Below are 72,089 nucleotides of genomic sequence, written 5' to 3' on the forward strand. Positions count from 1 at the left end.
TGTTCATCAAACGCACCCAGCACCTTCACACCTCAGGGCCTTTGTACTTGCCCTTCACTCAATCTGGAATTCTCTGTCTTAAGATGTCTGCATGGATTTCTCCCTCACCTCCATCAAGTTCTGAAACCAACGGCTTCCAAAATCTGCAAGCAGCTTCCTGATCCTAGAGAAGATGTGGCTGCAGAAGTTGTTCCTGACAGCTCAGCATAGAGTCTGACTATTTAGTCTTCTTCTGTGTGGAGAATAGAGTGTGGGGCAAAGAGTGGAAGCAGTGAAATCAGCTCTCACAGTAACTCAGGCAACAAATGACGGTGTGACATGTTACATTTCTGATCCTAATAGACTCTCAGATGGAGATATTGGCTACGCAGCTGCTTCTAAAGGTCCAGAGTCCATGGGAAAGATACGAGCTGGAGATAGAAATTCAGGACTCCTTGGTAGTTACAGCCATGGGACTGAATGAGGTCACCAAGGGACTTAATATAACTGAAGAAAAGATAATCAAGCCCTGCAGAGTGATAAACTATGTTAAACGCTGTTGCATTGTCGGTCCTTCCTTCCCTCCCTCCCTCTTTTTCCCCCCCTCCCTTCCTCCCTCCCTCCCTCCCTCCCTCATTCACCCATGATTATAAAAGTGATAAAGCTGCACAGAACTCAGCATACCTATGCCCAGACTCAGAATCAAACATCTTCCCCTTTTTTTAGTACCCTCCCCCAAATATGTACTATAAACCCCAGGCAATGTTTATATGCTCCAAGTCATCCTGACACAAAGAGCACACCTTAGTAGGACTTGAAAAGACTGAGGCAATTTAGCCTGGAGAAAAGAAGACTTTCCAGGGAAGACAACAATTGTAATAAGCTACCTGGCCTCTGTCTGAAGAAAACAAAAACTCTAATTCAAAAATATACATGCACCCAGTGTTCACAGCAGCACTATTTACAATAGTCAAACATGGAAGCAACCTAAAAGTCCATCAACAGATGAATGGATAAAGATGTGCGTGCGTGTGTGTGTGTGTGTATATATACAATGGGGTGTGTGTGTGTGTATATATATATATATATTTATATATATATATATATATAATGTGGTATATATATATAATGGAATATATATGTATATACATAATGTATATATATGTATATATATGTATATATATATATAATGGAATATTACTTGGCCATAAAAAATGAAATATTGTCATTTGCAGGAGCATGGATGGACCTAGAGATTATCATACTAAGTGAAGTAAGTCAGACAGAGAAAGACAAATATTACATCACCTATATATGGAATCTAAGAAATACAATAAACTGCTGAATATGACAAAACAGAAGCAGACTCACAGATATGGAGAACAAACCAGTGGTTAGCAATGAGGACAGGGAAGGGGGAGGGGCAAGATAGAGGTAGAGGATTAAGAGGTACAAACTACTATGTATAAAATAAAGTAGCTACAAGGATATATTGTACAGCACAGGGAATACAGCCAATATTTTGGAATAACTTTAAATGGAGTATAATTTATAAAAATACTGAATCACTATTTTGTACATCTGAAATGAGTATATTGTAAATTAACTATACTTCAATTAAGAAACAAAAAAAAATTTAGGAGCTTTTTAATAAAAATGGTTAAGGGCTTCCCGGGTGGCACAGTGGTTAAGAATCTGCCTGCCAGTGCAGGGGACACAGGTTCGAGCCCTGGTCCAGGAAGATCCCACATGCCGCGGAGCAACTAAGCCCGTGCACCACAACTACTGAGCCTGTGCTCTAGAGCCACGACCCACAACTGCTAGGCCCACGTGCCACAACTACTGAAGCCTGTGCGCCTAGAGCCCGTGAGCCACAACTACTGAGCCCATGTGCCACAACTACTGAGCCCGTGAGCCACAACTATTGAAGCCCACGTGCCTAGAGCCCATGCTCTGCAACAAGAGAAGCCACCGCAGTGAGAAGCCCACGCACCGCAACGAAGAGTAGCTCCCGCTCACTGCAACTAGAGAAAGCCTGCGTGCAGCAACGAAGACCCAACGCTGCCAAAAATTTAAAATAATAAAAATAAATAAATCCATAAATTTAATTTTGAAAATGGTTAAAATTTAAACAAAAAGATCCTTGACTAAAAATTGCAACGATTCAGATTTAGGCTTGACAGAACTGATGTTTCCAAAAGTGGTATGGGATTTCCAGGCATTAGTGAGGTCTCTGTGACTTTCAGCGTGATGATCATATAACTTTCTGGCTTTAAGATACTGTCGTGCATAGCATATGTCACAGCTAACTGATGTTCTTTGTAGTGGTTGCTACACTAGTGACAGACTCCTCTGGAAACAGCTACAACACACACTTAGAATCCCACAGTCACATAATCAACCATTTTACTAAATACAAGCATATTTTCATTCACATACAGCTAAAGAAAACATCTTTTTCACATTTCATTACAGTACACAACAAAGTGAAGAAAAGTATACAGTACATTTTATTCTGGAATATGAGACGATCTAATCCAACATGCAGTTGTGGTCTTTGTTACAAGTTAGTTTATCTTGTCTTCACCTATGTAATAAAATAGCTTCTAAAGCTTTATCCTTAATATTGTGTTAACACCTGATTTTTTCACACATTTTCTAAAACCCAGTTATCGCAGTGACAACAGCACTGAATTCTACTAAAATGCTTTTTAAAGTTCGAGGACTTGTTTAAGCAATTAAGCTCAGCCACTTCTGCTGGATCTATGCTGAGAGTTTTTAAACCTGCCTAAAAAATGAAAGGAATGGGAAAAGTATACATATGATGTTTTAAAGTCACGAAAACGGTAGAGAGTTTTGTTTGTACCTTTTTTTTTGAACTGACAGAATACAGTCAACTCTCATCTATCCACTGGATAATCTTGCTTTCAGAATCTTCTAAACATAATTAAGTATAGTAGTTGATGAAACTTTGTGTGAACCCAATTTACTATCTTGTTTGTCTTCTACAACCACAAAGCTGACAACTTAATTACTCCACCCAAGCCAGGTCATGCTAAACGAAGGAAGAGATGATGATTGGGTCACTTGGGGTTGATGCTGCACGTAGGTCCAAGGTGGTTTGTTTCCATGATTTTCATGATTTGACTTCTTTATTCCGGCTGAAGTAAATCCCCCAAATTTCAGATTTGGTTACATCCGTCCTGAAGTTCAGTACCATATTTCAAAGCAATTTACCATCCTCAGGCTTTCCTATCACAATGGATATGAGAAAGGTGAGTCTAATCAGAATTATTCTCTTACTGTGAAAAGTATGGCTTTTGCCTAGCTGAACTGGCTACAATTCAAAAACATCATTTAAAGCATCACGTCTCTGCAAGAAGATAATGGAACCTCAAGTCAACCATTCCAAGTTTCTGATGCAGTTAGCTGTCTGTTCACCTGAGAACTGAGAGCTGACTTTCTAGGGTAGACGGGAACCCAGGGTAGGCATAAGGCAAACAAGTGGCCAAGGTCATTGTGAGGTGAGTGTTTTTTCCCCATCCCACTCCCCATTGCTGTATTTGGTTCCTTTCAATAATATATCCACTGTGTTTCAGTGATAAGAACATTTACAGCCCGAACAGTTCTAACGTGTTTTCACTGTGCAGTTATTCACTTGTGTAAAATCCTCTTGTCAATAATACCTGAATGGGCTTTACCTTTGACTCATGCCCGGGTTCCCTCAGGATTATAGCTGAGTTGTAATCAATAAGGAAACATATCCTAACATGTAGAGAATATTTATTTACAGTCATGTCTCTTCCAAAGCAAACAATAACAGTTTATTCATCTGACAGCAGGATGATGCAGTGAAACAAGAACCAGGGGTCAAGTGACTCTCCTGCCCCTCAGTTAATTTTTTCGTAAACTGGGGAAGAAACCTAACGGCTTGTTACGATGCTCAAATAAGTAAGTCAATGAACTGTGACGTGTCTGGAAGGCTTACGGCACCTCCTGTTGAGCAGGTGTTTACCTTCAGATTGCAGTCGCCGATGCAGTGAACCCCAGGCGTGGTCAGAGGGGAAAGAGGGCATTGGAGTTACAGTATTTCTCTCTTCTGCTTACACGATAATTTGCGTGGGGCAATTTCTTACACACAGCTGGTTATTCTTTCACAAGGCTGTACATGTTTTCAAGTGTGACAGTAATAGTGTGTAAATAGCCTCCCTTTTTCACATTCACACCGTTTTCACTAGAACTCCAGGCCTTGAAAGGGTCTCAGTAAAAGGCTGGTCCACACCCCTCATTTTACAGATGAGCTGTTTAGAAGCTAATTGGTACCTTGTAACCAAACCCAGCACATATGTTTAGTGCAGGATATTCTCACTGATCGAGCGGATCTCATACTCTTTTTTAGGTTGGCTAGTTGTTCCCAATGTGATACTTTTCTCCCCTTTACGTATTTCTTTATGATCGTGACCTGTGAATGAGCTGAAATACCAAGAAATAGTTGTCCTGACTGTGGGTGTACTTTTCTGGGGCCTAGCTCCCCAGACCTCAGCTCCTTGACATGCGGTCCACAAAGGACACACAGAGCGGCCACTGCCCAGCATGGGCCACAAAAAAGTGCCAGTTCCAGCACCCGGGCTCCCCCGCCCGCCCGCCCGCCCATCACCTGTCCAAGGGCCCCTTGGGGAGGAGGCTCGCTTGGGATCCAATATGGAGGTTAAGTTCTCTTCAGTCACTCGATGATGCTATTCATTTTGATCACTTTTAAGTTCAGGTGGGAGAGCATGTTTTGGAGATAAAAGGGCTGACTAGCACAAACATCTTCTCTCTGATTTGACAACCTCTTCTGAAGAGTGAACCACGTTTGGTACAAATCCACTCTTCACCCCTTCCCAGCCCTCCTGGATGGTAATATCCCCCCTTTTAACCAGCTCATATATGTCTCTTGTCAGGTCTGTGAAGGCTTTCTCCACATTAATGGCATCTCGGGCTGACGTCTCAATGTACTTCATGCCGTATGCAGCAGCCAGTTTCTCTGCCTCGTGGCGAGTCACTTGCCTCTGTGTATCCAGGTCACACTTGTGACCCACGAGAACAAATACAATTTGGTAGGGCTGAACGTGTACTTTGGTCTCTTCTAACCACTCATGGACATTCTGGAAGGACCTGCGGTTGGTAATGTCAAATAAGAGCAGACCACCTACTGAGTTCCTGTAGTAGGCACGAGTGATGGATCTACAACACAAGAAAGAAGTAAAGAATGAAGGCCATGCCCAAACTCCTGCACTTCAATGAACTCAGTGTATTCTGTTGTCTCTGGTTAGTGACACAGTCCTTTGGTGAAAATTGTTCTCTTTTTTTAAACAAAGCAATACAAATGTCATTCCATAATAATAACGATATATGAATTCTCAATTGAGCAAAACTTCGAGATGGAATCTTCAGAAACGAATGCTCATGGACATACAGGCACTTTCCCTTGGTTTAGGCAAGAGCCACAGTGAACTCTCCACGCCCACGTCTGAATAGCTGAATGAGGCTTCCTCTTCTGTTCAGTGGGATACTTAAGTAACAGGTTATCATGAGGCAAATGGAATAATGGGTGTTAAAGTATTCTGTGACCTGGAGAACTCGTGACAGATTATAGTAGTTGGAAAAGGATTTTCTAAAAAGTAAGAGTGAATTTACGATAGTTGACAGAAGATGCTTATAAGTATATAGGTATATTACAATACACTCCATTTTTTCCCATTTATCATTACCATGTTTGTCTATTATTATATTTTTATTTTAATCTAACAGGGGTCCTCAATCTCTCCTGTGAGGAGGAGCATAATTTTGTTTTTTATTTTCCAGGCCATGCGGGAATAGGAAAAAGAGGGATGGTCTGCAAAGGCCTTGAGCCAAGTGTCTGCTGGCCCCACTTCCTGACACATTTTGAAGAGGCTGACTCGGGAGCCACAAGCTGGGAAAAGCTGCCCAAATAGCCAAAGCTTCCCCTTAAAATAATATGATTTATTTAAAGCGTTGTAGAATGCTTTAGGATGTTTCTAAAACCTATTATACATTTTCTTTACTTCTTCAGCAGAAGAAACCTCATGCATTTTCGCTTCTTGATTTGAGGAGCTTCATTTTCAACATGCATTATGGTACTTTTCTCAGAGCGTATTAGACATTGTAGAACTACTTGCTCGTACAATCACTTGCTTTAGACTACTGTGCTTTTTTTTCTTTTTTACTACTGTGATTTTTGATCTATGTTTATTTTTAGTTTTTCTGTCTCCTTGGATGAAGATAAACAATGAGGGACTCAATAGCTTAAGGCTTAGGACAAATGGCCCAGTGGTAACAGAATAAACAATTTCCAGGGAATTAAAGTCCAAGCTAGAGGATGGTAAGGACAAACCTTACAAATTGATTTTGCCTCCAGAACCAGGCAAATCAGCCATAAGGACTGAAAGCATTTCTAATTCCCTTATGTTTGAAGATTCATGGAGAATGGTAGGTGTACCAGAAAATTCAACATGAACAAAGATCGTGATTCATGGACAGCTTGGTTCAAGTAATCAATAGGCAAGCTGTAGTCAAAACTCTAAAGTACATTATTACATTAATGGTTCGTGACTATTTAGAAAGTAGCAAAGCCCTTTCTTTATAAATACAACACAAGGCTACATAAAAATTAAAACCTCCCATACATCCAAAAATGTTCTTAAAGAAAGTTAAAAGACAAATGAAAAACTGGGAAGATAGTTTACAATATCCATGACAGAAAAGGATTAATGTTCTTAATATATAAAGAGCTGTTAGAAATCACTATCACCCAATAAATAATAATCAGTGGATAGGAAAAGGATGTTCACGCAGAAAGAAATTCCAATAAGCATAAAAGATACCTTTCTTCTATTATAATATGAGAAATGCAATCACAAGTTCAAAGTGAACCTGAACAAGGATATTTGAAATTTTCTCTTCTCCCCACCCCTCTTCAACCACCTAAGCAGCATCTTCTACGCCTGATTAGTGTTCGATAGCTAAATGAAGAAACGATCCTAAACATGAGCTATCGAGCCCTCTCGATCTAGTTCCTGCCGCTCGGCATGACTGTGGCTCAAAGTTTTCTGTGTACACTGCTCTCTCTCACTTCTGTCTTCATACGCGCTGCTTCCTTGCCCTGGGCTTTTCCTGTTTTGCTTGGGTATCACACCCATCAGGCCTCATCTTCTCCACTTAGCCTTCCCTCATCTGTGTTCATACATACAATTACAGATGATACATACTACAAGGGCCACCAAAGGGTTGTAGGAGAAAATTAAACCTGTTCATTGAGTACTCAATATGTGCTAAGCGTTCTGGTAGGCAGTGGGCATACAAATATGAACAAGGCACTCTTTTGTGTAATTGCTGGTCTATTTTGCCCCCAGTATGCTAGCACAGACATTCTAAGAGGGAAATGCCTATGTCTGTTTTGTTTGCATGGCATCCCCTTGCAGGAGTTTCCTCAGGCTGTTTTCCCAGAAACAGTGCAGTGTCTGGCATATAGTGGATAATCATTCAATGTCTGCTGGTTGCAAGGAGGCGTCAATCATCAGTGTCTATTTCATATATATATATATATTTCTATATAGTATCTATGTTTATATCTATATCTAGCTATCTTTAGCTCTATCTCTACATCATCTATCTATATCTGTCAGTTACATTAGGATGACCTGGGAACATTTTCGAAATGTAGTATAGGGACTGAAATTGATGAATTACAGTGATCAACTCCCTCTAGTTTATTAGCCACCAAGGGGCAGGTTGGTGCAGTTGTGGTGCGAGCAGTATGTATTATTGGCTGGCCTTCCCAGCCAGGGTGCATCTTTCCCTGCACTGAACTCCCAGCTACCTGAAGGTGGGCTTGAGCAGAAACTCTCAGACCCTCGCTACCTTCCCTAAGGGCGGCGACCAGGACCAGGAAGTCCTCTTTCCCCAGGGACGGTGCAAGCCCCAAAGACCCTCCCACTGCTCGCGGGCCCGGGCTGCGCTCCCACCTGAACCTCTCTTGACCCGCGGTATCCCAGATCTGGAGCTTGATGCGTTTTCCTGGCTCGATCTCCACCAGACGGGAGAAAAAATCCACCCCCACCGTGGGGTCCGAAACCTGGGCAAAGCGGCCCTCGGTGAAGCGGCGGATCAGACAGGACTTGCCCACCGTGGAATCCCCGATGACAATGAGCCGGAACTGGTACAGCCAGATGGCCTCCATGGCCGGGGCTCGGCAGGTCTCCTTGGCCCAGGCCGTGGGCGGCGAGATGGGGGCGCCCGGCCGAGACCTCAGAGAGCGCGACTCGGTCCTGATCTAGATCGGCCACGAGCGCATCGTTGGCCTGGCAGCCTGAGGCGAGGTAGGCCCAGGCGCAGGGAGAGAGGAGGGATGGATGCTGCGCTCGCAGAGGTGATGAAATGGCAGCAGCATCAGCACCACGCACTCTGACTCATCACTGACTACAGGGTTACTGTAATCCTCCACGTAGCGGCGACGCCCAGGACCGCACTGTCTGTAAGAGGAGCGCACACAGAAATGGCCGGGAAAACAGCTCGTTCCCTTCCTTTCTAATTCCTCTTCTTAATTAAAAATTTTCTCTATCTCTCAAATTGCAAAAGTAACACCTCTTCATTAAAACTAACGAAACAATACAAAAATGTACAAAAAGGGAGTCTACTGCCCCCTACTTCCCCAAGATATTAACAGTTTGTTATATATTCTTCCACGTGTATTTCTATGAAAATATATATACATATACATATTTATTGCTGTTTGATTTTACAAAAATTTGATCGAACTGGACCATTACTCTGACACTTGCTTTTTGCAATTAATAAAGAATCATTGGCATCTCTCCATTTCCAACTATTTTCCTTTTGCCATAACAATGCTGCAATATTCTCTTAAGTATAGTCACACGTACATTATTTCTATGAAATAGAGTCTTAATAAGAAAGACCAGGAAGTCAAAGAGTATGAATATTTTAAATGTTGTGTATATGGGCATTATACTTTGCAAACATACCGAGCAATTTAAATGCTAGTCGGCAAGTTGTGAAAAGACCATTTTTTGGCATTACTTCAAGCATCATATATGATATTCTTTCTTAAATCTTGCCAATCTGATGTCATTAAAAATAAATGGAATCATAGAATATGTAGACTTTTGTAACTGGCTTCTTTCACTTACCATGATGTTTTAGAGTTCATCCACATTGTAACATGTATCAGGACTTCATTCCTTTATATAACTGAATACTATTCCATTGGGTGACATGACACATTTTGTTTATCCATTTATCTGTTGATGGACATTTGGGTTGTTTCCGTCTTTTGGCTATTATGAATAATGCTGCTATGAACATTCATGTACAAGTTTTTGTTTGTACAAGTTTTGTTTGAACAAGTTTTTGTTTGTGTTCAAACTCTTTTGGGTTTAAACCTAGGAGTAGAATTCCTGTGACCTATGGTAACTATATGTTACATCCTTTGAAGAAATTCCAGACTGTTTCCCACAGTGGCTGCACCATTTTACATTCCTACCAGCAGTGTATGAGGGTTCTGATTTCTCCATATCTTTTCCAACACTTGTTATTTTCTGACTCTTTGATTCTAGACATCCTAGTGGGTATGAAGTGGTATCTCATTGTGGTTTTGATTTGCATTTCCCTGATGACTAATGACAATGTGCATATTTTCACATTCTTATTGGCCATTTGCATATTTTCCTTGGAGAAAGGTAGGCTCAGATCCTTTGCCTTTTTTTTTTTTTTTTTTTTTGGCCCCCCGAGCAGCTTTTGGGATCTTAGTTCCCCGACCAGGGATTGATTGAACCTGGGCCCCTGGCAGTGAGAGCTCGGAGTTCTAACCACTGGATCACCAGGGAATTCCCCCTTTGTCCATTTAAAAACTGGATTATTTGTGCTTTTATTATTGAGTTGTAAGAGTTCTTTACATATTGTAGGTGCAAGTCTCTTATCAGTTATGTGGCTTGTAAATATTTCCTCCCATTCTGTGTGTCCTTTTTGAACTTTCTTAAGGGTGTCCTTTGAAGTGCAGAGTTTTAAATTTTGATGAAGTAAAGATTGTCTGTTTTTGCTTTTGTTGCTTGTGCTTCTGGTGTCACGTCTAAGAATACTTTGCCAAATTCAAGTTCATGAAGATTTACTCCTAAGCATTCTTCTAAGAGTTTTGTAGTTTTAGCTCATACATTTAGGTCTGTGATTCATTTTATGTTAATTTTTATATATGCTGTGAGGTAGGGGTCCAGCTGCCTTCTTTTGCATGTGGATATCTACTTGTTCAAGCACCATTTGTTGGAGAGACTATTCTTTTCCCATTAAAAAAAATATATTTATTTATCTTATTTTTGGCTGCGTCGGGTCTTAGTTGTGGCACTCGGGATCTTCGTTGCGGCCTGCAGGCTCCTCCTTGCTGCACGCAGGCTTCTCTCTAGTTGTGACCCATGTGCTCAGTAGTTGCGGTGGGTGGGCTTAGTTGCCCCGTGGCATGTGGGATCTTAGTTCCCTGACCAAGGATCGAACCTGCATCCCCTGCATTGGAAGGCGGATTCTTAACGACCGGACCACCAGGGAAGTCCCTCTTTCCCCATTGAATGATTTTGGCACCCTTGTTGAAAATCAGTTGACCATAGACTGGTTTAATTCTGGACTCAATTTTATTCCATTGGTCTATGTCTAGTCTTCTGCCAGTACCACATTTTCTTGACTGTTGTAGCTTTGTAGTAAGTTTAGAAATCGGGAGGCATGAGTCCTCCCACTGTGCTCTCTTTTTCCAAGATTGTTTTTGGCTACTTGGGGCCCCTTTCAATTTCATATGAATTTTAAGATCTGCTTGTTAATTTCTGCATATAAGGCAGCTATGATGTTGATTGAGATTTCATTAAATCTGTAGATCAATGTGGGGAATACTGCCATCTGAACAAAATTAAGTCTTCAAATCCTTGAACATAGAATATCTTTCCATATATTTAGGTCTTTTAAAATTTCTTTCAACAATGCTTTGTAGTTTTCAGTTTACAAGTCTTACACTTCTTTAGCTAAGTTACTCCTAATATTTTATTATTTTTGATGCTATTTTGAGTGAATTGTTTTCTTAATTTCATTTTCAGATTGTTCCTTGCAAGTGTATAAAAATATAATTGATTTTATATTTTTCAACTTTTTTTTTTTTTTTGGCCGCACCATGCAGCTTTGCAGGATCTTAGTTCCCCAACCAGGGATCAAACCCGGGCCCTGGAAGTGAAAGTGCTGAGTCCTAACCACTGGACCACCAGGGAATTCCCAGTTTTTTTAGTGTATTCTTTATGGTTTGGTCAAATGGTTTTTCTGCATCTTCGAGATGATCATGTGATTTGTTTTTATTCTATTTGGTATAATGTATTATATTAATTGATTTTTGGATATTGAGTTAACCTTGCATTCCTGATATAAATCCTACTTGATCATGGTGTATAATTTTAAAAATATGTTTTTGGATTTGATTTCTAGTATTTTTGAGGAGATTTTCATTCATATGCATGACATTTATTGGTCTATAGTTTTCTTTTATTGCAATGTCCTCTTCTGGTTTTAGTATCAGGGTAATGTTGGCCTCATAAAATGAGCTGAGAAGCATTCCTTCCTTTTCTGCTTTTTGTAAGAGTTTGTGAAGAACTGGTATTAATTCTTCTTTAAATGTCTGCTAGAACTTAGCAGTGAAGCCATCTGGGTCTGGGCTTTTCTCTGTGGGTAGTGTTTTGATTACTAATTCACTTTCTTCACTTGTTATAGCTCTATTCAAATTGTCTGTTTCTTCTTGAGTCAGTTTCAGTAGTTTGTATCTTGGTAGAAATGTCTCCATTTCATCTAAGTTATCCAATTTGTTGGCATACAATTGTTCATAGTATTCCTTATAAAGGAATACTATGTATTCCTTTTAAATTTTGTAAGGTCAGTAGTAATGTCCCTTCTTTCATTTATGATTCTAGTGATTTGAGTCTTCTCTCTTTTTCTTCTTGGTCAATCTAGCTAAAGAGTTGTCAATTTTGTTTTCAAAGAACCAACTTTTGGTTTTGTTTATTCTATTTTTTTATTTGCTCTCCATTTATCTCTGCTCTAATCTTAAGTATTTCATTCCTTCTGTATGATTTAGTTTGTTCATCTTTTTCCAGTTCCTTAAGGTGTAAAGTTAGGTTATCAATTTGATATCTTCCTTTTCTCTAAATATAGGCATTTACGTTGAGCACTGCTTTATCTGCATCCCATAAGTTTTGATATTGGTCTTCATTTTCATTTATCTCAAATTATTTTATGATTTCTCCTTTGACCCATTTGTTACTTAGGAGTGTTTTGTTTAATTTCTATATATTTGTGAGTTTTCCACATTTTTCCTGCTATTTACTTGTAATTTTATTTCTTGTGGTCAGAGAGCCTTCTTTGTATCATTTGTACCTTTTAAAAATTCTTAAGGTTTGCTTTATGGCATAGTATATAGTCTATTTCGGAGAATGCTCCATGTGCACTTGAGAAAAATGTATATTCTGCTTTTGGGTGGAGTGTTCTATATATATGTATCAGGTCTAGTTGGTTTTTAGTGTGGTCCAAGTCTCCTATTTTCTTGTTGATCTTCTGTATAGTTGTCCTATCCATTAATGAAAGTGTAGTATAAAGTCTTCAACTATTATTGTACAACTATTTCTCACTTCAATTCTATCAGTTTTTGCCCTGTATATTTTGGATTTCTGTTTTTCAATGCACATATATTTGTAATAAGAATGAATTGACCCTTTTATCATTATGAAATGTTCTTCTTTGTCTCCAGTAACTTTTCTTGTTTTGAAGTCTATTTTGTCTGGTATTAGTATAGCCACTTCAGCTTTCTTGTGGTTGCTGTTTGCATAATATATTTCCATATTTTTACTTTCAATCAATTTGTATTGTGGAATATTAAGTATGTCTCCTGTAGACAGCATATAGTTTATCATGTTATTTTATCCAATCTCAGAATCTGCTTTTTTCCTGGATTGGTATTATTGTTATCATTGCTATAGTTGATTTACATCTGCCATTTTATTTCTTTCCTTTTTATATAACTTATGGGGTTTTTTGTTCCTCTATTTCTTATTACCTTATTTTTGCATTAAGTGAATATTTTATAATGCGGCATTTGAAGTTTTTAAATGATTTTTTAAGATATATTTTTGAGGGTTTTTTTGGTGGTTGCTCTAGGGTTTACCAAATATTTCTTAATTTATCAGAATCACCTTCAGATGTATACTACCTTATTCCATATATATATATTCTATATAATATATAGAAACATTACTCCTATAGAGCTCCATACCCTTTTCTCCCTTTTAATATTACTATTACACCTATTATGTCCATTAATATTACAAATCCAACAATACATTGTTGTAATTATTGCTTTGCCATCTGTAGTCATTTCCTTAGGCCAATATAGCTCGACTCCCAGTCACTTCTTTTGCACCACTTTTGGCAAGTATATTACATTTTATGTTATAGGCCCAACAGCACACCATATACGTATTATTTTGTACATTAAAAAAAGTCAGTTCAAAAAAAAGGAGAAAAATATACATTTATGCAGTCTTTTGTAATTACATAAACACTTTACTGGTGCTGTTTTTTTGGGTGTGTCTGTGTGTGTGTGTTTGTTTGAATTGCCATCTGCAGTCGCTTTCAGCTTGAAGAACTTCCTTCAGTACTTCTTGTAAGGCAGGTCTGCAACAAATTCAGTCACTGCTTGTTCGTTTATCTTGTAATGTCTTTATCTCCTTTCCTTTTTTGAAAGATTTGCTGAATATAGGATTCTTGGTTTATGGTTTTTCTTTATCACTTTGAATATGTTATCCCAATGCATTTTCTTCTTTTACCATTTTTGTTCTTTATTTTATTGAGGTATAGTTGATGTACAGTATTATATAAGTTCCAGGTGTACAACACAGTGCTTCACAATTTTTAAAGATTATATTCTATCTATAGTTATCATAAAATTTTGGCTATATTCCCTGTGTTGTATAATATATCCTTGTAGCTTACTTATTTTATACATAGTAGTTTGTACCTCTTAATCCCCTACTCCTATCTTGCCCCTCCCCTGCATTATTTCTTTTGAGAAGTTGACTGTTAATCTTTTTAAAAATCAATTCGTTAATTTTATTATTTTTTGGCTGCTTTGGGTCTTCGTTGCTGTGCACGGGCTTTCTCTAGTTGCGGCGAGCGGGGCCTACTCTTTGTTGTGGTGCGTGGGCTTCTCATTGCGTTGGCTTCTCTTGTGGCATGCGGGCCTTAGAGCTCGTGGGCTTTAGTAGTTGTGGCTCGCAGGCTCTAGAGCGCAGGCTCAGTAGTTGTGGCACATGGGCTTAGTTGCTCTGCGGCATGTGGGATCTTCCCGGACCAGGGATCGAACCCATGTCCCCTGCATTGGCAGGCAGATTCTTAACCACTACACCACCAGGGAAGTCCTTGACTGTTAATCTTGTTGGTGTTCCCCTTTAAGTGATGAGTCATTTTTTTTCTTGTTACATTCAAGATTTTCTCTTTGACTTTAATCATTTCTTTGATTTTCAGAATTTTTACTATGATGTATCTATTTGTGAATCTCATTATCTTTATGCTACTAGAAGTTCATTGAGTTTCTTGGGATGTGTGGGTTATTGTTTTTCAATAAATTTAGGACGTTTTCTGATATTTTTTTGGACATTTTTTCTACTCTTCTCTCTCTTCTGGTATTCTCATTACGCCTACGTCGGTGCACTTGATGGTGTCCCACATTTCTCTGAGACTCTGTTCATTTTTCTTCATTCTTTTTCTGTCTCATTTTCAGCTTGCAATACTCTCTATTGAACTGTCTTCAAATTTGCTAATTCTTTCTTCTGCTAGTTGAAATCTGTTGAACCCCTCTAGTGAATTATTTATTTCAGTTATTGTACTTTTCAACTCCAGAATTTCCTTTTGGTTCTTTTTTCTATCCCTGTATTGATATTCTATATTTGATGTGACATTGCCATCGTATGGACCTTTACTTTTTAAACCATGCTTTCCTTTAGTTCTGTGAACATATTTGTAATGACTACTTTGAAGTCTTTTTCTGTTAAATCTGACAGCTACTTGCTATCACAGGCAGTTTCTGTTGCCTACTTCCCCGCCCCCAGTGTATGAATCATACTTTGTTTCTTTGCATGTCTCATAATTTTTTTTGTTGGAAACTAGATATTTTAGACAATATATTGTAGTAAGTCTGACTGTTGGTCCACTCCCCGCCCCAGGGTTGGTTATTGTTAATTTCTTCTTCTTCTTCTTTAGTGACTAGCTGGCCTGTATTATTAGTGAAGTCTGTCCCCTCGCCCCCATGATGATGTTTTACCCTGGAATGACAGTGATTTTGGCAGGACTTTCTTTAACTCCACAAATTGCCAGCTGATAATATATTGTTTTCATCAAAGCCTTGGGAGCATAAATTGGTCTTCAAACTAATTCAATCATCACATCGCAGCTCCTTTGAAGAATAGTTTCTGAGGTTCATGCTTGATATTTGTTCTGACCCCAGGAAGGTTCCTACCTGGCTGATAGTCTGTATTTTCATTGAATCCACAAGTTTCTACCCAGTGCCTTTCACTACAACCGCCGCTGTTCTTGAGGGTGTCCTTAGGTTTGAGCTTCTCCATGCTCTCTTGTAAATAAAATCAGTTCCTTTGGGAAGACATTAGGAGCTAGCTGTTTTATGGTCTGCTCCTCCCTCTGGGCAAAATCTCTGAGCCAGGGCTCTGGAACTGGGATTGGGGACAATGGCCAGCTTCTTTCTGAGTGACACTCCTGCTCTAAGAGTTGAACATTTGGAAGGGGGCATCAGCCTGAAGTGGAACCACCAACTCATAAGCCAGGGAGAGAGCAAGATGATCAGGACCCCAGTCTTCTCAGCACACTGCACCCAATGTAGAGCCTCAGTCTGGTAAGTGGGGGCTGAGTGGAAGAGGAGAACTGCCACTTCTCAACCGCACTTGCCTGGGATTCAGCCTCAGCAACACATAGTTGGGGTCAGGATGAGAAATGTTGATATACTGCTCCTCCCAGGAAGAAAGCCCTCTGGAGGGAAGAGAAAGCTACAGCAGTCTGGAGTGGAGCGATGAGTGGGGTTGGGGGTGGGTGGGAAGGGAGGGAGTGGTCTTGGTTCAAATACTACAGATTTCTGCTTTATAAAATTTTTATAATTTTCTTGATAGGTGTTTCTCTGTTTGCAGTAGACATTCATTTCACATATTCTAAAAGTTTCAAATCTAAGAAATTTTAATGTATTACTCTTGAAAACTATACTGTGACTTGTTTATACACTTCCACTTTTTTCCCTTGGCAACTACCGTGCCCAACTTCAAATATGTTCATCAGTACAGTCTTTTTTTCTTCACAATTAAAAAAAAAACACGAATGTTTCAGAATTGCTATTCCCATATCCCTTCATAAAGCAAGCCTGCTAAGAATGGTTCAAGATATTACTGATGTTCTGAGTTCTTTTCAGGTTGAGACTATATAGGCAAAGAATTGCATTAAAAAAATACTGGCATGAGTTTTTTTTCTTTTTTCCTTGAAAGTGTTTGTTAATTATTTGAAGTATAGTTGAGTTCATCTTTTTGGTTTGTTTTACGATTATTGTTCTCCTATCATTGTTGATTTTACTTTATCTTTTTACTATGTAGAACATTAACATGATTACAAAAGTCAACACTATAAAAAATTTCTTTTCACCCCTTGTAGCTAACCAATTTTATTTGCTTCTTGTTTACCTTTCTGTGTTTCTTCTGTAGAGATAAGCATATATATGTGTGTGTGTGTGTGTGTATATATATATATATATATATATACACACACACACACATATATACATATATGGGACAAAGGATCAAAATCTTAATGGAAAAATGTGTAAAAGATATAAATGAATATATATTCATAAATTAGAAATATTAGCTATTAATTTGTAATATATGCTGTAAATATTTTTCCCAGTTTGTCTTTTTTGTTTTTTTAACCATGTAAAGGTTTGTCATAAAAAAAAATTTTATGAAGTCAAATTTACCAATTTTTAATTTTGCGGCATCTGATTTTAAGTCATAGTTAGAAAGTATTTCCCTTCACTAAGGCTAAAGAAAAATTTTGTAATATTTCCTTCTGATACTTGTACGGTATATTTTTAAGTATTTAGACCCCTATATATCTAGTTTATTTTTGTGTGTGGTGTGAGATATGGATCTTTTTTTCTCAATAGCTTTCCAGTTGTCCCAGAACCATTTATTGGTTTGTTTGGTTTTTTTTTTTTTTTGCGTTACGCGGGCCTCTCACTGTTGTGGCCTCTCCCGTTGCGGAGCACAGGCTCCGGACGCGCAGGCTCAGCGGCCATGGCTCACGGGCCCAGCCGCTCCGTGGCATGTGGGGTCTTCCCGGACCGGGGAACGAACCCGTGTCCCCTGCATCGGCAGGCGGACTCTCAACCATTGCGCCACCAGGGAAGCCCCCCAGAACCATTTATTAAAATGTCCATCTTTTCTCTAGATACTTGAGATGCTATCTTTACCTTACACTAAATTTTCATATTTATCTGGCTCTATTTTAGGACATTTTATTCACTTCACAGGTCTGTTTGCCTATTCCTACACCACTACCCCACTGTTTTACTTAAGGATGCTTTATTATATACTTTAATATCTTGTCAGTCTACTCTTCCCTCATAGTTTTTCCTTTTTAGTGTTTTCCTGGCTATTCTTTCTTGTTTGCTTTTTCATATGAACTTAGTATCAATATGTCTAGGTCCCTCAAAAAGCTTGTTGGAACTTTTACTGGAATTGCAATATACTTATAAGTTACTTTATGGAGAACTAACATGTTTATGGTGTTGAGTCATCCTAAACAAGAACAAGGGAGGCCTTTCTGTATGTTGAAGTTTTCATCTGTGTCTTTCAGGAGTGTTTAAGCTTTTTCTAGTACAGGTTTGAACATTTCTTGTTGTTTATTCCTAAATATTTCATCTTCCTTGCTGCTATTGTAAATGGTCATTTTCTCTACCATCATGTCCTCTAACTGGTTATTGTGTATATATATGAAGGCTACTGATTTCTGTTAGATTTATATCCTGTAACTTTACTGAATTCTGGGATTTTCTGGAGGTATTTTTAGTATTCACTCTCTAGGGGTTGCCAATTCTGTCAGGGTTGGCAATCTTCTGCAAAGAGGTAAGAAGTAAATATTTAAAACTTGATGGGCCAAGAGGAAAAACTGAGAATATCATGTAGGTATCTATACAAAAAGAGAATTTAAAAATTTCCACAAATTGATGAAATTCAAAATATAATAATAATGTTTTTGTAATACAGGTCTATTCATGTGAAGATTAGTTATTTTGGGGGGACAACATTTTACTTAACTGTGGTTCAAAGTTAGTGTTCCCTACCATTAAAATCAATCCAAATGTTCATCTGTTAATGCTGATCTGTAATGAGATTCTATATACTTCATTTTTTAAATATACCTTTTAAAACAGATAGGTATTGTTAAACACTGACATCATGGAATGATTACATATATATATATATATGGAGAGAGAGAGAGAGAGAGAGAGAGAGAAGGAAGGAAGGAGGAGAGACAGAGAGAGAAAGAGAGAGATTGATTCTGTTGTTTTTGTTTCTCTGGAGAACTCTAATACTGCTTGTACACCCAATACCAGGCTCTCTGGTAATCCCTCCCCCCACCTCCTCAAAGCAAGGAGTTTAGACCAGAGGTCTAAGGAGGCTTCTCCTTGCGCCCAAACCCAAATGCTGTCACCAGTCACGGTCCATAATTCCTAAGCATTCTTGTCATAAGGACAATAGGAAGGAGGCCAGAGCTGCAGCCCAGGCTGACAAGAGTGTACCAGCAAAAGCAAGAGCACAAGGGAGCACGCACCCTTACCACTCTGGCAACAAGCTGGACTAGGCTTTTAGGGCTCGGAAAGACCCTTCGGGCAGCCAAGTGAGAGCACAGGAAGGGTGGCTGAATCTGCCTCAAATGGGCCTCCCCTACATTTCCTTAGCCACTGCTTCCACACTGCTGAAATAGAAGTAGAAAGGAATACCCTAAAAGCCCCATCCACTTTGGGACACTTAACTCATAGTGACAACACTCCACATATTCCCGCTCCCCCCGCAAACATGCAAAACCAAGATCTGGTCCCAAACTGTGTCCTTAAATCTCACCTCAAAAGATTAGTGCTGTCTACAACTTCAGCCCAAAGGATGCGTTTTCCCAAGCCGAATGAATGAGATTATATTCTGAAGAGTTCCTACCATCACTCTCAACACTAAAGGAAATAAAATTGAATTTGAGAAAACAGCTAAGTCGGTTTGCAAGCAACGTTTGGACCAAAAAGCCTTGGAAATTTAGTGTTTAAAAATGGAACGCCATCCTGCTTTTGGGGAACAAGGGCACAGTCTGGCATACACACGATCACACAGTACCAAAGCAGCATGCTGATTTTACATATTTGAGTTAACTGAGATTTGTAGAAGGATCCGCACTACAAATAAAAGCTGCCACGTGGATTACCCGTACCTCTCGAAATGGAGCCAGAACTGAAAACTCCAATGCACGTCTGACACCTCTGCTCTGGAGCCCACCCCGCCCTCACCCTCATCCCCACTCCCACCCCGCTCTGCACCGAACACATTCGCACTGCAGCTGAGAAAGGACCACATCGCAAATGATCTCTGTAGATTCACAGGCACACTGTCCATTTCGAATGAACGAATCCATCTTGGAGCTAAAAGGGAGCTATCTGCTTCTGCCTGCCGCCTCCTGCCAGGTAGATAAGCTATTCCCACTTTACAGATAAGGTAAATACGAACCACAAGCTAGGAGGGTCAGAATGGCTTTATCATGGACTGAGGGCTGTAGCGACAACAGCGTAGTATTGAATCCAATGATTCCCACGAACACGTACGGGGCGCATGAAACACAGGGGGAACTGGGCGATCATGCAGGCGGACATGGAAATACGCTAAGCAATCAGAGTCACCGTGAAAAAATCATGCAGCTTAAGTAGCGAGCCAGAGCTGTGCAAATTAGCCCTCAGTCGGAAAGAAGGACGCGGGGGGAGGGGAGCCTTGCGGGGGAAGAGGGGTGGGTGGGGACAGTTGGGTGAAAACAGAAGAGGAAAGAGGGCGGAAGGGACTCTCATGGTTCTGTTGCAGTTTCTGGGGAAGAGAATCGGAGACCCTACTCCGATTCTACCATATGGTTTTTTTTCTGCCGCTACTGTGGAAACAACATAACTTGTAGTCAACCACATTCCCCTGGTGGCAACAGGGGTAAGATACACTGCAAAGGCAGAAGCGCCGGGTCAACGCCTCTTGTGTCCCCGTAAACGTGCAGGCGGGTGCGTGAGGCTCGGGGACAGGCACAGAGTCGCTGGGAGGGACTCGTCAGATCCCCTGGCCCGACGGGGAGATGGTTTCCTGCAGAACGAGGTGCAGGAGGTGGTTCTGCTCGGCGCTCAACAGGGGCCACAGCTCCACCTGCAGCGACTTGACGGCTTCCGTGTCCTTCTCGTGGGTGGCCATGACCAAGGACTGCAGCAGCAGGAAGAGCTCCTCGGGAAGCGGGCCGCTGCTGTCCTGCCCGTGGCCGTCGAAGGCCTCCCAGGAGTACTTCTCCAGGGTGTGCGCGTGCTCCGGCAGGAGCTTGGCGGGCGGCGGCTGCAGCAGCAGCAGCAGCAGCACGCGGGACACCTCGCAGCGGACCAGCACGTCGGCGAAGGCGCCCAGCGCGGCGGGGGAGGGCGCGGCCGCGGCCGTGGACCCCGCGCCGGGCGGGAGCAGCGCGAGCGGTGGGGCGGAGGCCGCGCCGGCCCCGGGCTGCGGCGCCGGCGGCTTGGGCTGCAGCTGCGGCGGGGGCTGCGGCCCCGGCGGCGGCACCGGGTGGCCGCCGTGCTCCCGCGCCAGGAGCTGCATGCGCGTGAAGAGCGCCAGGGCGCCGCTGTAGTCGCGCGCCAGCAGCTGGCAGGACGCGGCGTCGCCGAGCGCCTGCAGGGCGGCCAGGGGCAGCTGGGGCAGCTGCAGCTGCGCGGCGCGTTGGAAGTGGCCGGCGGCGGCGGCCGGCTGGCCCAGGTCGCGCAGGGCGGCCGCCAGCTCGAGGCAGAGCGCGGCGGCGGCAGCCGGCTGGCCTAGCTCCAGGTGCAGGCGCACGGCGGCGCCCAGGGCGGCGGCAGCGGCCTGCAGCGGCTCCCCGTAGGCGGCGGGGCAGGCCAAGCGCTGGCGCGCGTCGCGCTCCTGCCGCAGGAAGAGGCGCGCGGCCTCCGTCAGCGCCAGCGCCTCCCCGGGCCCGTGGAAGAGCGCCTGCTGGCAGCGGGCCACGGCCAGCTGGCACCAGGCCGCGTACGGCAGGCACTCCTGTGCGCGCAGCTCGCGACCCAGCTGGCCGAACTGCTCGCCGGCCTCCGCCACATTCGGCTTCCGCAGGAACCGCTTCTTCAGCTTGTTGCACACCTGGCGGTAGCGCGCCAGGAAGTCCCCGGCCTCAGGCCCGGGGCCCGCACCGCCACCCAGGCCGGCCGCGGAAGCCGCCATGATCGCCGCTTCTGCACTTCCGGGCGCACTGACGCAAGTGGGCGCACGTGCGGGGCGACGGCGGCGGGCTGAGACGTGCCCTGCGTCGGGCTCCGGCCCACCACGCGACCGCGCCGGCTCGGCCGCCGGGAGCTCTCGTCGCCCTGGTGATATGCAAAATAGCAAGCACGGAGGCCCGGCTGGGACAGGCTGCGGGTGGCGTATGCAAATCGGGGGCCCTGGGGCGGGGCCTGGCCCGCTGTCCGGGGTTCTGTGAGCGGACCAATGGTGCTGGGGCGGGGCCTGGCTGGGCGCCCCCTGTTGCTAGGTGACAGCTTTTTTAAACAAATTTATTTATTTAATTTATTTATTTTTGGCAATGTTGGGTCTTTGTTGCTGTGCAGGGGCTTTCTCTAGTTTCGGCGAGCGGGGGCTACTCTTCCTTGTGGTGCGCGGGCTTCTCATTGCGGTGGCTTCTCTTGTTGTGGATCATGGCTTCTAGGTGAGCGGGCTTCAGTAGTTGTGGCTCTCGGGCTCTAGAGCACAGGCTCAGTAGTTGTGGCGCACGGCCTACCTTGCTCCGCGGCATTTGGGATCTACCCAGAACTGGGCTCCAACCGGTAGCTGACAGCTTGTTTATGCAGGTTGCCAAGCAGGGCATCTCTTGGCATCTCTAGGGGAACACAACCAAAAACTCTTGACCCTGCGTGACCCTAATTCCGACTTTGCCTATGTGTTGATTGTGTCCTGCCCACCCCAATCCGGATCAAGTCTCAGTCTTCCCGTCAAGCCCCTACCCCATGGGAGTCCATGCCAAGCGCTCGGTCCACCTACCCCTGCCTCCCAAACCCAGGGCAGTCGGTCACCTTGGCACCTTCACCCTATCACGACGCTGCCCTCACGTGCCATTTATTTTTTCTTTGCGGTATGCGGGCCTCTCACTGTTGTGGCCTCTCCCGCTGCGGAGCACAGGCTCCGGACGCGCAGGCTCAGCGGCCATGGCTTACGGGCCCAGCCACTCCGCGGCATGTGGGATCTTCCCAGACCGGGTCACGAACCCGTGTCCCCTGCATCGGCAGGCGGACTCTCAACCACTGCGCCCCCAGGGAAGCCGAAAACGCTTGTACAGTTCAGGGCTATTAAGTATACTCACATTGTTGTGCAAATTTTGGGGGGGTTGAACTGATAATTTATTTTCAGTCTTCCATTTTTTACTGATAACAGTGATTAGTGCTATAACATTTCCTCTGATCACTGCTTTAAATGCATCCCATAGATTCTGATATGTTTATATCATCATTTGTTTTAGAAATGCTGTAATTTTAATTTGCATTTTTTCTTTCAACCAAGAGTTGTTTAACTAAAGGTCTTAAAAATAATTCCCAGGGACTTCCCTGGTGGTGCAGTGGTTAAGAATCCGCCTGCCAATGCAAGGGACACAGGTTCGAGCTCTGGTCTGGGAAGATCCCACATGCCACGGAGCAACCAAACCCGTGCACCACAACTACTGAGCCTGCGCTCTAGAGCCTGCGAGCCACAACTACTGAGCCCGTATGCCTAGAGCCCATGCTCTGCAACAAGAGAAGCCACCACAATGTGAAGCATGTGCACCGCAACTAGAGAAAGTCTGTGCACAGCAATGAAGACCCAACGCAACCATAAATAAATAAATAAATTTTTAAAAAGGTCCACATCAAAATAAATAAATAAATAAAATTCCCAGGCAGAAGGCCCTTTTAAAAATGTTTTAATACTTTCTAGTTTTATTTTATTGTGATCAGACAGTGTTGTTTGCAATATTTGTACTTTATGAAATTATTGATCTTTGTGACCTAACATATAATCAATTTCTGTGATGTGGACACCTGAGAAGATGTATTCTTTAATACTGTGTATGCAATGCATAAGATCCACATTTTTATGTTGTCTAGGTCCTCTATGTTATTACTTAATTTTTGCCTACTTGAGCTTAGAGTGGTATATTCAAGTCTCCTATCTTTAGTGTGTTTTTATCTCTGATTCTATACATCTTCTATATTTTTTGCTTCATAAAACTAGTTACTGTGTTATATGATTCATATTGAATTGCAGATTTTAGTGTCAAAAAGCACCCTTCTTTGTCACATTCAATGTTTGGCTTGAATTCTGCTTTGTCTGATATAAGAAACACTACCCCTCTCCCGATTTCTTATTGTTTCCATTTGCCTTGTAAGTCTTTATCCCTTCTTTTATTTTTGGCTTTTTTCAATCATTTTGCTCTCTGTGGTCTGTTGCCTGCAGCATATGATTGGTTCTTGCTTTGTGAGTCAAATTGAAAAGTTTCTTCTTTTAATGGATAAATTAAGCCCATTCACATTTATTGATCTAACTGACATGCTTGCCTCAATTTAGTCATAACTTACAATTATGTGTACAATGTTATATTTTATGTTCCCTTCTCTACAAGATGTGCTTTCTATGCTTACTTTTAAAATTTACTTATTTATTTTAGCATTCAAAGAGGTTTGTAGTTTTTCTACAAGTACCTTTGTACTTATACCTTTTTGAAACTTTTTATTTTGAAGTAATTACAGAATCAAAAGAAGTTTCAAAAACAGTACAGTATTTTACCCATCACATAACTTCCCTAAACAGTAATGTTTGCATAATGTTAGTACCTATACCTTTTAAAAATTGCTTATGGGCACATTGACACAGCATTATCTAAGTCCTGGTTTGTTTAAAACTTTTTCTTTTTCTGTAACCTTGATATTTAAAGACTAGTTTCACTGGATATAAAATTCTTGGCTCACACTCTCTTTCCTAAGTTTCTTGAAAATGCTACTTCATTGTTGCCTTCCTTGCTTTGTATGTTGTGTTGGAAAGCCTGGCACCAGGTTAATTAATTTACCTTCACAGGTTATTTGATCTTTTTGCTTAGAGGTCTTAAGGATATATTTTCTTTATCTTTCATGTCTAATAGTTTTACTAGGATATGCCTTGGATTGATCAGTTTGTTTAATTTTCCTAGGAACCCAGTGAGACCTTTCAATGTGTGGACTGAGGTCTTTAATTTTGGAAAGTTTTCTTGGATTATAGGTTTAAATCTTTTAAATATTAATTCTGTTCCATTGTTTTGCTTTTCTTTCCCAGTGATTCCAATTTTACAACTGCTATTCCTTTTTTGCTTGTCTTTCTGATCCTTTTTACTTCGTTCTAAATGTCATTTTCTCAGTTATTTTCCTGCCTTTTTCCATGCATGTTATTAAATTTTCTTGAGTCTATTTTTGCTTGGGAACCTTTTAATTTATCCTCAGTTCTGAGATAATTTTATCTTCCATTTATTTTCATAGTTTGAGTAATTTTCTCCATTTTTTAATCAATTTTTTGAAAGTCTGAATCAAGTCCTTGCTGGGATTTGGCATTTTTTTCTTTTTTTTTCTTTTAACTTAGAGTTATATTGAGGTTTGGGTATTTTTCTGTCTTCAAGTTGTGTTTACCATGTGGTTTTAGTGCCTTTTAAAATGTGTTCTTGTTATTCTGTATTGTTTTTGGAGGAAATATTGGGAGACATAGACCAAGGCAGCCACCATTGCCTTCAGCAACTGGAAGTCTTATTGAATAGTCTTTTTGAAGTTTCCTAACTTATGAAAACCAAATCTACCATCCCCTACTCTGCTGAATTCACAAGGTATTTTGTTCCTTACCTCAAGGCCCTTCCAGCTGTGTTGATCACAAAGCATATCTTGGAGGTGATCTTAGGTTTGTAACTTGTATAAAAGAAAGCCTATCCCCAGACACTTGGCTGCTATACACTTACCTACTTCTTTATTATAAATGGCAGCCTTGTTTTAAAATTGTGCCCCCTCCACCAGAACTCATATGTTGAAACACTAACCCCCCAATGTGACTGTATCTGGAGATGGGGCCTTTGGGAGATAATTAGGGTTAGATGAGGTCATGAAGGTGGAGACAACAGAGAGCTTGCTTCCTCTCTGTCTCCACCATGTGAGGATACAGTGAGAAGGCAGCTGTCTGCAAACCAGGGTGAGAGTTCTTGCCAGAATCTGACCATGTTGGCACTCTGATCTCAGACTTCTGCCTCCAGAATTATGAAAAATAAATGTCTGTTATTTAAGCCAGCCAGTTTATGGTATTTTGTTATGGCAGCCTGAGCAGACTAAGACAAATTTTGGTACTGAGAAGTGGGGCGCTGCCCTAACAAATAGCTAAGCATGTGGAAGCAACTTTGTAAGTGGGCAATGTATAGAGGCTGGAAGAGTTTTGAGGTGCATGCTAGAAATATGGACATTATAGCTGATTCTGGCGAGGGCTGGGCTCAGAAAGAAGAGAGAAGAGCAGTAGAGAAATATTCTGTCATCTTGGAGAATACACATATCATCGTGACAAGAATGTCACTAGAAATATGAATGCTAAAGGTGCTTCTGGTGAGCTCTCACAAAGAAATGAGGAACATGTTATGGGACACTGGAGGAAAGGCCATCCTTTTCATAAAGTGTCAAAAAACACAGCTGAATTGTGTTCTAGTGTTTCACCACTGATCAGAAATGCCACATTATCAGATAGTAAGTTTTCATACATCTCTCTATGTTTAGAATCTCTATTCCACTACTATCTATGTCTGCACCAACATGTAATGCTTTCACAATTAGAAAAAATTTTCCTTTTTATTTTTTAAAATTTGACACTAATGAATAAAAATTCCCTTTCTCATATTAGGTAATTTACGTCAGTAGGGGAACAGGTTGTTGATGCTACGTTCATCCAGGACCATGCTTTGGAGTCATGTGTCTGCCCAAGTGGGAAAAAAGTTTAACTTCTCATAAAAACACATCTCTAAGAATTTTCACAGAGGTTGTGCTATGCAAAGGCTATATGACCAAGTGGAACTTGTTTGAGGTCAGGCTGGGGGAACACATAAGGATGTACTTCTGTTATGTAGCCTTGTGCTTACTCTTTTCATAACACATACGTATTGTAATTGCACGTCTAGTTGCCTGTCTCCATTATTGAAGTGTGTGTTTCATGAGAATAGGGACTGTTCCTTTGGCATGAAGTTGTTGTGAAGATTAAATAACTAAATAATAATAACATAGTAGGTATTCAATAAGTAGTTACTGAATTGAATTGTATTAATGTCATCTAAGAAGATAATAATCCTTTCGTCTAGGAGGGTAATTCTGAGCTGTATCAGTACCTATGAGGTTGGATAAGACTTACTTGCAGCTTTGCAATGACATGAATACACTTTTAAGTATGGTGTAATCTGTAAAAGACTCCTTCTATTAATGAGTTTAAGGGCATGGTACTGAGAAACTTTGTTCTTTCTTTGTTTCTTTCTTTGTTTCTTTCTTTTTCCACACTGGGGGGCATGTGGGATCTTAGTTCCCCAAGCAGGGTTGAACCTGTGCCCCCTGCAGTGGAAGCAGGGAGTCTTAACCACTGGACCGCCAGGGAAGTCCCGAGAAACTTTGTTCTTTAAAATCATAGATCTCAAAAAACTTGACTCTTTGAAATCCTATCAGTGAGAATAAAAGGATCTGAGATGTTCAGAGAAGTCACAACCTTGCCATCTCGTCCAGGTACAATTGTCTCAGATCAGGGTCTTCCATCAAAGAGGGGACACAACATTATGTATTTATCTTAACTCTGGCTCCAAGGACAGTGCATTGAGCCCTTTCTATACCCAGGCCTGTTAACTCTTTTTGTTTTTTAATTTTATTGAAGTATAGTTGATTTACAATGCTGTGCTAATTTCTGCTGTACATCATAGTGACTCAGTTATACATACACGTATATACATATTCTTTTGCATTATGGTTTATCAAAGGATATTGAATATACTTCCCTGAGCTATATACAGTAGGACCTTGTTGTTTATCCATCCATCTGATATATAATAGTTTGCCTCTGCTAATCTCACACTCCCAATCATTCCCTCCCAAGCCCCCCTTTGGCAACCACAAGTCTGTTGCCTATGTCTGTGAGTCTGTTTCGTAGATATGTTGATTTATGTCGTATTTTAGATTCCACATATAAGTGATATCATATGATATTTGTCTTTCTCTTTCTGACTTACTTCGCTTAGTATGACAATCTCTAGGTCCATCCACATTGCTGCAAGTGACATTAGTTCATTCTTTTTTATGGCTGAGTAATATTCCACTATATCTATCTATCTATCTATATCTATATCTATACACACACACACACCACATCTTCTTTATCCATTCATCTGTTGATGGACATTTAGGTTGTTTCCATGTCTTGGCTATTGTGAATAGTGTTGCTATGAAAATAGGGGTGCATGTATCTTTTCAAATTAAAGTTCTGTCTGGGTATATGCCCAGGAGTGGGATTGCTGGATCATATGGCAACTCTGTTTTTAGTTTTTTTGAGGAACCTCCATACTGTTTTCCATAGTAGCTGTACCAACTTATATTCCCACCAACAGTGTAGGAGAGTTCCCTTTCCTCCACACCCTCTCCAGCATTTATTTGTAGACTTTTTAATGATGGCCATTCTGACCAGTGTGAGCTGGTACCTCATTGTAGTTTTGATTTGCATTTCTCTAATAATTAGTGATGATGAGCATTTTTTCGTGTGCCTGTTCCAGGCCTGTTAACTCTTTACTCATTGCCTTACTTTTCTTTGAACCTATGAAAACACTGCTTTATTTAAATTTTATCTAGGGACTTCCCTGGTGGTCCAGTGGTTAAGACTCTGAGCTTCCACTGCAGGGGGCATGGGTTCCATCCCTGGTTGGGGAACTAAAACCCACATGTCCCGCAGCATGGCCAGAAAATAAATAAATAAATTTTATGTAAATCCCACCAAGACCTCTAAAAACACCTATCTCTCTTTTTTGAGGCTGAACTTTGTTTCTCTTTTGAAGGAGCTAAAGTAAAGTTCAGTTTTTGTTTTCAGATATGAGTGATTTGATTGTATTTTAACATGTATATTTGAGTACATATAGTAATGGAACATTTTAAATTCTGTAGAAAGATTTGTGATTATCCTTTAAGAATGGTTTACTTAACCCTTTAATGGACAGCAACAAGAACTTTTGGTCAGTCAAATTTCTTAGTAAAATTGTTTTAATGATTTAGATGTAAATATTTCTAAGGAACAGTTTGAGACTGTGACTGTATGTCATTTGTAACTTCAGCCATCTGTTGAGCTTGCACACATGATGCATTCTAGCAAAAGATATTGATACTTTCCATATCACTTAAGATCGCAGTGGTTGTGCCATGGGAATTAAAAGGCGAAATGAAAATATGAAGACCTTTAAAATACACAGTGAGCAGATAGTTTGGATTAACTAGCTACAGAAAATATAGCATTCTTTTTCATAAGAAAGTTGGATAGAGGAAACCATATTTTCCATATTCTTATTTCCAAAAGATTTTCTAATATGATAACAAGTGAAAAGAGAGGTTTTTCTACTGAAAGAGCTGTCCTAACTCTTTTGCTTAGCCACACTTGCATAAGTATTTTCAATTTCTTTGTCTTCAGGACACGTGTGGGTAAATTCTTCACGGGCATAGGCATTGTGGAGATAGCGCCAGACTCCTGAGAATTCTCCTGGAATGTCAAAATCACGGTATTTCTTTGCAGCAACCTAGGGTTTTGGAAAAAAAGAGGAAAAAGCAATCGGTAGTGAGGGGCATCAGTAAAATGCCTAGTGTGTAAAAACATATGTCAAAAATTAGGATCATTGAGGACATGTTACCTACACAAAAAGTACTACAAAATAAACTTAAAGAATCTTGGATTTACTATTTTAATGTTTTGTCTACAAATGTAGACAAAACTCCGTGCTTGTAATCATTTTTATTATATTTATGGTGTATTTAATTATGAATGTTTAGAAGAAGGAAGCACAGAAAAAGAGCACAGATCTTTTCACTGTTTAGGGTTCGACAGTGTCTTACTTCTTTATGTATTCTTTGTGTCTGGCATAGGACCTGAGATAAAATAAGGTCTGTTCAATAAAAGCTTGTTAAATGAACGATTAGTTAATAATAATATTAATAGCTCACTTTATTATCACTTGTTATGATCCAGACACTTTTCTAATATTCCATATGCCTTAATTTAATTTTCTCAACAGTTCTATGAAATGGGTACTATTACCCTTGTTTTATAGACAAGACAGTGGAAAACACCTTCTGATTTAGGAAGAAAGAAACAAGAAGTTTTTATGCTTCCCAGAGAAGATCATTATGGATTTTTCCTCTGAGGAGAAAAAGGAGACATACCCTATGCATAATGATGATGACAAAGCCCTCATATAAAAACTCACACTGAATGGTCACTGTGCTTCCTGTTGGCAACTCCCAAACTCCTCTCAATCATTCAGCCTGCCCTATGAAGACTTACCTTAATAATGTTCAGTTTGGGTAACAAACTGCAGTCAGCCAGTGTCAGCTGATCCCCATCCAAGAACAATCTTCTGGAAACTGTGAGTTCCTCAGCACTGTCTGGATCAATTTCATCTAGAAGTGGGGTGTTCAAGTAGTCATCCAGACGCTTAAATTCTTTGAGCAGAGATTTTTCAAAATCTGAGGCAATGAAGTCAAACGGTTACTTATAAATGTGCAGTCTTCATGACTAAATACATTCCCAATATGCTTTTCACACATTTAGACATCTCTATATACTTAACTAGAATGCTCAACTACCCACTGATAAGACAGAATCAGATGTTTAATCAAACGGTGAGTAGACATATTTTTGGACTCTTCTTGAGGAGGTAAATTGGGAGGAGAGTCAAAGAAAAAGAAAGGTAATATATATTATCACTCAAGAAGAGTCAGAAAGTGGAATCAGAGACTAATAGCTCTCATGATTCAGAGAATAGTAAACCTATTCGAGAGTGTTTGTGAGAAATGGTAGGTGCTATGGTTTAAGAAACCTTAAAGGTACACAAGACTGAGAAAGTTGGGGGGGTTAAGAAATACAGTCCAGCAGTTAGTTCACCCCTGGCATGTCAGTGTTCTAATAGAGCTAAGTTGGTGATTCCTATATTGAATATTAGATTCTAAATCCAATAAAACTTCATGCAAGGAATTTCAGAAGAGAGAACAGAGAGTGAGATGAAGAGTATTCCCCAATATATACTATATATTCAGGAAAGCCCTATTTTAGTTGAGGCAGAATATGAGAGTGAGCATGTGAGTGAGAAAAACGAAAAGACTTAAAGAAAGGTATCTTACTCTTGTTTGCCTCCTTTTGCGCGTTCTTAATGTATGCAGAAAACTTGGCAAAGAGGTTACAGCCCACATCAAAAGACTCCTTGTTCTTGGGACTCAGGTGAGGATACCTTAAAAAGAAACATCACTGCACATAACATTCACCCATAACAAGACATAGACCTGGTGTCTTTGTTGCACTCTACTGAGAGAAGTTTTGGAAAATTGTGCCGGAAACTGAAGGTGCTGAGAAACCTTTCATTGGAAATATGTTTTTTTCCCACTCTGAGAATACTTTAGCTTCTGAAGTTCACAGGGAAGCCAGCTGTTTGGAATTCAAAGCTCATTTATCTATAGAAACAATGTTTCAAATGGCTGTTGGGTCCCCATACTTGCTCCTAAAAGCCTGTTTGGCAGAAGATATGGTGGTAATACATTTTCAAAGATAAGTAGTAGGAAAAAACGTGGCTTCAAATAACAAAATACATAAAAGAATAAAGAGGATGGAGAGGATGGGGGAAAAGTAGCCAAGATGTCCTCCTCTTAGTAATACACAGTTAATTTAGCATAATAAATTAAAGTAATGTAATAATGTAATTTACCACATTCACAAATTAAATAAGGAAAACCGTATGATCATGAATAGATGCCCCAAAAGTGTTCAGTGAAAATCAATTCCTATTCATAAAACCCCACACTAGCAACTAGAAGTGGTTGAGCCAAACACTTAGCCATCTTCTTTGATCCCTCTTTCTCTCCATGCCCACATTTGATCCATTAGCAACTCCAGCCAGACTACCTTTCAAAATGTATCCAGAATCTGTCCACTACTCACCACCTCCACTGCTCCCTGCCTGGTCCAAAGCCTATATTACTGCAACACTTTTTGATTATCCCCCCTCTCCCATGCTTATCCCTCACACTCCCAGGATATTCTCCACCTGCTGCCAGAGCAGTCACGTTAAAACTTAAGTCATATCATGTCTCTTTCCTACTCATTACCTTGCAATGTCTCCATATCATTCAGACTCAGAGCCCAAGTCTTCACAGTGGTCTACAAGGGCCAGTGTGATCTGACCCAAGCTTACCTTCTGCTCTCATCTCTTCCTACTCTCTTCCTTACTTCACTTCACACTGACCTCCTTGCTCTTCTTCAAATAGGCCTGACAAGCTCCCACCCCAGGTCCTTTTCACTTGGTCTGCCCCTAAATAAAGTGCTTTCCCTCATTTATGCACATGGCCCTCTCCCCCTCTTCTTTCAGGTATTTTAATCTGATATATCCTCCTAAGTGAGGACTTTCTCTGGCCACCTTATCGGACATTGCAACCTCTCCCCTGGCCCTAACACTCACTACTTCCCTCCCTTGCTTTACTTTTTCTTAGTATTTATCATCATCTAAAATAGTTTATATTTTGCTTTTTATCTTGCTTATTTGCTGTCTTCCTTAACTAAAATGTAAGCTCTGCTAGGGCAGAGAGCTTTTGCCCATTTTATTCACTGATGTGTCCCAAGTGCCTAGAATAGTACCTGACACTTATTAAGTATTCAGTAAATATTTGTTAAATGAATTTATTAATTTCTTTAACTTGGTCAAAAGTATCCATCAAAAATTTTCAGCAAGCATCATTTTAAATGGTGAAATGTTAGCACTATTTCCTTTAAAATCAGTAAAGTATGAAGATAATCATGATCACTACTGCACTTCAACATTGTGCTGAATGTACTGATCAGTAAGACAAGAAAAAACATCATTCTAAATGGTGACTCTACAGTTTTTACATTAAGTTTAGGAACAAGACAGAAATGCCTACAATTACTATTATAGTTGACAGTTTTTTGAGGATTTAGCAAGTGGAGGAAGACAACAACATAAAGCAATCAGTATAATTATTGTAAGAGAAGTAACAATATAATTGTATACTTAGAAAAACCAAGAAAGTATAGAAAAACAATTACTAGAATTAATGAGCTATTTTGGTAAGATGGCTAAATACAAATCAAACATTAAAGAAATAGCTTTTCTATGTTAGCAATAACCCGAACGAAATGGATATTAGTAGCATATTCCACTTACAATAGTGACAGAAGTATAAAATATTTAGAAATAATTTAATGCAAAAGGTATAGAATCAATATAAAAAAAAACACTACAAAATCTCATCAAAGAACATAAAACAGACATTTAGGTTCATAACCTAAGTGTCCATCAGTGGATGAATAGATAAAGAAGATGTGGTTTTACACACACACACACACACACACACACACAAAATGGAATATTAGCCATGAGAAAGAAGGAAATCCTGCCATTTGTGCTGACATGAATGGATCTTGAGAGCACTGTAGTAAGTGAAGTCGGACAGAGAAAGACAAATACTGTATGAATCACTTATATGTACACTCTAAAAAAGCCAAACTCATAAATATAGAGAGTAGAATGCTGGGGGCTGGAGGAATTGGGGAGATGTTATTTAAGAGTAAAAACTTTCAACTAGTAAATAAATCCAAGAAGTCGAATCCGCTGCATAGTGATTATAGTCAACAATACTATATTATAAACTTCAAAGTTGCTAATAGACTAGATCTTAACCATTATCACGACTAAAAATAGATGATAATTATGTGATGGAATAGAGGTGTTAGCTGATGCTATGGTGGTGATCATTTTGCACTATATAAATGTATCGAATCAATTTGTTGTATACCTTAAACTTACACAATGTTATATGACAATTATACCTCAATATTTTTTTTTCGGTACGCGGGCCTCTCACTGTTGTGACCTCTCCCGTTGCGGAGCACAGGCTCCGGACGCGCAGGCTCAGCAGCCATGGCTCACGGGCCCAGCCACTCCGCGGCACGTGGGATCTTCCCGGACCGGGGTGCGAACCCGTGTCCCCTGCATCGGCAGGCGGACTCTCAACCACTGTGCCACCAGGGAAGCCCTATACCTCGATTTTTAAAAAAGAACATAAGATGATACCCAAACAAATACTCAAAACATGTCCTCTGATGGGAAGAAGTCACATAATAAAAATGAAATTTGTATAAATAGTAATACAAATTAAATGTAATTTCAATTAAAACCCAATAGTATTTTTTAAATTGAGGTAAAATTCACATAACATGAAACTCACCATTTAAACCATTTTAAAGTGTACAATTCATTGAGATTTTTAGTACATTCACAGTGTTGTGCACCCATCACCCCTATCTAGTTCCAGAACATTTTCATCACTCAAAAAGGAAGCTGTGTCCCCATTAAGCAGTTACTCCCCATTCACTCCTAGAATCACTAATCTTTCTGTCTCTATGGACTTGTTTATACTGGACATTTCACGTAAATGGAATCATAAAATGCATGGCCTTTTGTGTTTGGCTTCTTTCACTTAGTATAATGCTTCAAGGCTCATCCTTATTCTAGTATGTATCAGCACTTCATTCCTTTTTATGGATGAATAATATTTCATTGTATGGATATACCACATTTTGTTTATCTGGTAATCAGTTGATGGACATTTGTTTTGTTTTCAGCTTTTATCTAGTGCGAATACTGTTGCTATGAACATTTGTGCATGTGTTTCTGTTTGAATATGTATTAGAACTAAGAAATGAATACACTAAAGTTGCAGGATACATGATTAATATACAGAAATCTGTTGCTTTTCTATACTCTAATAAAGAACTATTAGAAAGAGAAATTAAGGAAACAATCCAACTTACAGGTATGTCAAAAAGAATAAAATACCTCAGAAAAAATTAACCAAGGAGGTGAAACACCTATACTCTAAAAACTATAAACATTGATGAGGGAATTTGAAAATGATACAAAGAAATGGAAAAACATCTTGTGTTCTTGGATTGGAAGAATTACTATTGTTAAAATGTCCACACTACCCAAGCAATCTACAGTTTTAATGCAATCCCTATCAAAATACCCTGACATTTTCCACAGAACTAAGAACAAATAATCCTAAAATTTATATGGAACCACAAAAGACCCCCAAATACCAAAACAATCTTGAGAAAGAAAAGAACAAAGCTGGAGGTATCACAGTCTCTGACATCAGACTATACTACAAAGCTACAGTAATCAAAACAGTGTGGTACTGGAACAAAAACAGACATAAATCAGTGGAATAGAATAGAGAACCAAGAAATAAACCCACACACATATGGTCAAATAATCTACAACAAAGGAGACAAAAATATACAATAGAGAAAAGACAGTGTCTTCGATAAGTGGTCACAAAGAAAGAAAACTACAGGCCAATGTCACTGATGAACATAGATGCAAAAATCCTCAATAAAATACTAGCAAACAGAATCCAACAGCACATTAAAAGGATCATACACCATGATCAAGTGGGGTTTATCCCAGGAATGCAAGGATTCTTCAATACACACAAATCAATCAACGTGATACACCATGTTAACGAATTGAAGGAGAAAAACCATATGATCACCTCAATAGATGCAGAGAAAGCTTTTGACAAAATTCAATACCCATTTATGATAAAAAACCCTCCAGAAAGTAGACATAGAGGGAAGTTATCTCAACATGATAAAGGCCATATATCAACAAAATTCAATACCCATTTATGATAAAAAACCCTCCAGAAAGTAGACATAGAGGGAAATTATCTCAACATGATAAAGGCCATATATCAACAAAATTCAATACCCATTTATGATAAAAAACCCTCCAGAAAGTAGACATAGAGGGAAATTATCTCAACATGATAAAGGCCATATATGACAAACCTACAGCTAATACCATCCTCAATGGTGAAAAACTGAAACCATTTCCACTAAGATCAGGAACAAGACAAGGTTGCCCACTCTCACCACTATTATTCAACATAGTTTTGGAAGTCTTAGCCACAGCAATCAGAGAAGAAAAAGAAATAAAAGGAATCCAAATCAGAAAAGAAGAAGTAAAGCTGTCACTGTTTGCAGATGACAAGATACTATACATAGAGAATCCTAAAGATGCTACCAGAAAACTACTAGAGCTAATCAACAAATTTGGTAAAGTAGCAGGATACAAAATTAATGCACAGAAATCCCTGGCATTCCTATACACTAATGTTGAAAAATCTGAAAGTGAAATCAAGAAAACACTCCTATTTACCATTGCAACAAAAAGAATAAAATACCTAGGAATAAACCTACCTAAGGAGACAAAAGACCTGTATGCAGAAAATTATAAGACACTGATGAAAGAAATTAAAGATGATACAAATAGATGCAGAGATATACCATGTTCTTGGATTGGAAAAATCAATATTGTGAAAATGACTATACTACCCAAAGCAATCTACAGATTCAATGCAATCCCTATCAAATTACCAATGGCATTTTTTTACAGAACTAGAACAAATCATCTTAAAATTTGTATGGAGACACAAAAGACTCCGAATAGCCAAAGCAGTCTTAAGGGAAAAAAACGGAGCTGGAGTAATCAGACTCCCTGACTTCAGACTATACTACAAAGCTACAGTAATCAAGGCAATATGGTACTGGCATAAAAACAGAAACAGATCAATGGAACAAGATAGAAAGCCCAGAGGTAAACCCACGCACCTATGGTCAACTAATCTATGACAAAAGATGCAAAGATACACAATGGAGAAAAGACAGTCTCTTCAATAAGTGGTGCTGGGAAACTGGACAGCTATATGTAAAAGAATGAAATTAGAACACTCCCTGACAGCATACACAACAGTAAACTCAAAATGGATTAGAGACCTAAATGTAAGACCAGACACTATAAAACTCTTAGAGGAAAATATAGGAAGAACACTCTTTGACATAAATCACAGCAAGATCTTTTTGGATCCACCTCCTAGAGTAATGGAAATAAAAACAAAAATAAACAAAGGGGACCTAAGGAAACTTCAAAGCTTTTGCACAGCAAAGGACACCATAAACAAGACTAAAAGACAATCCTCAGAATGGGAGAAAATAGCTGCAAATGAAGCAACTGACAAAGGATTAATCTCCAAATTATATAAACAGCTCATGCAGCTCAATATTAAAGAAACAAACAACCAAATCCAAAAATGGGCAGCAGACCTAAATAGACATTTCTCCAAAGAAGACATACAGATGGCCAAGAAGCACATGAAAAGCTGCTCAACATCACTAATTATTAGAGAAATGCAAATCAAAACTACAATGAGGTATCGCCTCACACCAGTTAGAATGGGCATCATCAGAAAATATACAAACAACAAATGCTGGAGAGGGTGTGGACAAAAGGGAACCCTCTTGCACTGTTGGTGGGAATGTAAATTGATACAGCCACTATGGAGAACAGTATGGGGGTTCCTTAAAAAACTAAAAATAGATTTACCATATGATCCAGCAATCCAACTACTGAGCATCTACCCAGAGAAAACCATAATTCCAAAAGATACATGCACCCCAATGTTCATTGCAGCACTACTTACAATAGCCAGGTCATGGAAGCAACCTAAATGCCCATCAACAGATGAATGGATAAAGAAGTTGTGGTACATATATACAATGGAATATTACTCAGCCATAAAAAGGAACAAAACTGAGTCATTTGTTGAGACGTGGATGGATCTAGAGACTGTCATACAGAGTGAAGTAAGTCAGAAAGAGAAAAAGAAATATCGTATAGTAATGCATGTATGTGGAACCTAGAAAAATGGTACAGATGAACCAGTTTTCAGGGCAGAAGCTGAGACACAGATGTAGAGAACAAACATATGGACACCAAGGGGGGAAAACCGCGGTGGGGTGGGGATGGTGGTGTGCCGAATTGGGCGATTGGGATTGACATGTATACACTGATGTGTATAAAATTGATGGCTGATAAGAACCTGCAGTACAAAAAAAAAGAACAAACAAACAAAACAACTAATACTAAACTTTCTTTTGGGTTATTTGTATGGAAATATGTTAATATAAATATTTTAGACATTTCATGAAATTTCTAAAAATCTTATATGTTCTGGTATAATGTTATAAGTCATAATTCTAGTTATGACTTTAAAATGTATATCTCAGAAATAATTAAATGTCCTTGTCAATTGAATTATTATGAACTTTCATCAAATCTTTTTTTTTTTTTTTTTGCGGTATGTGGGCCTCTCACTGTTGTGGCCTCTCCCGTTGTGGAGCACAGGCTCTGGATGTGCAGGCTCAGCGGCCATGGCTCATGGGCCCAGCCGCTCCATGGCATGTGGGATCTTTCCAGACCAGTGCACGAACCCGTGTCCCCTGCATCAGGAGGCAGACTCTCAACCACTGTGCCACCAGGGAAGTCCATCATCAAATCTTTAACTGTGGTAATTTTTAAGTCTTTTGTCATTTGCAGACAGTTCTGGGTGTACTCTCTGTAAATGCAGAAATGTTCCTATAAAAGGGTTTCATCTTCAAGGCATTCATGGAAAAGACTCTGACAAGTACAGATTTCTGGTAACTGACTATACTGCTGAACTGAATGAATAAGCATTTTCAGAACTCTAATGGAAAACTAGTGAATTCATAAAAGTGCTAACAAAAGATCAAGATGAAAAAAAATTAATTACATGGGACTGAGTGACCTGATGAGGATGATTATAATTTTTGTGACTTTCTGTTTGAATTTTTAAAAATCCCACAAGGACTCAGAGGCAAAAAATATAACAATCAATTTTCACTGCAAAGTAAAGGAGTTGTTACAGTGGAGGATTACTGGACTGAATGTCAATATTATGACATAGTATGAGTGTGTTTTGTGTTTGGTAATTGCAATCATTGCTGTGGTCATCCATTTACAATGCTTGGTGTCAGTTTATTTATCGCTTGTAAAAATAAAATACAGTGTGTGTGTGTGTGTGTGTGTGTGTGTGTGTGTGTGAAAAAAATGGGCATTGTGGTTTTGATTTTCATTTCTATAATGACTAATGACATTAAGTATCTTTGCAAGTACTTATTAGCCACTTGTATATATTCTCTGGAGAATTGTCTACTCAAATCCTCTTTCCATTTTAAAATTAGGTTGTTTGCTTTCTGTTATTGAGTTGTAAGAGTTCTTTTATATATTTTGGATACTAGTCACATACAAGGGAACCGCCATAAGGCTATCAGCTTATTTTTCTGCAGAAACTTTGCAGGCCAGAAGGGAGTGACATGATATATTTAAAGTTCTGAAAGGGAAAACCTACAACCTAGGATACTCTACCCAGCAAAGTTATCATTCAGAATTGAAGGAGAGGTAAAGAACTTCTCAGACAAGAAAAAACTAAAAAAGCTCATCAATACTAAACCAACCCTAAAAGAAGTGTTAAAGCGTCTTTTCTAAGTGGAAAAAAAATATTCTTTTTCTCTTGCTGCCTTTAGAATTCTCTCTTTATCTTTAAATTTTGCCATTTTAACTATGATATGTGTTGGTGTGGGTCTCTTTGGGTTTATCTTGTTTGGGAGTCTCTGTGCTTCCTGTACCTGGAAATCTTTTTCCTTCATCAGCTTTAGGAAATTTTCAGCCATGATTTCATCAAATACCTTTCTATCCCTTTCTCTCTTTTCTCCTTTGGGGATCCCTATAATGTGAATATTAGTACACTTGATGTTGTCTCAGAGGTCTCTTAAACGTTCCTCATTAAAAAAAAAAATTCTTTCTACTGTTCTGATTGGGTTATTTCCATTATTCTATCTTCCAGATCATCTAACTTTTCTATTTTCTTCTTTTGCTGTATGTGCTTTTGGTGTTATATCTAAGAATCCATTGCCAAATACAAGGTCTTGAAGATTTACCTCTATATTTTCTTCTAAAAGTATTATAGTTTTAATCCACACATTAGGTCTGATATATTTTAAGTTGATTTTGGTATATGATGTGAGGTAAGGGTATAACTTTATTCTTTGGCATGCCAATGTGAATATCTAGCTGTCCCAGCACCACTTGTTGGAGAGACTATTCTTTCACCATTGAATGGTTTTGGCACTCTTGAAAATCAATTGACCACAGATGTATGGGTTTATTTTTGGACTTTCAATTCTATTCCAATGGTATATTATTATGCAAGTACTGATTGTTTTGATTACTGTAGCTGTGTAGTAAGTTTTGAAATCAGGAAGCATGAGTCCTCCAATTTTTTGTCTTTATCAAAGACTATTTTAGCTATTTGTGATCTCTTGCAATTCCATATGAATTTGAGGATTGGCTTTTTCATTTCTGTAAAAACACCATTGGAATTTTGGGTGGTATTGCATTGAATTAATAGATCACTTTGGGGAATATTTCTACATTAATATATTAGGTCTTCTAATCCATGAACATGGGATATTTGTATAGGTTGAATTGTGTCCCCCCAAAAAGGTATGTTGAAGTCATAAACTCCAATACTTCATAATGTAACCTTATTTTGAAATAGGATTGTTACAGCTGTAATAGTTAAGATGAGGCCATATGGAGTAAGGTGGGCCCGTTAATCCAATATGACTGGTGTCCTTAAAAAAGAACACTTTATGAAGAGACAGAGACACAGGGAGAATGCTGTGTGAAGATGGAGGGTTGGAGTTATGTATATATAAGGTAATGATTGCTGGAAAACCATGAGAAGCTAGGAGGTTATTTTAGCAATTGTTTGTAGTCTTCATGTACAAGTCTTTCTCTTCCTTGGTTAAATTTATTTCTAAGTAGTTTATTATTTTTGATGCTACTGAAAATGGAATTGTTTTCCTAATTTACTTTTTGGATGATTCATTGACAGTATATAGAAATAAAATTATTTATTGTATTTTGATCTGTATCTTGCAACTGTGCTGAATTTTTATTAGTTCTAATAGTATTTCAGTGGACTTTAAAGGATTTTCTACGTAAAAGATCATATCTGTCAATATCATTTTACTTTTTCCTTTCCAATTTGGATGACTTTTATTTCTTTTTCTTGCATAATTGCTCTGGCTAGAACTTTCAGTACAATGTTGAGTAGAAGTGGCAAAAATGGCATATTTGTCTTGTTTCTGATCTTAGGGAGAAAGTTTTCAATCCTTCACTTTTAAGTATGATGTTATCCATGGGTTTTTCATAGATTCCCTTTATCAGGTTAAGGAAGCTCCCTTTTAGTCCTAGTTTGTTGAGTATTATCATAACATGGTGTTGGATTTTGTCAAATGCTTTTTCTGTGTCAACTGAGATGATCATGTGTGTTATTTTTCCTTTACTGGTGCTCTTTTATTTCTTATATGATTTTGAATTACTTTCTAATGGCCTCTCATTTCTGCCTGAAGGACTTCTGATAGCATTTCTTGCAGAGCAGGCCTACTAGCAACAAAATCCCTCAGTTTTCGTTCATGTGGAATGTCTTAAGTTCTCTTTCATTTTTGAAGGATATTTTTGCCAGATATTGAATTCTTGGTTGATATTTTCTCTCTCAGCACTTTAAATATATATATCATCTCTCTGCCTTCTGGTCTCCATGATTTCTGATGAAACTTATCTGTTAATCTTATTGAGAATCCCCTCTACATGATGAGTCATTTATTTCTTGATGCTTTCAAGATTATGTCTTTGGCTTTAGATAATTTTATAATAATGTATCTTGGTGTTGATCTCTTTAAGTTTATTCCACTTGGAGTTTGTTGACCTTCTTGGATTTATAGGTTTGTGTCTTTCATTAAACTTGGGAAGTCTTCAGCCATTGTTTCCTCAGATATTCTTTCTGCCTCTTTCTCTCTGCCATCTCTTCCCTATCATGTGTATCTTTGTACATTTTATGGTATCCAACAGGTCTGTTAGGCTCTGTTAATTTTCTTCCTTTTCCTTAGACTGGATACTCTCAATTAACTTATGCTCAGTTTTGCAGATTCTTTCTTCTGTCTGTTCAAATCTGCTGTTGAACCCTCTAGTGAATTGTTCATTTTAGTTATTGTACTTTTCAACTCCAGAATGTCTATTTGATTCCTTTTTATTATTTATATTTTTTATTGATATTCTCTCTTTATTGAGACATTGTTTTCTTGATTTCCTTTAATTCTTTGTCCATGGTTTTCTTTAGCTACCTAAACATATTTAAGACAGTTGATTTAAAGTCTGTCTATTAAATCAGGGTCTGGGTTTCCTCAGGGACAATTTCTATTAATTTCTTTTTTTCTGTGAATGGGCCACACATTCTTGTTTTTTTTTTTTTTTAAGAAGATGTTGGGGGTAGGAGTTTATTAATTAATTTATTTATTTTTGCTGTGTTGGGTCTTTGTTTCTGTGTGAGGGCTATCTCTAGTTGTGGCAAGCAGGGGCCACTCTTCATCGTGGTGCGTGGGCCTCTCACTATTGCAGCCTTTCTTGTTGCAGAGCACAGGCTCCAGACGCACAGGCTCTGTAGTTGTGGCTCATGGGTCTAGTTGCTCCGCGGCATGTGGGATCCTCCCAGACCAGGGCTCGAACCCATGTCCCCTGAATTAGCAGGCAGATTCTCAACCACTGTGCCCCCAGGGAAGCCCCCCCTTTTTTTTTTGACATACCTTATATATATATTTTGAAAACAGGACACTTTAATATTATAATGTGGAAACTCTGGAAAACAGATTCTTCCCTTCGCTTCCAACAAATAGGGTTTGTTGTTGCTTTTTTTGGGTGTTGTTGTTTATTTGTTTAGTGAATTTTCTGAAGTATTTTTGTAAAGTCTGTTCTTTCTTGTGTGTGGCCACTGAAATCTTTTTCTCATTATCTTTGGTCAGTTATTGATTTGACAGAGATTTCCTTAAACTCCTGGAAGCAAAACAAACAAAGATACAAACAAACAAACAACAAACCAAGGGATAAAAAGCTCTCCTGGTGTTTGTAAGCTGGCTCTGTGTTTGGGTACTCCTTCAATGCTTAGGTATGCAGTTTATAATTCTGCCTTAGCCTTCACTTTTCTACTTATGCGGTGCCTGAATTTAGCCAGAAGTGAAAGCTTAAAGTCTTCTCAGGTTGTTTTTTCTGCGCATAGGTCGAGACTTGGGCATGTGCTTGGACTTCTAGATTCCCTAGAATACATTAATTTAAAGCCCTTATTCCACTATCTTCCAAGTGTCTCAGCCTCTTTATTTTTTAAAAAATAAATTTATTTATTTATTTTTGGCTGCGTTGGGTCTTCATTTCTGCACGCAGGCTTTCTCTAGTTGCAGCAAGCAGGGGCTACTCTTCATTGCGGTGCATGGGGTTCTCATTGTAGTGGCTTCTCTTGTCGTGCAGCATGGGCTCTAGGTGCGTGGACTTCAGTAGTTATGGCTCGTGAGCTCAGTAGTTTTGGCACGTGGGCTCAGTAGTTGTGGCACATGGGCTTAGTTGCTCCATGGCATGTGGAATCTTCCTGGACCAGGGCTTGAACCTGTGGCCCCTACATTGGCAGGCAGATTCTTAACCACTGCACCACCAGGGAAGTCCCATCTCAGCCTCTTTTTTTTGCAGACTTTTCAGTTTGTCTATTGCTTTCTCCAAGTTTTATTCCTTGTCCCATGTGGCAGTGGCTAATACATTTGCTTCTAAACGCCTTCCATGAGTGCCAACAGGGAAGCTGCCTCAGCCCTGAGGAAGCTCCAAAGTAGGTGAAAAAAAGGCAAACCCTTGAGTCAATCCCTCGAGGTGCCACCAGGTCAAACCACACAACCACAGTTATTTGAGAATAAGGTCCATATCCTGTCCTCTGGTACAAGCAACCTGTTTCTGCAATGTGGACTGCTCTCTTTAAGGCTTCTAAAGAACTGGGTAGTTGAGGATGGTAACAGGGTAACCTAAAATGCCACAGGGCTCTATTACTGAAATTTTGCTTCTTTATTCTTCATTAAGAAACCCCAGGCTGCTTGTAAATTTTTGGTTAGATTCCAGAGTTCTGGCAAAGTTGATTCTGACAGCTTTTGCTGGGCTATTAATTGTTATTATGGAGGGATGACATTTTGGAGTTCCCTACTCCACCATTTTCATTGATGTGGGTATCTAACAGGTTTTAAATTTTTAGATGAAACAAAGGTTATATGGAAGAGCTCTTGTATTCAGCAATGTGGCAGACTAAATAACCACTCTGGAGGACCATGTCAAAAGAAAGTTCATTTTAGCATTGTTTGTAACACCAAAACTTGGAAAATATCTTCCAGCTGTTTTCTCCAACAATGGTAACTATTATGAACCAGGGATTTTTATGTGTTATCCTATATTTCCTTTTAAAAATGGAAGATTTTATTCCAGTTATCCAATTCCTGCTCCACCACTGACTATTGCGTGTGTCAAGCAGAAGGTGGAAAGAACTTGTCTTTTAATTTATTTGACTGTTCGACCATTAATATCTAAGAGAGATGTTGCGCATCGCTCAAAGATCCTGGACTTTGAACTGGATGCAGTAACTGTAGGGGACTTGGGAGTTATCTCTCTTGGGAGTAAGTGTGTTCCACGTATGGGAATAAGGATACACACATTTATTTGGATGGTCAGAGGGACAGAATATGGAAGATAACACAGTTATGTACCACTTTCTCCCTCTCCCTCTCTCCCTCTCTCTCTGTCTCTCATTAACTGAATCTTATTTTATTAGGGATGGCAATAAACATGGATGAAAACTATGTTTCCTAGCTTCCCTTTGTATTTAGGTATGACTATGTGAATTACTTCTGAATAATGAGATGTTAATGGAACTTGTTGAATGTGGCTTCTGTGAAAGCTCCTTAAAGCTGACTTGCATCTTTTGCCCTTTGCCCTTCTCCTTCTTCCTGTGTGGGACTTAGATCTGTTGCCTGGAATTCCAGCAGACATATTGTCACCGTGAATTAAACTTAAGACTGGAAAACTCACCTGAAGAATGGCAGAGAAGAAATATTAGATAGAGCCTGGGTCGCCAGTGAAATTATGGAGCTGTCATTCTATCCTTACAATGCCTCATTCTTGGTGTCTTATTATGTAAGAAAAATAAAACCCATATTTATCTAAACCACTACTTTTTGGGCCACTAGTTAGAGTTGAATGCAATCCCTAAATGATACATAAGCTAAGAGAAAATCAGAAGAATTTGACAAGGTAATTCACAGAACAAAACCAAATGCTCAACCAACATGTGTAAAGATGTTCTAATTCACCTATTATTCAGGGAAATGCAAACTAAAGTATCAGTGAGATATCACTACACCCGTCAGCTTGCCATGAATTTTAAAAGAGTGATAACGCATAGTACTACAGATATGTGGGAAAAGTGTATACTTATACACTGATGGATAAAGCAGTAAAAATTTTAAAAGATATATACCATTTGAATTTTACTGCTGGAAATCTATTCCACGGGAATAAAAACACCAGTACATAAGGACATATGAGCAAGGATGTTATTTATAGCACTGTTTGTAGTGGTAAAAAACTGGAAGGAAAGGGAATTTGTTATTGTGCTTATATGAACATAAAAACGGGTATGGAAAGATAACACAATAGATTTTTTCACTAGTTAACCTTTGGGAGCAAGAAAAGGTTGGAGAGATGGTTTGAGGGGAGGCAGTAATAGAGGAGGATGGATGAGGAGAAAAGAACAAAATAAGACTCAACACTTGGAGCTGGTGCTTAAAATATAAGAAGCCACCAATAATGAATGAAAGAGACATAGTATAGGTACACAGAAAAGAATCTAAAATAGTATCCCTAATTTCTTAGGTAGGAAGAATTTTGGACTGATAGAACCTTTTATTTATCATATGTATGTGTAATGATAAGACGTTAGTTTTTAGAGCAGTTTTAAGTTTACAGCCAGACTTCTGACCAGTGAAAACTGTGGGATAATAAATGAGTGACGTTTTAAGACACTGAGTTTGTTGCACAGAAATAAAAAATGAATACAGTAGGCTTATTGTTTCCAGATACTATCCTGGGTGGGCAGAGACATACAGCTGTCATTCAAGTGTAGTCAGTGCAGTTATGGCCTCTGGCTAACTGTGAGAGACCTGTTTCTTGGTTTTCTTGTGTTGGGTATGTTCTATCTTCATGCCATCAGTGGTATAATGGACTAGTCCTGACCAGTCCTCATGGACTATACAGTGCTATTACCCCATGCCCTCACTGCTAACCCACCATAGGTTTCTTCTCTATTTCTAGACTACAGAGAATTTACTTTCTTATTTTAAGCAAGCTATGCATTTTAAAAATAATTTGAAATATTATATTGACTGTCTGTGTATTTGAAGTTGAAGGGGGGAAGTTTATGTGTGATAGACATAATATTTCTCAACCTGTAGAGCTAAGAGATCAGACTGAATTAAAGGCTGTTTCAAAATTGTAGATCTTCTGAGGGTTCTACAATAAAATAAGTCTGACTTCTGTCAGTATAAATGTCCCCAAACTTCATTATGGATCAAATAACATGGATAAAATTAAATGTGGCCTAAATTTACTTGTCCTTCCTAAATTTCCAAGTCTATCCTTTGCCCATTCCTAATATACTACTTGCATCACATAAAGTTTTAATAGCTTTACATATGTTAAATAAATAATTATGTAGTAAAGTTTTCTAATCATACATGGAGTGATCGGGGGATCTTTGCAAACTTTTCTAGAAAGATAGCAAAAGAGAAGTCTGAAATTGAAAAAGAGTTAGATGTTTAGAAGAATCCTCAATCTGCAATAAATAAGACAATAAAATAGATTATCTCAAGAACAATAATATCCTGTAAAAATGTTGTACCTTGGAGGAGCCAGTGTGTGCTCTAGGAACTCCTCAATTTTAATGAAGTCTGTTTTCAACTCCTTGTTATATATCAGGAAGGGAGGATTTGTGCCTGGGGCTAAGTCCTTCAGCTCTTCAGGCTTTCTATGATTATTGAAAATAAGCAGAGTTAGGCCTCTAGATAAAGTACACATTATGCAAACACCAACATTGTATTGGTGTCTACTGATTTTAATCCCCAGAATGAAACATGTCCTGATTTGTCTTACCTGGTCATGTCAACAGTAGTCACATTGAATTTAACTCCTTTAAGCCAGAGGATCATAAAAAGGCGTTGGCAAAAGGGACAGTTTCCAATACTCTCCCCATCACTTCCAGCCTATTAAGATAAAGAAAGGCTTCATTCATTCATTTGCTCAATAAGTATGTATTGAGTGCCTGCTGGGAAATAAACTAGTTGCTAGAGACAAAGTTGGTAGTCCTTAATCTCATGAATTCTACCATCTGTGGGCAGAGAGAGATAATGAAGCAAATAATTTCATTGTATGTAAAATTACCAGAGTGATGAGTACATAACAACAGAATGCTGACTAAAGACTATGTTCATTTTCCATTTTCATAGATCCTGCCAAATTTACTTCTTGAAAGGTATATTCAGTATTTTCATTGGAACTTTGATTTCTTTATTCTGTGACTTGTTTGTTCATGACAATTTTATATTTATCTATTAAGGTGATGACCTTTTCCTTATTACTTTGGAAAAATTACTTGTATACTAAAGCCACTAACTCTTTTTGATAAAGTTACATGTAATTTTTAAACAATGCCTTATGTAAAATTAAAATTTTACATAAAATCTTATATTGTTTTCCTTTATGAAATCTGGTTTTCCTGATCTGCTTACACAGCTGTTATGTACATCAAGATTGCAAAGAAAAAAATTACTTTCTTATTTTGTTTTACTATAAAGATGTTCCCTCATGTTTTCTTCTAGTAACTTTACGGTTTCATTTTTGCATTTGTTTCATCTATTTAGAATTTATTTTGGCATAAGGAATGTATTGGGACTCCAGATTTATTATTTTTATTTTATTATTTTACAAATAGTTAATAGTTGTCTTAACACCACTCATTTAAAAATTCATCTTTTGCTCAACATAGCAAATTATTAGAGAAAGGCAAATCAAAACTACAATGAGGTACCACCTCATACTGGTCAGAATGGCCATCATTAAAAGTCTACAAATAATAAATGCTGGAGAGGGTGTGGAGAAAAGGGAACCCTCCTACACTGCTGGTGGGAATGTAAATTGGTGCAGTCACTATGGAGAACAGTATGGAGGTTCCTTAAAAAATTTAAACAGAGTTACCATATGATACAGCAATCCTACTCCTGGGCATGTATCCAGACAAAACTATAATTTGAAAATGCACCTGTATGCTCATAGCAGCACTATTTAGAATAGCCAAGACATGGAAGCAACTTAAGTGTCCATTGACAGATGAATGGATTAAGAAGATGTGATATATATATATATGTATATATATATCCATTATATATATAATGGAATGGTATATATAATATACATATATAATGGAATGGTATATATATAGTATATACCATATATATATATATATATGATGGAACACTACTCAGCCATAAAAAATGAAATAATGCCATTTGCAGCAACATGGATTGACCTAGAGATTATCATACTAAGCAAAGTAAGTCAGAAAGAGAAAGACAAATACCGTATGATATCACTCATATGTGGAATCTAAAATACGACACAAATGAACATAGCTATGAAACAGAAACAGAGTCACAGACATAGAGAAGAGACTTGTGGTTGCCAAGGGGAAAGAGGGTGGGGGAGGGATGGATTGGGAGTTTGGGATTAGCAGATGCAAACTAGTATGTAGAGAATGGATAAACAACAAGGTTCTACTGTAAAGCATAGGGAACTATATTCAATATCCTGTGATAAACCATAATGGAAAAGAATATGAAAAAGGATTTGTATGTATACATATATATATATATATATGTAATTGAATCACTTTGCTGTACAGCAGAAATTAACACAACATTGTAAATCAGAGACACTTCAGTGAAAAATGAGCACATCTTACTTTATGTAAATTATACCTCAATAAAGTGTATTAAAATGGAAAAGTTCAAAAAGAAGAACAAAAACCCCTCAAATAAATGATATTATTTAGCGATTGCAGACGTTGCAATGACAAAGGTAAGGGTATAACCATGGAAGGGAGTGCCTGAGAGATTATGAAGAACAAGGTCACTGGAGGACAGAAAGCCAAGGATGTGAGAGGACAGAGTGTTGGAAGGGTCATTTGTGTAGATATTAAAATCACCAAGAATTATGATAGGCATAGTCTTGAAGAGTGTGACAATGATCCGGGAAATAAAATCCTTAAGAAGTAAGGGAAAGTGACCTGGGATTGGGAAGACTACTATAACAAGGAGGGGTAGTGGTTGGTTTAGTCTGATATTATGAGACAACCGAGATATTTCTCTGGATGGGAGAGATAGAATGGTCTGGAAACAAGAATGAGGAGCAAGGACATCTAAAGACATCTACCTTATCGCCACCCTCAGTGGTAACAGAAATGAGGAAGAAAGGGGAGCCTCTCCTTGAGAAGGCTATAGCTGATGTTGTCTCCTGAGGGGAGATCCAAGTTTTAGACACCTCAATCTCAACATGTCCCAAAGTGAATTCTTTCCCTTTTCTTTACTCCACACACTTACCTACTCTTTAGAGTTCCTAATCCTGTGAAGTGCACTGCTATCTACTTTGGATTTGTGAATTGTGTTCCCCCCAAATTAAAATGTCGAATCCCTGTCCCCCAACGTGATGGTAGTTGGAGGTGAGGTGTTTGGGAAGTGATTGGTTTAGATGAGGTCATGAGGGTAGAACCCTTGTGATGGGATTAATGCCCTTATAAGAAGAAACCAGAGCTCTCTCTCCCTTTTTCTTTCTCTCTTTCTTCATTTCCCCCAACAACTATGCATATAAGGTCACAGCAAGAAGGCACCTATCTATAATAAACCAGGAAGAGAGTTCTCACCAGAAACTGACCATACTGACACCTTGATCTTGGACATAATTCTTATTTTTTGGTAAATTTTCCTTTTCCTGGCAGTGAGTACAACAGAGGAAATAATGTTTATTGTTGCTCTTTTGTGGCGTCAGGGAGTGAAGAGGTATGGGAAGAGGCAACCACCTTGGCAGCTGAATTTCTTTTGTAACAGAAGTCAAGCTAAAGATCCAATCATAACTGGGGTTAGTGAATGGAAACTTGATTAGGCAGGAAGAAGAATGAAGTCTGATAATAGATACAGCAGGAAGGGTGGGTTGCCTTTGGCAAAAGGAAAAGCGAAACAGTGAGGTGTGGGGGAAATGTAGCACAATTTTACAGGAAAACTGAATTTTTTTCTGTTTATAATAATGCTGATTTAAAGTGCCACTACACAAAATGTATGAATATACAATGGAAAAAAGACAGGCTCTTCCATAAGTGGTGCTGGGAAAACTGGACAGCTACACGTAAAAGAATGAAATTAGAACACTCCCTAACACCATACACAAAAATAAACTCAAAATGGATTAAAGACCTAAATGTAAGGCCAGACACTATAAAACTCTTAGAGGAAAACATAGGCAGAACACTCTATGACAAAAATCACAGCAAGATCTTTTTGACCCACCACCTGGAGAAATGGATGTGAAAACTACCACGATGTGGTCATTCACCAAAACAACTTTTTCTCTTTGTGTTTGTGATCTATGTTTCTAAACATGAAAAATAGTAATGGCTGGAACATCTGACATTTATTGAATGTTTGCTATGTTAACAACTACTGTGTCTTAAAAATTTATTTTATTTAATGCTTATAATGAAGATGATCCTGTGAGGTAGGTTCTGTCATTACTCTTGTTTTACAGATGAGGAAATTGAAGTTCAGAGAAGCTGACTTGCTCAAGTACACTCAGCTAGACAAGAGTTGATGACCCATACACTCTTCTCATGTAGCTAATCCAGGACTGTCTACTCCACAATCCACACTCCTTAAACACTGCTTTCTCCCATCTAATAGTTTTATTGGATTTTTTATTAATCAGTCTTTATAATAGTCTTTATGATAGTTCTAAGATAATTTGAAAATAGTCTGAACATTCAGAGAAGAGTATCATCTCTTTTTCTATTTTACATTTATCAATAAAGACAAAAATATTACATTCAGGATTTTGGCCCAAATGTTAGAGTCTATAATGTTATGTACAAATCTATGAAAACTTAATTTTAGACTGGTAGAGAACACAAAAACTCCATTTATCAATGAACAACAAACCAATAAGATAAACTCTGCATTTAGAGAAAACAAAATGTGTTCTTTTAGAAAATCCTTTGTTCTTAGTTCCTGGATATAAATCTTGCCCAAATCATTCAGAGTTGAAAGGCAATGTTTTCACTCACTCCATGGAACACATGGGGGGGTGTGATATAAATTCTTAATTGTGTCAGGAAAGGACTTACTTTCTTGTAGGGATCCCATCAGTGGCATTGGGAAATTGTGCTAGGGTCCCCAGACATAGCTGGGGAAATTACAGACTCATTTAATCTTTAGAAAGATACCACATTATAAGGGAGATACAACTGGTAAACAGTAGTGCTTTTTAAATTTTCTCATTAACATTTTCACCCCTCTCAGCCCCTATTCCCCCTCTTCTATGAAACTTCTAGAGATCTTTGGAATCCATCTCAAAGCAAAGCAAAACAAAAACCCAGATCAGATGATACTAAAGGTTCTTCCAGAAAATCTGTGGCTTGTATCAATGTCATTAGATAAGCTAACATCTAGAGGATTTCATCTAATGAAATTCTGGGAAATGTTACTAAAAAGTGTGCCAAGTTGAAAACAATGAATTAAAATTATGCACAGCTATTTTAAGGGACTGGAATCTTGACCCTGCCATTTACTAGCTATGTGACCTTATGCAAAGCTACTTAGCTACTTTTTGCTTTAGTTTCTGTAACCATAAAATAGGGTTAATAATAAACCACTTAGCACAGCCCCTGCCATAAGTACTCAATAAATGATTAGGTTTTTAACCTGAAAGTTATTATTTAATTTAACATTTTCTCATCCAACGTGTGATTTCCTAACTTCCCCTGTCTAGATTACCATCCAAATTATGGGAAGTCTATGAAGATAAACACACAGATCAATGCCAACAACTGGTTACAGGAGTTTGATTGGATTGAATAAACAAGTTTAGACAAAAGAAACTAGTTACCCTATGAAGAGACTTATTACCTCTGGTTTGGAATTGGTAGTTATAATAAAAAGTCAGTTAGGAAGTTAAGGCTTACTTATGTTGCGTCTGAGCAGTGACATGTTTTGCTAGAATCCAGAGATAGGAGAAGTAGCTCTTATGCCCCACAGTCAAGCAAACACTTACTTGGATTGTTTTGCTATGCAGGAATTCAAGAGTCGCCTATAATTTTGTAAAGGCTGGTTAATTATGTCCTTGATGTATATATGTGACCAGTTGTCAAATATTTTAAAATTATTGTAAAAGTATTACTTTGGCCAACAGATGTTTAACCTAAAATTTGGTAAGCACACCTTATTTTATGCCTTTGTAGGCCATCAAGAGGTGATGTAGTTTTAGAGGCAAGTTACTTAAACCTTATTTCCTTATCTTACTTACCTAGAAATCATGAGGACAATATTACTAAAGTTTTGAGTACTATTACCACCACTGCTACTGATGATACTACTTTACTACTATTAACCTATCTTCTAAGTTGTTAGGACTAAATGAGATAATATACATAAAGTGTTAGAAAAAGGTTAAGCATGATATAAGAGTTTGTTTTTATTATTACCATCCTCAATACTTCCAATAGTCAATGAAAATATAGAGAAAAATAGTTAATATAAGCAAGGATTTAGGAAACTATGTAATTTCTACTTGGAATAACCCGTACAAAATTGTTTCTTTTTCTTGATGAGCTAATTTAGAAACACATGTTCCTTTCTCCTGTTTTAGGGGTTTTCCAAAGGGCTTTTCTGAAATGTTAAGACATTAAAAAAAAAAAAAAAAAAGCCAAGGCAAAAAACCTCCTACTCATATAACAGGCACACAGACTCCTGGCTTTTTTCTCCTCTAGTGTCCGTTTGACCCTGCTGTGATGTTCATCCATTGTGGGAGAATTTTTGAAAGCTCTATTTGGACCATGTGTGGGAATGAGGCTCTCAGGCCGTTCTTGGCCCTCTCCTCCCCACATTCAGGCCTTCCAAAACATATCTCATAAAACACAGATTATGAGAACTGGAAAGCCCTTAAGGATCATTTTGTCAGGCTCCTTTATTGTACAGATGGAAAAACAAAGAGGGAGGGAGGGATTTGTCCAAGGTTACATAGGAAGTCACTAATAATACAATTTACTTGTTCTAACTACCAGCCAGTCTAGTTGTCTTTCTACCATATCTTCTTGCTTTTTTCAGATGGGGTGTTTTTCTATTGTTATATAAGAGCAGCCAAACACCCAGGTATTCTTCTAGGACTCAGAGTAGGTATAAAATTACAAAACTATTTCCTATCTCTAGCTGAAATGTTGACTTAAAAAAAAATGCTGAGGTCCAGTGTCAAGGAATAATACATTCTGTATGCTCTCATTATAGCTAGAAAACTTACCTTCACAAAAAGCTCAATTTCAGGGTCTGTTTGACTGCTGGGCCTCAGGTCTGCCATCTTTCTGTTTTTATTGCCAGTTTTCAGCCCCCTGCCTTCTGTGCAGTCCACAGTACTCACAGATTCTTTTCTTCCAGTTTTATCCAAAGGCTTAAATGAAGGTTGTGCTTTAAGAGGAAAGTCCAGCTTGTAATAGTCAGAGCTGGGCTAGTCTCTCTTCAAGAGGTGCAGAAAATTCTAGACGCTTGAGAGTAACTCTTGAATTTGTTCTCTTTCTTCCTCTTGACCTAACATTTGAATCAAGGAGGAGCCGATGGCGTGTGTATAAACTGGCTGGCTAGAAGGGTGGGGAAGTTTCCAAAGAGGCTTCAATGCTATGAGTCAGCAGAGAGAAACACATACACACAAACACACACATGCAGTTTCGATATATCAAGCAGACCAGATGTTCTCTAGAGCTTCCCTTTGAATCCTGGGCTCCATGCCCAGAAAATGGCCTCTTATGCTGTTCTTGTAACCTGACAGCAGCAAAAATCTCTTCCAGGAAAAGGCCACAAGTGACTCGGGTTTTAGCATTGAAAAGGATGTTTATCTAATGACACTGTCTAAACGTTGGTTTAAAAAGAAGTGGGCTTCCCTCGTGGCACAGTGGTTAAGAATCCGCCTGCAAATGCAGAGGAGACACGGGTTCAAGCCCTGGTCCGGGTCCGGGAAGATCACACATGCCGCGGAGCAACTAAGCCCGTGCACCACAACTACTGAGCCACTTTGAAGCCCAACCCATAGGATGGCAGAAACATTTGCAAATCATATATCTGAGAAAGGTCTATTTTCCAGAACGCATAAAGAAACCTTACAAGTCAACAACAAAAAGATAAGCAACCCAGTTAAACAATGGGCAAAGGACTTGAATAGGCATTCCTCCAAAGCAGATGTACAAATGCCGAAGAGGCACAGGAAAGGATGCTCAACGTATTTAGCCATTAGAGAAATGCAAATCAAAATCACTGTGAGATACCAGTTCACACCCACTAGGATAGCTAATACAAGCAAAACGAAGCAAAAACACCCCCAGAAAATAACAAGTTTTGGAGAAGATGTGGAGAAATTGGGACACACATACACTGCTTGTTGGGAATGAAAAAATGGTAGAGCTGCTGTGGAAATCAGTAGGGTGGTTGTTCCTCAATAAGTTAAACATAGAATTACCATATGACACTGCAATTCTACTCTTAGATATACGAAAAATTACAGACCAATAGCTTTTATGAATATCGATGCAAAAATCCTCGGAAGAATTCTAGCAAGCTGAATCCAGCAGCATATTATAAATATTACATTCCATGTCCAAATAGGAATTATCCCAGGAATGCAAGGATGGCTCAACATAAGAAAACTGATTAGTCAAAACCACATTGATAAAATGAAGGGGGAAAACACCCTCATGATCATCTTAGTTGATGCAGAAAAAGCATTCAACAAAATCTAACAACTTTCATGATTAAAAAACAAACAAACAAAAAACACCCAGCAAACTAAGAATAGAAGGGAAATTCCTCAACAAAATAAAAGGCTTTTATGAAATACCCTAGCTAATGTCATACTCAATGGTGGAATACTGGAAGCATTTCCCCTAACATCAGGAACAAGAGAAGAATGCTTGCTTTCAGTGCTTCTATTCAAGACTGTAACGGAAGTCCTAGTCAGAGCAATGAGGCAAGAAAAAGAAATGAAAAGCATCGAAGTTGGAAAGGAAGTTAAACTACTTCTATTCTCAGATGACATGCTCTTCTGTACAGGAAACCCTAAAGAATCCACAAAACACTATCAGAGTTAACAAACGAATTCAACCAAGTTGCAGTATACAAGATCAACACACAAAAATCTGTTGTGTTTCCATATCCTAGCAATGAAAAAATAATCCAAAATGAAATTGACAACAGTTCTATTTCACACAACATCAAAAGGAATAAAACACACAGAGATAAATTTAGCCAAGGAGGTGCAAGTCTTGTGCACCGAAAACTACAAAGCACTGCTGAAAGAAAATGATGACCTTAAAAAGAAAGGGGAAAGACAGCAGATTTTGTGGACTGGAAGACTTAATACTTTTAAGATGGCATTCCCACCCAAAGTTGTCTAGAGATTTAATGAAATCCCTATGGAAATCACAACGCTCTGTTTTACAGAAATGTAAAAGCCAATCCTAAATGCATACGGAATTTCAAGTGACCTCGAATAGCCAAAATAATCTTGGAAAAGAAGAAAAAAGTTGGAGGACTCACACTTCCCTATTTCAAAACTTAGTCCAAAGCTACAGTTATCAAAACTATGTGCTACTAGCATAAGGATAGACACATAGATCAGTGGAGTCCAGAAATAAACCCATAGATCTATCCCATGGGTTGTAAACCCAACTGAGTTGAAAACAGGTGTTCAAACAGAACCCTGCCCAGGAATGTTCACCAGAGCACTATGCCCGACGGGCACAAGGTGGAAGTCACCCAAATGTACATCAGCTGCTGAGCGGATACACAACATGTGTGGTCTAGCCACGCATTGCAATGTTATTCAGCCTGCTGAATATTATTCAGCCAGGAATATTATTCATTTGGAAGCAGATATATAGTCACGATGGTGGCCCAGCACCGCCAGTGTATACTTGGTGCCCCTGGATGGTCGCCATTAGCTGCCTTCTCTGTACAAAGTTCCCGTCTGGTGGACAGTGGGAGTTCCACCAAAGAGAGGGTCCAGCGAGCACAGCGAGCAGGATCCTGCCGGCGTCATTTCTTTGCAGGCCCAGGACCCTGGTGGAGGGGGTGGGGGCGGGGTGAGGTGGGGTGGGGGAGGGGTTATGGGAAAGCAGTGACCTCACAGGGTGCTCCCTGACCAATGAGGGCCCAGCCTATGGTCGCTACGATATGGAGGAGGGGCCTGAGAACACCGGTTGTCTTGAGATGTTGGGACCAGCAGGCACAACCGACCGCCCCTCATCCCGCTGCACTGCCGCCCAGCACACCGCAGAGCGAGGCCGTCGCAGAAAGCGCACCCAATGGCCAGCATGCTGGGGAAGAGGGGCCATCGAGGGTCACCCGGTCACCACTCCTGCACCGCCCAAGCCGAGCTGTCCTTCTCCGTGAGCCACATGGAGCACCTCCTGCGGGAGGGCCACTATGCCCAGTGCCTGAGCTCGTCCGCACCTGTCTACCTAGTGGCCATCATCCAGTACCTGGCAGCCAGGGTCCTGGAGCTGGTGCGCCATGAGGCCCAGAACAGCGGCAGGAGGCGCCTCACTCCGGAGCTGGTGGACTTGGCGGCCCACAGCAATACGCTGCTCAGCAACTTGTTCAGGACTATAACACCATCTCCCAGGTGGCCCCGGCCCAGCCCTAGCTGCCCAACGACACCTGGGTCCCCGGCCCCCAGGGGCACGGCCATCAGGCGCCAGGCCCGCTCACCGACCGACCACACAGCCCGGGCGGCCCCGGCCTGCCCGCCGCCTTGGGCACAGTCACTGCGAGTCAATAAAGTGTTTCAAGAGACCCCCTGTGCATGCTTCACTCACTTGGAGTGGGGGGTGGTGGTGGTGGGACACCCCTCGTCGGAGGGATGGGGGCGGGGGTCTGGCCGGAGTTGGGGGGTGGGGGCCGTGGAGTCGGGGATCACAGCGAGGAGCGGTCTCCCACGGTGACAGTGCATGGGGTGGCCCTGGGTGGGAGAGGCTGGCTGCGGCAGGGCTGGGGGCGGACTGGGGCCTGGGGTGAGGCCGGACAACAGAAGGCTCCCCCACTGGCTCTGAGCAAGTTGGAGCCAGGCCAAAGTTCCCAGAGGGACGGGGTTCCTTGCGGCGGCGCTCGACACCGCGAGGGCGGTGTCGTGATAGGGTGAAGGTGTCAAGGTGACTGACCGCCCTGGGTTCGGGAGGCAGGGGTGGGTGGACAGAGCACTTGGCATGGAATCCCATGGGGCAGGGGCTTTGACGGGAAGATTGAGGTGTGATCGGGATTGGGGTGGGCGGGACACAATCAACACATAGGCAAAGTCGGAATTAGGGTCATGCAGGGTCAAGAGTTTTTGGTTGTGTTCCCCTAGAGATGCCAAGAGATGCCCTGCTTGGCAACCTGCGTGAACAAGCTGTAACCTAGCAACAGTGGGCGGGCGCCCGGCCAGGCCCCACCCCAGCACCCCTTGTTTGCATACGAAGCTTGCACCAGGCACAGCCCCTACCCTCAAGATTCCTGCATATGAATCTTGACACTGGAAAGGCTTTTCTCCCAAAATCTCAGTTTGCATATGTGACTTTTGCTGGACCAGGCTCCACCTCCGATCACTCAATTTGCATGTCACCGTGGAAATGGCGGTTTAGCATAGAAAGCTAGAGTAGTAACCACGTGTGAGACCCACGTTTTAAAATTAATTCTATATGTTTATGCCTTACGTATTTTTGATTAGTGAGAAACTTTATGACTACTGCTTCCCTGATAGCGTACTAGCCTTTTAATGAAATTTAATTTCTTCATTTTTAATAATGAGAGTGTAATACCTGCCCACCATTTCAGAATAGTGGTTAGAAGAGTTAGAGAGAAATTACATATATTTGATATATAAACCTGATATATAATATATAACATAAAATATATTTTTAAAATATATAAAAATATAGTTGTGCTAAAATAAGAATTTACCAAGTAGTGGGGATAGTACTGCATGCAGTCCATGGCACTCTGTTATTTTTTTTTAATATTATGCAATAATATCACCCTCTTTTGGAGCCCAGTTCTACGAATTTAGCACATGTATATATGTGTGTATCCACCACCACATTCAGGATATGGAACAGCTCCAGCAACCCAGGAAAGTCCCTGGTCTGCTGGCCCCATTTAAGTGCTTGAGTTTTGCTAAAATAACGTTTGTTACGTAGAGTCCTGGGTGGGGAGTTGGATGGTGAGCCAAGATTCAACAAAGACCACAAGGGAAAGTGAAATAGAGAAGTTTATTACTGTACTCACAGGTCCTGGATGAGGTACACAGCACACCTGGAGGGCCACACAGGCGGTCAAGGCAGGGTACAGGCAGAGGGCAAGCAGCAGGACATGCAGCTTATGCCTTTATTAGGGTCCATAGGTGATGTGTTTCTGAGGTTCCCTGGATAAGGCCAGACTGGCAATTCAAAACCATAAAAAGAGTAGGGTTTTCGTAAGCTCTGTTGGAGTCCTATCTAAGGGACCCACAAGGGGAAGGAGCTGGGAGGCGGAAGAGACTCTTTTATCACCAGGGGCTTTGGGGAACTCATATCAGTTACACTTTCTTGTGACTTAGCTGGCTGCCATCCAGGGCATGCCCTTGAGGTTAGGTTTCAGTGCACCCAAGGCCCCTGCAGGCCCCTTAGCCCCACAAAAAGAATGCAGAGGCTGCAATATTATGGAGTAGTTTAACTAAACTCTCAACAGTTGTCAAACTCTTTCTTCAGACCTAACCCTTGACAACCACTGCTCTGTTCTCCATCTCTAAAAAACTGCCTTTCCCATATGTCTTGCAAATGGATCCATAAAGTGTGTCAGCTATTGAGGTTGGCTCCTATCACTAAACATACTGCTTTCGAGGTTCATCTAGATTGTTATGTGTATCAATAGTTATGTTCTATTGTTGAGTAGTATTCCATTGTGTGCATGTACCACAGTTTGTTTACCCATTGGCCTATTGTAGGACATTTTGGTTGTTTCCAGGTTTTGCAAATTTTTAATAAAGCTGATATGAACATTCATGGATAAGTTTTTGTATGAACTTAAATTTTCATTTCTCTCAGGTAAATACCCAGGAGCTGGACTGCTGGGTCATATGAAAAGGCTCCTCAGGTCTCTTCCCAATTAGCCTCATCCTCATCCCCTAGGGGCAACCACTGTTCTTATTTTTTTCACCACATATTGCTTTTGTCTGTTTTAGAACTTCAAATAATGGAATCATACATGTAAATACTTTCAATGAAGCCTCTTTTGAGATCCACTTATGTTGGCTGTGTGCATCAATGATTCATTCCTTTTTATCACCTAGTGTTATTTAGCTATATTGGTAAACTACACTTGATTTATACGTTCAACAGTTGATGGACATCTGGCCTGTTTTCAGTTCTTTATTATTATGAAAGAAGCTGCTATAAGCATCTGTGTTGATGTTACTGTGTACACTTATCTTTTCATTTTCCTTGGATAATTCCTAAAAGTGAAAGTGTTTGTGTAATAGGTTAGGTGTATATCTAGCTTTATGAAAAACTGATAAAGATACTAGAGGGGAAGATGGCGGAAGAGTAAGATGCGGAGATCACCTTCCTCCCCACAGATACACCAGAAATACATCTACACGTGGAACAGCTCCGACAGAACACCTACTGAATGCTGGCAGAAGACCTCAGACCTCCCAAAAGGCAAGAAACCCCCCACGTACCTGGGTAGGGCAAAATAAAAAAGAATAAACAGAGACAAAAGAATAGGGACGGCACCTACACCACTGGGAGGGAGCCGTGGAGGAAAGGTTTCCACACACTAGAAGCCCCTTCGCAGGCGGAGGCTGCGGGTGGCGGGGAGGGAAGCTTCGGAGCCACGGAGGAGAGCGCAGCCACAGGGGTGCGGGGGGCAAAGCGGAGAGATTCCCGCACAGAGGATCGGTGCCGACCGGCACTCACCAGCCCGAGAGGCTTGTCTGCTCCCCCGCCGGGGCGGGCGGGTCTGGGAGCTGAGGCTCGGGCTTCGGTCGGAGCGCAGGGAGAGGACTGGGGTTGGCGGCGTGAACACAGCCTGCAGGGGATTAGTGCGCCATGGCTAGCCAGCAGGGAGTCCAGGGAAAAGTCTGCACCTGCCAAAGAGGCAAGAGACTTGTTCTTCCCACTGTTTCCTGGTGCGTGAGGAGAGGAGATTAAGAGCACCGCTTAAAGGAGCTCCAGAGACGGCGCGAGCCGCGGCTAACAGCGCGGACCCCAGAGATGGGCATGAGATGCTAAGGCTGCTGCTGCCGCCACCAAGAAGCCTGTGTGTGAGCACAGGTCACTATCCACACCCCACTTCCGGGAAGCCTGTGCAGCCCGCCACAGCCAGGGTCCTGGGATCCAGGGACAACTCCCCCGGGATAACGCACGGCGCGCCTCAGGCTGGTGCAACGTCACGCCGGCCTCTGCCGCCACAGGCCCGCCCTGCACTCCGTGCCCCTACCTCCCCCCGGCCTGAGTGAGCCAGAGTCCCCGAATCAGCGGCTCCTTTAACCCCGCCCAGTCTGAGCAAAGAACAGACGCCCTCCGGTGACCTACATGCAGAGGCGGGGCCATATCCAAAGCTGAGCCCCGGGAGCTGTGCGAACAAAGAAGAGAAAGGGAAATCTCTTCCAGCAGCCTCAGGAGCAGTGGATTAAAGCTCCACAGTCAACTTGATGTACCCTTCATCTGCGGAATACATGAATAGACAACGAATCATCCCAAATTGAGGAGGTGGACTTTGAGAGCAAGATTTATGATATTTTCCCCTTTTCCTCTTTGTGAGTGTGTATGTGTATGCTTCTGTGTGAGATTTTGTCTGTATAGCTTTGCTTTCCCCATTTGTCCTAGGGTTCTATCCATCCGTTTTTTGTTTTTGCTTTTCTTTAAAAAAATTTTTTTTCTTAACAATCATTTTTTATTTTAATAACTTTAATTTATTTTATCTTACTTTATTTTATCTTCTTTCTTTCCTTCTTTCTTTCTTTCTTTCCTTCCTACCCTCCTTCCTTCCTTCCTTCCTTCCTCCACCCTCCCCCTCCCTCCCTTCCTTCTTTCTTTCCTTTCTTTCTTCCTTCCTTTCTTTCTTTCTTTCTTTCTTTCTTTCTTTCTTTCTTTCTTTCTTTCTGCTTTTTCTCCCTTTTAATCTGAACTGTGTAGATGAAAGGCTCTTGGCGCTGCAGCCAGGAGTCAGTGCTTTGCCTCTGAGGTGGGAGAGCCAACTTCAGGACACTGGTCCACAAGAGACCTCCCAGCTCCACGTAATATCAAATGGCGAAAATCTCCCAGAGATCTCCATCTCAACACCAGCAAACAGCTTAACTCAACGACCAGCAAGCTACAGTGCTGGACACACTATGCCAAACAACTACCAAGACAGGAACACAACCCCACCCATTAGCAGAGAGGCTGCCTAAAATCATAATAAGGCCACAGACACGCCAAAACACACCACCAGATGTGGACCTGCCCACCAGAAAGACAAGATCCAGCCTCATCCACCAGAACACAGGCACTAGTCCCCTCCACCAGGAAGCCTACACAGCCCACTGAACAAACTTTAGCCACTGGGGACAGACACCAAAAACAACCGGAACTACGAACCTGCAGCCTGCAAAAAGGAGACTCCAAACACAGTAAGATAAGCAAAATGAGAAGACAGAAAAACACACAGCAGATGAAGGAGCAAGATAAAAACCCACCAGACCTAACAAATGAAGAGGAAATAGGCAGTCTACCTGAAAAAGAATTCAGAATAATGATAGTAAAGATGATCCAAAATCTTGGAAGTAGAATAGACAAAATGCAAGAAACGTTTAACAAGGACCTAGAAGAACTAAAGATGAAACAAGCAACGATGAACAACACAATAAATGGAATTAAAAATACTTTAGATGGGATCAATAGCAGAATAACTGAGGCAGAAGAACGGATAAGTGACCTGGAAGTTAAAAGAGCGGGAATAACTACTGCAGAGCAGAATACAGAAAAAAGAATGAAAAGAACTGAGAACAGTCTCACAGACCTCTGGGACAACATTAAACACACCAACATTCGAATTATAGGGGTTCCAGAAGAAGAAGAGAAAAAGAAAGGGACTGAGAAAATATTTGAAGAGATTATAGTTGAAAACTTCCCTAATATGGGAAAGGAAATAGTTAATCAAGTCCCGGAAGCACAGAGAGTCCCATACAGGATAAGTCCTAGGAGAAATATGCCAAGACATATATTAATCAAACTTAAATACAAAGAAAACATATTAAAAGCAGCAAGGGAAAAACAACAAATAATACACAAGGGAATCCGCATAAGGTTAACAGCTGATCTTTGAGCAGAAACTCTGCAAACCAGAAGGGAGTGGCAGGACATATTTAAAGTGATGAAGGAGAAAAACCTGCAACCAAGATTACTCTACCCAGCAAGGATCTCACTCAGATTTGATGGAGAAATTAAAACCTTTACAGACAAGCAAAAGCTGAGAGAGTTCAGCAACACCAAACCAGCTTTACAACAAATGCTAAAGGAACTTCCCTAGGCAAGAAACACAAGAGAAGGAAAAGACCTATAATAACAAACCCAAAACAATTAAGAAAATGGGAATGGGAACATACATATCGATAATTACCTTAAATATAAATGGACTAAATTCTCCCACCAAAAGACGCAGATTGGCTGAATGGATACAAAAACAAGACCCATATATATGCTGTCTACAAGAGACCCACTTCAGACCTAGAGACACATACAGACTGAAAGTAAGGGGATGGGAAAAGATATTCCATGCAAATGGAAACCAAAAGAAAGCTGGAGTAGCAATTCTCATATCAGACAAAATAGACTTTAAAATAAAGACTATTACAAGAGACAAAGAAGGACACTACATAATGATCAAGGGATCGATCCAAGAAGAGGATATAACAATTGTAAATATTTATGCACCCAACATAGGAGCACCTCAATACATAAGGCAAATACTAACAACCATAAAAGGGGAGATCAACAGTAACACATTCATAGTAGGGGACTTTAACACCCCACTTTCACCAATGGACAGATTATCCAAAATGAAAATAAATCAGGAAACACAAGCTTTAAATGATACATTAAACAAAATAGACTTAATTGATATTTATAGGACATTCCATCCGAAAACAACAGAATAGACATTTTCCTCAAGTTCTCGTGGAACATTCTCTAGGATAGATCATATCTTGGGTCAAAAATCAAGCCTTGGTAAATTTAAGAAAATTGAAATTGTATCAAGTATCTTTTCCGACCACAACGCTATGAGACTAGATATCAGCTACAGGAAAAGATCTATAAAAAATACAAACACATGGGGACTAAACAATACACTACTTAATAACGAAGTGATCACTGAAGAAATCAAAGAGGAAATCAAAAAATACCTAGAAACAAATGACAATGGACACACGACAACCCAAAACCTATGGGATGCAGCAAAAGCAGTTCTAAGAGGGAAGTTTATAGCAATACAATCCTACTTTAAGAAACAGGAAACATCTCGAATAAACAACCTAACCTTGCACCTAAAGCAATTAGAGAAAGAAGAACAAAAAAAAACCAAAGTTAGCAGAAGGAAAGAAATCATAAAAATCAGATCAGAAAAAAATGACAAAGAAATGAAGATCAATAAAACTAAAAGCTGGTTCTTTGAGAAGATAAACAAAATTGATAAACCATTAGCTAGATTCATCAAGAAAAAAAGGGAGAAGACTCAAATCAATAAAATTAGAAATGAAAAAGGAGAAGTAACAACTGACACTGCAGAAATACAAAAGATCAAGAGAAATTACTACAAGCAACTCTATGCCAATAAAATGGACAACCTGGAAGAAATGGACAAATTCTTAGAAATGCGCAAACTACCAAGACTGAATCAGGAAGAAATAGAAAATATGAACAGACTAATCACAAGCACTGAAATTGAAACTGTGATTAAAAATCTTCCAACAAACAAAAGCCCAGGACCAGATGGGTTCACAGGCGAATTCTATCAAACATTTAGAGAAGAGCTAACACCTATCCTTCTCAAACTCTTCCAAAATATAGCAGAGAGAGGAACACTTCCAAACTCATTCTATGAGGCCACAATCACTCTGATACCAAAACCAGACAAAGATGTCACAAAGAAAGAAAACAACAGACCAATATCACTGATGAACATAGATGCAAAAATCCGCAACAAAATACTAGCAAACAGAATCCAACAGCACATTAAAAGGATCATACACCATGATCAAGTGGGGTTTATTCCAGGAAGGCAAGGATTCTTCAATCTATGCAAATCAATCAATGTGATACACCATATTAACAAATTGAAGGAGGAAAACCATATGATCATCTCAATAGATGCAGAGAAAGTTTTCGACAAAATTCAATACCCATTTATGATAAAAAAGCTGCAGGAAAGTAGGCATAGAGGGAACTTTCCTCAACGTAATAAAAGCCATATATGACAAACCCACAGCCAACATCGTCCTCAATGGTGAAAAACTGAAAGCCTTTCCACTAAGATCAGGAAGAAGATAAGGTTGCCCACGCTGAGCACTCTTATTCAACATAGCTTTGGAAGTTTTAGCCACAGCAATCAGAGAAGAAAAGGAAATAAAAGGAATACAAATCAGAAAAGAAGAAGTAAAGCTGTCACTGTTTGCAGATGACATGACACTATACATAGAGAATCCTAAAGATGCTACCAGAAAACTACTAGAGCTAATCAATGAATTTGGTAAAGTAGCAGGATACAAAATTAATGCACAGAAATTTCTCGCATTCCTTTACACTAATGCTGAAAAATCTGAAATTGAAATCAAGAAAACACTCCCATTTACCACTGCAACAAAAAGAATAATATATCTAGGAATAAACCTACCTAAGGAGACAAAAGACCTGTATGCAGAAAATTATCACACTGATGAAAGAAATTAAAGATGATACAAATAGATGGAGGGAAATACCATGTTCTTGGATTGGAAGAATCAACATTGTGAAAATGACTCTACTACTCAAAGCAATCTACAGATTCAATGCAATCCCTATCAAACTACCAATGGCATTTTTCACAGAACTAGAACAAAAAATTTCACAATTTGTATGGAAACACAAAAGACCCCGAATAGCCAAAGCAATCTTGAGAATGAAAAATGAAGCTGGAGGAATCAGGCTCCCTGACTTCAGACTATACTACAAAGCTACAGTAATCAAGACAGTAATGTACTGGCACAAAAACAGAAATATAGATCAATGGAAGAGGATAGAAAGCCCAGAGATAAACCCACGCACATATGGTCACCTTATCTTTGATAAAGGAGGCAGGAATGTACACTGGAGAAAGGACAGCCTCTTCAATAAGTGGTGCTGGGAAAACTGGACAGGTACATGTAAAAGTATGAGATTAGATTGCTCCCTAACACCACACATAAAAATAAGCTCAAAATGGATTAAAGATCTAAATGTAAGACCAGAAACTATCAAACTCTTAGAGTAAAACATAGGCAGAACACTCTATGATATAAATCACAGCAAGATTCTTTTTCACCCACCCCCTAGAGAATTGGAAATAAAAACAAAAATAAACAAATGGGACCTAATGAAACTTCAAGCTTTTGCATGGCAAAGGAAACCATAAACAAGACCAAAAGACAACCCTCAGAATTGGAGAAAATATTTGGAAATGAAGCAACTGACAAAGGATTAATCTCCAAAATTTACAAGCAGCTCATGCAGCTCAATAACAAAAAAACAAACAGCCCAATCCAAAAATGGGTAGAAGACCTAAATAGACATTTCTCCAAAGAAGATATACAGACTGCCAACAAACACCTGAAAGAACGCTCAACATCATTAATCATTAGAGAAATGCAAATCAAAACTACAATGAGATATCATCTCACACCAGTCAGAATGGCCATCATCAAAAAATCTAGAAACAATAAATGCTGGAGAGGGTGTGGAGAAAAGGGAACCCTCTTGCACGGCTGGTGGGAATGTGAATTGGTACAGCCACTACAGAGAACAGTATGGAGGTTCCTTAAAAAACTACAAATAGAACTACCATATGACAGAGCAATCCCACTACTGGACATATACCCTGAGAAAGCCATAATTCAAAAAGAGTCATGTACCACAATGTTCATTGCAGCTCTATTTACAATAGCCAGGAGATGGAAACAACCTAAGTGTCCATCATCGGATGAATGGATAAAGAAGATGTGGCACATATATACAATGGAATATTACTCAACCAGAAAAAGAAACGAAATTGAGCTATTTGTAATGAGGTGAATGGACCTAGAGTCTGTCATACAGAGTGAAGTAAGTCAGAAAGAGAAAGACAAGTACCATATGCTAACACATATATGTGGAATTTAAGGGAAAAAATGTCATGAAGAACCTAGGGGTAAGACAGGAATAAAGACACAGACCTACTAGAGAATGGACTTGAGGATATGGGGAGGGGGAAGGGGAAGCTGTGACAAAGCGAGAGAGAGGCATGGACATATATACACTACCAAATGTAAAATAGATAGCTAGTGGGAAGCAGCCGCATAGCACAGGGAGATCAACTCGGTGCTTTGTGACCGCCTAGAGGGGTGGGATAGGGAGGGTGGGAGGGAGGGAGACCCGAGAGGGAAGAGATATGGGAACATATGTATGACTGATTCACTTTGTTATAGAGCAGAAACTAACACACCATTGTAAAGCAATTACACTCCAATAAAGATGTAAAAAAAAAAAACCGGATAAGCTATTTTCCAAAGTGTTTGTACCATTTTACACTCTCACTATGTATGAGGGTTCTGGTCATTCATTTTTCCTTGCCAAAATTTGATGTTGTCAGCTGGTTAGTTTCAGCCATTCTGGTGGATGTACAGTGATATCTCATGGTGGCTTTAAGTTGCAATTACCTAACGACTAACGATGTTGAGCATATTTTCAATTTGCCAATAGAGAGATATTAAAATCTCCAACATAATTGTAATTTTTCTCATATCTAAATAACCATCCCAGTTTTCTTAGGCCTTGTTTGTTTGTATGGTACATATTTATACTTTTACTTTCAGTCTTTCTTTGTCCTCATATTTAGAAAGCGTCTCTTTTTAAATTTTTATTTTATTGTGATAACCCTTAAAATGAGATCTATCCTCAATACATTTTTACTGTACAATATATTATCATTGATTATAGATACAATGTTATACAGCAGATCTTGAACTAATTCATCTTGCTTATCTGAAACAATGCCCATTGATTAGTAACTCTCCATATCCCCCTCCCCTTAGTACTTGGCAACTACCATTGCACTCTTTGATTCTACAAATTTGACTACTTTAGATACCTTGTATAAGTGTAATCATGCCATATTTGTCTTTCTGACTGTCTTATTTCACTTAGCATAATGTCCTCAAGCTTCATCTGTATTGTTAAGGAGCATTTCTTATAGCCAGCATATAGTCATGTGTTGCTTTTATACACAGTATGATCATCATATTAGTCTGCTATGTTGCCAGAGCTGAAAGTAAGTCCTATCAATATTTTAAAGATGTTGGAACCATGTTTTAGTTGGAATTCAGTTTCAAAATACTCTTTGCTCCTCTTTCCTTGGTGGCCTTTGTATAATAGGTTTCCACATGCTCATGTATTGGGAATGAGAACTCAGCATCTAATTCCCCATTCCACTTCTTGCTCCAGATATATTTCTTTTATATGTACAATGATTTATGGAATTTAAAAATCTTAATTAAACTCTTTAATGTTTAAAAAAATTAACAGTGTTTCTCCAGGCCTACCTAGGATTCCAGAGCCAAAGATAGAGATGAGGGTTCTTTGTAAAAGGCCAAGAATTTGCTTCCTTTTTTAGCAACTTTCTCAAGGTTTTCAGACCATCAGATTGGTACTGTCATATGTAGAGGCTTGGACTATCAGTCTTTCTGCTGAATACTCACTGAGTAGGGTAGATGGTCACATCTTATATTTTCCCATCTCTATCTTCTCTGATCATGTTTATTTAACGTTACAGACTATTTTTACTCAGGGATTTTCCTCAGCCCCTAATTTATATTTAACATTTTTAGTTAATACTTTTCTTTATCATCATTTTAGACATTTTATAATGAGGAACTAATAATCTATACACATACAAACAACTTCCTAGTTTCTATTTTATAAAAAAAGATTTTCACACACAGCAATACAAACTCAAGTAATATTTGTATGGGACCCTTGAACTGGAGGTGAGTTCTTGGATTTTCTTTGTGTATATGTTCCCTCTACAGGTAATGGTTTGACTTCATGGGCTGCAGTACTACAACATTAGGCTATAGACAAGAATTTTGCATTACATATCAAACCTACCTTATAGTACATTAAGTGGATGGGATTAAGGCAGGCAGAGAAGTACATTATTTCCCTTTTTTTGTCACTACAATGTTAATTCATTTTTAATATAAATTTATTTATTTTTGGCTGCATTGGGTCTTAGTTGCTGTGTGCGGGCTTTCTCTAGTTGCTGCGAGCGGGGGCTACTCTTCGTTGTGGTGGCCTCTCATTGCGGAGCACGGGCTCTAGGCACATGGGCTTCAGTAGTTGTGGCGTGTGGGCTCAGTAGTTGTGGCGCACGGGCTTAGTTGCTCCGTGGCATGTGGGATCTTCCCGGACCAGGGCTCGAACCCGTGACCCCTGCATTGGCAGGCGGATTCTTAACTAGTGCGCCACCAGGGAAGTCACTACAATATTCTTAACTGACCTCATTTTTCTAGTGAAAGCCAAAACCATAAACTAGTTCAATGCATAATACCTACTTAGGCTCTGTTGGCCCTTCAGATGATCAGTTAAAATGATGCATTTTGCATAACTGTGAGAAATAGTCTTTCTTTTTGCTTTTTCTTCTTATCTTTCCTTTTTTCTCTCTGGGTATGGATCTCTCTCTCTCTCTCTCTCTCTCTCTCACACACACACACACACACACACACACACACACACACAAGAGACAAAGAGTGGACTCTGTTTATAGACAATGAGGGTCTTTTAGAAGTTTGAGGCTAGTGATTCTGAATCCCAGTGCCATCGTGAGCTAGATGCAGGCAAGTGAGGAAACACGGCACCAAATGGCTATTCTAGGACAATTTCTGAGATGCACAGGCTTGCATTTTCGATCAGTGCTGAGTTGTCTCTATTTGGCAGTTGTGCTGGAAGCAGTCCCAGAATTTTCAGGTGAGTTGATACTTTCTGATGCTCTCTTTTCTTTTGGTACTAGGACAGTCTCCATCCCTACCCACCACACGTTTAGTTATTACTGTTACTAGTTATTACATTTAGTTATTTTGGTATTACTCATTACTGTTGTGGAATGAGTATAGAAAACATCTGTGAGTTGATACATCCTAATATCATCTGATCAGCACCAGTGAAGAGGAAGGGAGCTGCACTGAGCCAAAGTATTCTTAGAGCACAGAGAATGAAGCTGATTTTGGAGTGAAATGTAAGGGAGAATAAGAAAATTGATGTGAGAAGATAGAAGATGAGATGTTCCTCATTATAAACCCAAGAGATGCACTTGAAAAAAACTCCACTTTCCCAAGCATTTCTTGCTGTTCTGCGGACATGAGAGCCTTGTGTTTATCTGCAGAAGGAAATTGTATGCTGTCAGGGAACTGCTAAAGCAAGAAAAGGAAGTCAAGAATGAATGGCCTATGAAGTCTTCTGAGAGAGATACCAAATACCTCTTTTCTGCAGAGGTCTGAATATTATTTGGCTTTTGTGAATGTTTCAGAGTTAGGCTTCTTCCTGTTGATACTGAAACTATCCCCAGAGCCCAGGTTATAGAAAAATTACTTCAGAGAAAGAAATGGGTTCAAGATTAAATACTTTCCTGGAGAACAGAAAAATGATTCTTCACCAGCAGAGCAAAGTAGATCCTTAACACAATTACCTTAATGATTTAGGCCAGATATCTTGTCAGCGGGAGACAGACTGTATCAGATTTGGAGGATTTTATGCCTATATTAACAAAATTCACTACAAATATACCTTTCCATTTGGTTTATGTAGCCACAGCTCTTGACAGCCCTTCCCTCTGCTTCCCTCCAGAGGACTCTTGGGGACATTACATAAAGTGACACTGGTGAACATCAGCCGTGGCCTAAGTGTCAGGAAAATGTATTCTTTCCTTGCTATATAGATAGGGAAACTGTGGTTGACTCTGGGAACAAGTAAGTGGAAAAGCCAAATCCACTCTTTTAAACAATATGATGATTTGTATTATTCACAGCATCACTAGAGCTTGTGAGATAACTAAATTGTTAACTGTTCTTCAGTTTATTCTGAAGCAAGATGGTGGCTCATGATTTAATGTTGGAAACTTATTGTTACTATTATTTAGTTGAGTCAAGAGTTTAAATGCCAAATTTAATGCTACTATCTTTTTAAATTTGTTTCATTTTTGAGGATTGTATTTTTGTTGTCATTGAAAGTATAATAAGGTTCTTGTTCCAACTCTAGAAAATACGATCGTAACTCAAAGCCACTAGGATCCAGAGCCAAACTCATACTTATTATTACCTTTTCGTAGAAGAGTAACTTCAGACAGAGAGAGATTAAGTAATTGAGGGAGAAAGGAAAGAGGAGGTCAGTTCTCAAGATCTAGTACCAAGTAGCAGATGTGAGGAGGGGGCATCAGGGTATAAATAAGAGATGAGTTGAGGGTTCTGCACCTGAGAAGTTCAGAAATTGGTCAAAAGGTAGAGAGCACAAAGGATGGAGGGTACCAGTTCACCAAAGAGGATGTGAGGAATTGAAAGCTTCTGTCTCTTCTGACTGGGGAGTTGTTTACATTTTGCAAGGGCAGGATTGTTAGATTCCATGCCTGTGTGGGATTCCACCTTCTCCCCTCAGGCCCTCCCTGTTGGGTAGGTCATAGATGAACTATTTTCCATATTTTCTCAGTAAAAGGCTTCATTGTACTCTGGAACAGATTTTAGGTAGGGTATGAGATTCTGTGAACTTGTATACCTTTCCCATTAAGTCATAGGCTGATACCTTTCCTATTAGATCATATATCAGAATTGGCTTTAATGACAGGTGATTCTAAGATCCCTACATTATATGATCTGATCCTCATCAGAGTATTTATGTTCTGGTCATTTGAATGGGTATAGGTGTGTAGAGTGTAACAGGAAATTAAAATAAGCTAAATGTACCAATAAAAGTTGAAGATGAGTGGTTGTGCATGAATCCAAGAGCAGAAGGCAACAGTGTAAAGTCAAAAGCCTAGATTTGAGTTCTAGCTCCATAACATATTTTTTTATTTCTTATCAATTTCACCTGTTGATTCTCTCTGTATTCTGAAAGTATTTCTCATACTAGTCCTTCTTGTAATATATGTGATTTTCTGTAATGATGACTTATCTTTGCTGCTTATGTTGGTTTAATCTGTAATCATCTTCTTTCCTTACCTTCTCTCCCTAATCCATTTACTTCTTAGTTTCTTAACTTTCTTATTTGCTCCATTTTTAATTTGTGCATTCTCATGTGCATGTCTTTCATCAGCTCAGGAACATTTTTCTTCCAGCTTTAAATTTGTTTATTTCTTCTGCTTGTTCAATAGTAGGCTACTCCTCAAAAAACATCAAATATCAACATATTAGCTTACCATTGTCTGCAAAAGATTATCTAGTTCATCTTTATCAACAATTTGATTTTATACACCAATGCATTGTTCTTGAATTATTTAAGACTCATTTTTTTCATCCATAAAGTAGATATTATACCAACCTTATTTTATGAATCTCCTTTCCACCCAACTTTGTTCTCTCCTTGTGATGTCCTACTACTATTGTAAACAGGACCCTTTTGTGGAAAAAAAAACTCAGAAAGTTTATTCTGTATTTTTTAGATTATTATTATTTTTTTGCGGTATGCGGGCCTCTCACTGCTGTGGCCTCTCCCGCCACGGAGCACAGGCTCCGGACGCGCAGGCCCAGCAGCCACGGCCCACGGGCCCAGCCACTCCGTGGCACGCGGGATCCTCCTGGACCGGGGCACGAACCCGCGCCCCCCGCATGGGCAGGCGGACTCTCAACCACTGCACCACCAGGGAAGCCCATGTAGATTACTTTGTAAGATATGCTCTTTTTCTGAGTTAACTAGCTGCTCTTCCTTTCTCTTGTTCTTCATT

At 39.7% G+C, this 72,089-nt stretch overlaps 3 protein-coding genes across 3 annotated transcripts; all 3 read right to left on the reverse strand.

Moving 5' to 3' along the window:
- Nucleotides 1-3,745: 3,745 nt before the first annotated feature.
- RAB39B (RAB39B, member RAS oncogene family) lies at nt 3,746-8,380 on the reverse strand. Its single transcript, XM_065901085.1, has 2 exons — nt 8,007-8,380; nt 3,746-5,205 (listed from the first exon to the last, which is right to left on the reverse strand). The coding sequence occupies exons 1-2, from the start codon at nt 8,219-8,221 to the stop codon at nt 4,779-4,781; spliced, it is 642 nt and encodes a 213-aa protein (XP_065757157.1). The 5' UTR covers nt 8,222-8,380; the 3' UTR covers nt 3,746-4,778.
- Nucleotides 8,381-20,471: 12,091 nt separating this feature from the next.
- On the reverse strand, nt 20,472-21,614 carry LOC136143106 (40-kDa huntingtin-associated protein). The gene has a single exon (XM_065901394.1). The coding sequence runs from the start codon at nt 21,612-21,614 to the stop codon at nt 20,472-20,474; it is 1,143 nt and encodes a 380-aa protein (XP_065757466.1).
- A 7,293-nt stretch (nt 21,615-28,907) lies between these two features.
- On the reverse strand, nt 28,908-53,447 carry CLIC2 (chloride intracellular channel 2). Its single transcript, XM_065900376.1, has 6 exons — nt 53,155-53,447; nt 46,696-46,805; nt 46,445-46,570; nt 30,815-30,921; nt 29,979-30,160; nt 28,908-29,217 (listed from the first exon to the last, which is right to left on the reverse strand). Exons 1-6 carry the CDS (start codon nt 53,209-53,211, stop codon nt 29,056-29,058), a joined length of 744 nt encoding a protein of 247 aa, XP_065756448.1. The 5' UTR covers nt 53,212-53,447; the 3' UTR covers nt 28,908-29,055.
- Nucleotides 53,448-72,089: the final 18,642 nt, after the last annotated feature.

The sequence above is a fragment of the Phocoena phocoena genome, chromosome X (assembly GCF_963924675.1).
Source record: "Phocoena phocoena chromosome X, mPhoPho1.1, whole genome shotgun sequence".
In the NCBI taxonomy this organism is placed as follows: Eukaryota; Metazoa; Chordata; class Mammalia; order Artiodactyla; family Phocoenidae; genus Phocoena; species Phocoena phocoena.

Coding starts and splice junctions, on each gene's coding strand:
- RAB39B (XM_065901085.1), bottom strand. CDS start 8,221: ATGGAGGCCATCTGGCTGTACCAGTTCCGGCTCATTGTCATCGGGGAT. Junction 5,206..8,006: donor GCGGGTCAAGAGAGGTTCAG/GTGGGAGCGCAG, acceptor CTTGTGTTGTAG/ATCCATCACTCGTGCCTACT.
- LOC136143106 (XM_065901394.1), bottom strand. CDS start 21,614: ATGGCGGCTTCCGCGGCCGGCCTGGGTGGCGGTGCGGGCCCCGGGCCT.
- CLIC2 (XM_065900376.1), bottom strand. CDS start 53,211: ATGGCAGACCTGAGGCCCAGCAGTCAAACAGACCCTGAAATTGAGCTT. Junction 46,571..46,695: donor ACTACTGTTGACATGACCAG/GTAAGACAAATC, acceptor CAATAATCATAG/AAAGCCTGAAGAGCTGAAGG. Junction 30,922..46,444: donor CACACACTGGCTCCTCCAAG/GTACAACATTTT, acceptor TTTCTTTTTAAG/GTATCCTCACCTGAGTCCCA.